The 65,000-nt window shown below is 43.1% G+C and overlaps 1 protein-coding gene and 1 long non-coding RNA gene across 2 annotated transcripts; one reads left to right on the top strand and one right to left on the bottom strand.

Moving 5' to 3' along the window:
- The first annotated feature begins 43,377 nt into the window (after positions 1-43,377).
- On the top strand, positions 43,378-46,868 carry LOC132896046 (uncharacterized). The gene is made up of 3 exons (XR_009655917.1): positions 43,378-43,565; positions 45,675-45,723; positions 45,853-46,868. It is a non-coding gene; the product is annotated as an uncharacterized LOC132896046 (long non-coding RNA).
- Positions 46,869-51,605: 4,737 nt separating this feature from the next.
- Positions 51,606-53,065, bottom strand: LOC132896573 (tubulin alpha-1A chain-like). The gene is made up of 3 exons (XM_060937508.1): positions 52,930-53,065; positions 52,666-52,814; positions 51,606-52,586 (listed from the first exon to the last, which is right to left on the bottom strand). The coding sequence occupies exons 1-3, from the start codon at positions 53,048-53,050 to the stop codon at positions 51,606-51,608; spliced, it is 1,251 nt and encodes a 416-aa protein (XP_060793491.1). The 5' UTR covers positions 53,051-53,065.
- Positions 53,066-65,000: the final 11,935 nt, after the last annotated feature.

Raw genomic sequence — 65,000 nt, 5'->3', positions numbered from 1 at the left:
CAGAAGCTCCACTATTTCTTTCAAATCTAATAGAATCCCCCAAGTTTTGTCATCTTCTGGTATAATGTGACTGATCATCAATGGCAGAAGTCTCAATAGTGTCCAGTTTTCGTGGCAATTCCCACCAATAGATTTTTTTCAATGCAAAAGACTTTGAAATTGGATGAGGTCTATTGGTTTTATCTGTAAACTTGAAAGGGAAGGATTCAATGATGGAATTCAGCTCATCTATTGTAAAGTACTGTTTGGATATCAGAGACTTTATGCATAGACTTAATTCCCATGGCAATATTCCTTCAAAAAGGTCATGCATAAAATCTGGGGGGAAGCCCTGGATTGTGTGGAAATAAGAAAGTCTATCGAGAACACAGTCTCACTTTACTCCATTCACAGAAACTAACTGCTGTCTGTTTCATTCCACAAGGTCCTGTTTGTGTGCTTCAACTGTCCGGAGTGGAAATACTCTCTCCTTTACCTCGTGAATGTCAATAGCTTGCCGACTAGCTAAACAAAACCGGCAAAATTTGTCGACATTAAAACTTTCATGAAACCCAGCAAGTGAGTGGGGCCCCCAAGTTGTCTGCAGACACATACAGCACAGTACCTCTAACAGTTGTTCCCAATTTCTGAACATACAATCCTTGCTGCTCAAGTACTTCAAGGTCTTTTATCAGTGGTTCAAGAATGGCTGCATACCCATATTTCTTCACATCATTGCTATGACACAGACATGCGAGGTAGATTGACTGTACAGATGATCTATATCGTTGTAGGTACAGCGCCATAACCCATCTAAGAACTACAAATCCCATCGACTAACTTCCGCGTTGACCTACGTCACGGCTAGGCAGGATCACCTACGTCACTTCCTCCATGACCCTATAAGTGATTCAGTAAACTTCTGTTCTATCTCTTTTGGCGCTGCTGGACCTTGTGTCTGCAGCCCAAAGCAGTTAATTAAAGTTAGAAGAGACCGGATTCCTTCTGACTTAATCGCTGTGCACATTGTTTGATCAGAGACTCTTCCTCACGAACGCTGAAGTTCGGACCAAGAAATTCTCTGCGTTTTTACAGAAACCTCCACGAGCTCTGTGAAACTCCGCCTCTTCGGGACATCTCTGCGTAATCTTGCATAGAAGCAAGATACTAGAAGTAAGACTGGCATTTTGGGCAAAACTAGTCTTAGGAATTAGCTTTATGAAGTAGTGTGAATTTAAACTCAGGAACTGTTTAATTGTGCACACTGATCTTGTGTTCTACATTGTTCTCTGTTGTTTTTAAGAGATAGTTATTGCATGCTCTTTCTCTATCCTTCCTAACACCTTTAATTTCATTACACATATTTTGATCTCATCAAGATTTCAGTGGATTTAGTAATGTTATAAGCTAGTGGGTTAGCTGCCACGGCTAATTCCTTTGTCTCAGAACACGAGGTGGGTTGTCACCCTCCCCCAACATACCCCCTTTGCTCTCTCTCTCTCTCTCTCTCTCTCTCTCTCTCACACACAAACACACACACACACACACACACACACACACACACACACACACACACACACACACACACACACACCTTAGATAACATTCCAAGGCCTGATTTATTCCAAACTTCACGGAGCATTTTCCCGCGCTCACATTCAAACTCTCTTTGTCTCCTCCTTCCCATACTGCGCAGTCACACAGGACACACCCTAAGAGCTCAGTGGCTCGCATAGTAGGAAGGAGAAAATCTCTGCCTTGCACCCCTCCCTCTCTCTCTCGCTCTCTCTCTCTCTCACTCACACACACACACACACACACACACACACACACACCCAGATATATCACTGTTTATGCTTACATACAGAGATATATATATAATCACCGATGACCATTTGAATATTTCAACTGCTATTACTCATTTTTATCATTGTTATAATAAATTCAATTATTCTGAACCTGTGATTGTTTTTGCTGATATATCCTGGAAGTCACACAATCTCAAAGAATTCCAAGGTGTATGAGTGCTATTGGCTGTAGCTTGGTAAGTGATACATTATTGCTGCATTGGTAGTGATCATAATAATTTGGAATATACCATAATTTAACTGTTTGGTAATTTATTATTAAACACCAAAATTAATGGTATTATTAATGAGACTGATCACTTAAGACTAATTGCACCCTACATCGTATAGGTAAATTTGAAATCACCCAATAGACTGCACAGACCTTGTGCTTTTTTTTTTTTTGATGTTCCAAGTGGGTTGCAAATTTCGAAGTCGTCTATATACAGTCCTAGGGCAATTCTAAGATCTTCTGACAAGAGCAAAATATTGTCTTTGTAATATAGACCATCTCTGTATGTTTTGTACTGAGACAAGTGTTCAACTGTTTCAATATGTCCTGCATGGATTAAAGTTTTCCGTCGCTACGACGGATTTCCGTCAACTGGGAGCGCTAAAGGTCAATAATGAGAGTGATGCAGATCCGAGGGAAAAAAAGGGGGGGGGGTAGGCCCATAGGTCTGACACCGATGTGATTTAGAACTTCACCAAGCTGCTATGATTGCCTGTTGTTGAACCCTTTCTTGTGCTATGTTTGAGTATATGTAAAGGAATAAGTTGTTGTGCTAGATAGGTCTAAATAAATAAATACAGCCTCCGCTACTGTCTAGTCCCGGGGAGGCTCGGCGTAGGCAGCGAGCCGCGGTGCTCGGCTTGAGTTTCGTTTCTATCGGCGGCTCCAGCCCGACTTTGCATGCTCGTAACTCGGCCAGGGGAGGTTCCAGCCTCTCCAAACTTGGCAGCCAGCGACCTCTGCCCTCTCCCCAATGAACCGGCGCTGCCAGGGCGGGCCAGCCCCGCGCCTCGGGACGCGATTCACCCGGACCCGGCGCCGTGGGGGGGCGAAAGGGGGCGTTGCCCCCTCGTGGCTATAGCCCCGCCCCCTCAACGGAGACTCAGATCACTTAATTGTTTTCTTAGGAAAATATAATGTATTATAGACGTATTAATAATTTGCATTTTCAAATATGAAATATTAAGTGGTTGCGCATTGCACAAAAATACTTTTCACATAAATCACTACTAAAACTGGCACGGTAGAACAAATCTGATTGGTTGTTATGACACAAGTGCACTGTCTCTGCAATATCCTGTAATATGCAGTCAAGTTTACGGGAGTAGTCTTTCCCCCACCGAATTAAACGAATTCAATCACAATATTGTGAATCCATTTTCTTTCTTTGTAGGCTAAGTTTATCTCCGTTTATGTTGGTGTATGTGTTCATATATGGTCCGCTTTGTGCGCAAATAGTGTAAGAATATGTGTCGTTGACATCACCCCCCCATGCAGCGGGGGTGAAAATTCATCACTTCAGAGTGTTTAGTCCCCTACATGCCTAAACTGGGATCGCGGATTAAGTGGTTAGCGTTGACTCGGTGCGAGTCAGGAAGGCTATTACTGGTGCAGCCACGGGGTCTGTTGATTTTTTTAAATTATGATTTTGGCCGCCTAGCCAAGTACCTTAGACTTGCATTGATGTCTTGTTTTCATGCCGCGGAGCTATTTGTATGTATTTTAAATTTAAAGGACTTGCCTGTAGGTTTGTGTGTGTTGTTTTATGTTTGGCATCTTTCCGGTTGTAACGTGTGTCTGTGAGAAAATTGGAGGGGAGGGTTAACAGGTGGGCACGGGTGTTGATAAAGCACAACTGCCCTGGTAATATGCCACATGATTTTCCCGTACTAAAGCAACCTTCGGGGCCGTGGTTTTGTGGTTGGCGCAGTTAATTGTTTGAAACACGTTGTCAGACCGCCATCACTACTACACACAATATGAAAAATATTTGCCCCCTTGCGATTTCTAATTGCCCCCTTAGTAAACTGTTCCTGGCGCTGGGCCTGGATTCACCCCGAGGCGAGCCGCGGCGCTCCGCATCAGTTTCCTTTTAATGGCGGCTCCACTGATGAAACAATCTGGCTGTCCTATTACTAGGCAACTACTTGCCTACTACTAATACTAAGCCTATTGTAGTAATAATAATAGTAATAATGATATTTGCCTATTGAAAGGCGATCAGGTGAAAAATCTAAACAGCCCTGTTGAAGCCGCAGCAAGATCTATGCTATTAAGCCTTTTGTAGGTTAAACAGGCTTCGGCAGACAACGTTCTGGAAAGGCTGTGTTTTTCTTTGGTTTGATTAGCCTACGATTTAATCTTTAAACATTATGATTTCAGCAGTTCGCTTAAACATTGGAGGCTGCAGAGTCAGGCTGCAAGATTTCCCGACACTTGTTTAAGATGCCAAACTTCATAGAAAGGAGAAAATAATTCCACAGTATTTAGTGCCTCGTCAGTCTCAAAAATTAATAGTGAAGGACCAACGCGAATTAAGTCACAAAAAAACATCTCATAGGCCTATATTTTACATTTTCAAAAAAGTCCGGAATTGGAAGTCGGTCAGTGGAGTGTAATGAAGTGTCTCATTCACTAAGCACAAAAGGTCGGAAAACAGTGGAGAAAACAGCTATTGCTTAAATAGGCTACTAATGTTTTACATTAGTAATTTAATGTATGTGACAAATAAATTCATTGATTAAATAGATAAAGAAGCGAATACTCCGAAGCTCAAAATTCAGGAAAGTGGCTCTGGTGTCGCAAGTGCACAAGAACAGTTATTTGAAAGTTAACCTAATGAATGTGTGCGTGCGCGTGCGATTTCATGAAGAACCGGGACAATTGGCATTCGGTGAAAGATTCACACCTATGACTCATTATATTCGCGCGCGCCCTCTCGCCCACTGTTGCTTCGTTTTCCCGATTTACACGAGTGTCTGAAGATGGAGTTTTCAGAAATCTCCACTCTGCCCCGAGTTTGCGAAAGTAGCTGTTTTCAGTGACTGAAACCTCCGTATAGGTGTGAATGAGAGGTGCAACCGAATAAATAAATATGCGTCTTTTTTATCCGGCTACATGTAGGCTATCACTGCGCAAAGCCTCTAATGTTGAAATGGTAGTAATATTTGTTAAAATAATAGTAGGCTAATTTCCACATTAATTGGTAAAATGGCACAAGGGATGTGATGGGGGGGATGGCTGTTTTATAAGGGGGATGATTTGAGATTTTTATTTCAGAAGGGGGATGCCATCCCCCCACATCCCCCCTCAACTCGAGTACTGCGTATAAGGCCACCTGACATAGGCCCTTCGATTTCCATCACTAGAGCGCGTCAAATTACTTTCGGTTTTGGCAGCATGGACGCGCTTCTTTTAAATGAAGGCACAGATGTGTCAGACGTCGACAAAATGGTAAAGTATAAGTGGAGATGGGCTTGGCAAAATGAAATGGGTGATAATGGCAAGCTCCTGCTGCTGTGCCAAGGAAAAAGAAACAAAAACAGGCATCAGGTGTTGCCAAACTAGATGCCTTTGGCTTCACTGCAAAGAAGCAGAAAAAGTGAACTTTCACTTTACTTTTCTTGTTTCCTGGCTTTATTTCAACAGATTTTCTTATTTTTCTTTTTGTTCCACTCTTTTGAAAGCATGGTTCAAGTTCGACTGCACTTGCACTTTTCTCTTAACCACTGCTGTGCATTACTAAAGTATTGTTGAAATAAATTTGCACTTTGCGCTAAAAACTTGATGTTTCATCATGAATAGCCAGTAATGACAATGGTCAAGTCTTGCCTTAGCTTTAGTCATTGTTAAAATTATGTAAATGTACTATAAGTAGGGGCCTAGGGGATAATGGACAACACGGCGTTTAAAATTTGACGCATCGCTGACATGGTAGGGGCCAACGATATGGAGCTTTTTTTTTTCAGTCAGATGATTTTTTTTTTGCTTTAATCCATGGTCCTGTCTCCAAGACTTTATCTAACACATCATTACGATTTAACAGCTCTGTCAGGACTTTCAAAACAGGAATATAAACAAATTTCCGTCTTGGAGATGCATCTAAAACATATTCAATTGGCTCAATCACTTTAAAATTTTTCTTGTAAAAACTTAATTTTTTGTATTCAGAGCCAAAAGGCCCTTCTTTCGACAAGAAACTTAGGGGGTTTACTTTTTTAACTATCTCTGTTATAGCAACAGTGACTACACTGTTTACTGATCAAGCACAATTGTGAAGTACACTTTCAATTATTTTTGGTGTGCACTCTTCTACAACTGAGCTAATTCTACATAGCTCATTTATTATTTCCTGAGTTGTTGTTTTAGACACATGCAAATTTGTTTGTATATGCAGTAAGAGGAATGCAACTTTGTGTTGAAGTAAATCATGCAGGTCTTGATCCTCTATGAAATCATCTGTTATGTCTAGATCGTCTGAATGTGTCTCAAAGTCTGTACTTTCAGAGTTTGAAGTGCCTTGAAGAAAAGTTTGATACAGGTTTTCTTGAAAATTGTCAACAGTACAGAGGTTATGTTTCATACTCTTATGTGCATGAAAAGTACTGTACACACTTGACTGAAAACTACAGTCTTTAAAGGGACATTTAACAGTTTCCTTATTGTGTATGTGTATTTTCAAATGTGAAAAATACTGTGTATCACTACAAGTCTCTGAAAAATTGCACAGTTCACAATTTAACCTTGCAGTCACCTGCTTTGAACATGCTTGACTATGGTCTCTAGTTAAATGTTTTTTGAGAGATGATTCTGTCCTGAAGGAGCGCACACAGTCTGCATAGACACAGGGAAGAGGACAGTTCCTTGCCTGATGACAGTGCTTCAGTTTATAATGGACAATTAGTGTGCGTTGGTTCGACGAGAAGAAATTGCAACACTCGCAGGACCACCTCATTGAGGGGCAGTTGCCTCAAACAGAACAGCCTACACTGAAGTGAAGTAACCCTGTACAGAAAAAAACAAAGAAAAAAAAAAGACGTACAACTGTGGGTGCAATTGGTCTTAAGTGATCAGTCTCATTAATAATACCATTAATTTTGGTGTTTAATAATAAATTACCAAACAGTTAAATTATGGTATATTCCAAATTATTATGATCACTACTGATGCAGCAATAATGTATTACTTACCGTATTACATAGACACTACAGCCAATAGCATTCATATACACTTGGGTGAAGGCAATTTGGAGTTCTTTGAGATTGTGTGACTTCAAGAATACAGCAGCAGAAAACAGACAAGCACAGTTTAACAGAATAATTGAATTTATTATAACAATGATACTAAATAGGTAATAGCAGTTGAATACATTCAATATGGCCAGCAGCAATATATGTATAGACAAGGCACAAACAGTGAGGTAGTGTATGTGTGTGTGAGCGTGTGTGTGTGTGTGTGTGTGTGTGTGTGTGTGTGTGTGTGTGTGCTGTAATAAATCAGAGATTGGAATGTTATCTAAGGTGTTGGGGGGAAGGGAAAATCACCTCGTGGTTTCTTGAGACAAAGGAATTCGTCGTGGTTGCTAATTTTTCTACTTTATAACATTACCAAATCCACTGAAATCTTGATGAGGTCAAAGTGTGTGTAATAATGAAATTAAGGGGTGTTGGAGAAAATAGAAAAGAGCATGCAACAACCTATCTATTAAAACAACGGAGAGAATAATGTAGAACACGATCAACTTGACACTCTAAGTGTCTACAGTGTGCACAATTAAACAGTTTCTGAGTTTAAATTCACACTACTTCATAAAGCTAATTCCTAAGACTAGTTTGCCCAAAATGCCAGCCTTACTTCCAATATCTTGCTTCTATGCAGGATATGCAGAGATGTCCCAAAGCTTCGTTGTTCGTGAGGAAAAGTCTCTGATGATAATGTGCACAGCGATTAAGTCAGAAGGAATCCGGTCGCTTCTAACTTTTAATTAACTGCTTGGGCTGCAGTTGTAACATTACTTATAATAAACCAGTTGTAACTCAATTGAGTGAGACGACGCAACTTAGGTACTCTTTACCGTGGCCAGTGGTATATACGAAAGCACGCTGAGTCTTCTTTCTTGCAAGGCAGACGTCGTGATTTTGGATATTCTGCTGAGCGGAGGTATCTCTTTATGTCTGTATGACGCGAAGGTCCACAGAGAGAGAGAGCGAGTTGAGTGTGACGGGGTCACTTATAGAGTCGGTCACGTGACGTGATGTAGGTGATCATGGCCGCCGTGACGTAGGTCATCGCGGAAGTTAGTTGATGGGATTTGTAGTTCTAGACAGGGACTGTGGCTGTCCCTACACAACCATTATCAGCAAAATTGATTTGATTGCATTAGTGTGTGTCTATGTATAAATCCTCATACGTCAATATTTTTTTCCTGCTTATTTTTCCATAAATCTCTTAAAGAACTTCAGACTTGCTCAAAACTACCACAGTCCCTGGTTAAGCCGCCCTGTCCCGGTCAAAACTCGTCCCCGATTTAAATGGGAGAGAAAAAAGTTGCGCGCAGACGAAAACTCAGCGAGTTAAACCAACTATCACCACAAGTTCAGTACCCCCCCCCCCACATCCCCGATTTTCCTTTCACAAATCTCTGTGCAAAATGCACCAACAGAGTATAAAAGACATGTGAGAACAAAAGTACTAAAAAGAAAATTTACTGCAAAAATTCATGCCATAACATGTAACATAACACACAGCCAAAATGATGCCAGCTAGCACTACATGCTAGTTTCCGAAAAATGAATGAACATGAAATATTCATCACAGGTGAAGTTGGCAGATCATTTGAGATGGAGAGACATTAGACGACCAATGCACGTTACCAACAGATGAACTAACTAAGCTTAAATAATTTTAAATATACTTATTTGGACGGCTCGGCTTCGAGGAAAAAAGATGGTGGTCGGCTTGGATTTTCAAAGTTCAAGACTTCGCGTGACGTCACATTGCGGGCGCATGCGTGTTGGTTGAAAGGCCCAGTTTGACCTATAGATAGTTTTCACATGACGTCACAGAATCGGGAGTCCCTGGTGGCGGCCATCTTGGAGGGCTAGCTTACTGTACCGGTCACTGAGCACACATTGTAGCGCGCGAGTTACATTCATTTATATATTATTATTTACATTTATAGTTACATTACTACTATTTAAAACTAGCAATGGTGCACACTTGTTGTATTCACGGCTGTCATAATAGGTCAGATGATGAAGTCAAGCGGAGCTTTTATGGAATTCCCACTGTACGGGAGCACTCAGCATACAAAGGAGAAATCTATGGCTTGCGAGAATCAACCGCAAGGATTATCAGCCTTCCAAACGCAGCAAAGTCTGCTCCGATCATTTTATAAGTGGTAAGTTGTTTAAATAAACAATCAATTGTGTTTAAGTTTGTTTTTGGAAACCAAAACATCGTGTGAACAATCTCTGGAGAATGCCTAACTGGAACCGCTGAGTGTACGTTTACATTGTAATGTACACTTAATATCGCTCGTTTGTCACGTTTCTATTTGAAACTTGTCACTTCACTCACGCAAGGGTCATTTTTGAAAAACATTTTAGGTCTATTCTGTATGACTTGATTTGTGTTTGGGATGCAAACAGCGCGCCTTTTGGCGGATGCCGCCTGAATCGCGCAGATCCGTTTTTTTTTTTTAGGGGGGGCGTTGGAGTGTCTGATTATAATTTCAAAGTAAATTCTGTATTAAAATTACTAAATAAGCAAATCCGTTACAGTCCATGAAACAGGAAGTATAAGGATGAGAAAAAAACAGTTTAAATCGGGAAGCTGCGCACACTTGTGCAGCCTGAGCGGTGTGCAGGACTGCGCAAATGTGCACAGCTTCCCGATTTAAACTGTTTTTTTCTCATACTTCCTGTTTCATGGACTGTAACGGATTTGCTTATTTAGTAATTTTAATACAGAATTTACTTTAAAATTATAATCAGACACTCCAACGCCCCCCCTAAAAAAAAAAATCGGATCTGCGCGATTCAGGCGGCATCCGCCAAAAGGCGCGCTATGAATATATAAAGTTGTATATATCAGACAGCCTTTAAAGTTTGATGAAGTCAGTTTCAGGCTTTGGAGCAGGCTTTGGCAGTTTCAGGCTTTGGCAGCCCTGTATAGTCACTTGAAAATGCATCTTTGTCCACTTTGTAGGGGTCAATTCCCCCAATCAAGGCCAGTTTGGCTGCATACCATTGTCGTGAGATGTCGTCTAATGTATCTATATACTTCTGTTTGCTTGATTTTGCCAACATTGATCTTTATTTTAGAAAACTGACTATATAACTTCATAAATTCATCCGAGATAATGTAGCCGGTAGTGGCGATGGTCCGTTTTGTTTGCCCTCCAAGATGGCGGCTGGGGGGCGTTCCCCGGAATGCTGTGACGTCAGTGAAAACTATCTATTCTGAAGTGTACTGAATGGATTATTATGAATTTTTAATGAGTTTCCGTGCTTTTTTAAAGTTGTAGTTGTTGTAACTTATCTGACTGTGTTGTAATGGGCGATGACTTCTCTCAGCTTGACAATAATAGTCCTTCTGACTAAAAGCCCACATCACTTTTTACAGTGTAGTAGGTGAAGTACAAACAGTCAAAACTTTACGAGATGGCAATTTGATGGTTGTGTGTAGGGATAGAGACCAGCAGCAGGGGTTAATGATGTGTAAGACACTATTGGGGAAAGCGATAAAGCCGCAAGTGTGGGAGGAAAAGGGGAAGTGTATGGGTGTGATATCTGGAGTATCTACTGAGTTGACAGAGGAACAGATCCGAGTTAACATGAAAGGGGTTAGAGTAACCAAGGTGAAATGTTTGCCTATTACAAGAGATGGAGTTACAAGTCCTAGTTTGTCAGTTATGATAGCTCTGGACAAAGAGCGATTACTGGAAAGAGTTAAGATTGGGTATGTTAGTTATGCAGTACGATCATACATTCCTCCACCAACAAGGTGTTTTAAATGCCAAAGGTTTGGGCATATTGCTGCAGCCTGTAGGGATAAAGCCAGGTGTGCTAAGTGTGGGGGCGAACATGAATATGGCAATTGTGCTGTAGGAACTAAAATAAGGTGTAACTGTGGAGGGGAGCACAGCGCTGCTTATAAAGGATGTGAGACCCATAAAAGAGCAGTACAGATTCAAAACGTAAGGGTGAAGGAGAAACTTACCTATACTGATGCAATCAAAAAGGTAGATAGCAAAGTACGATCTGATGCTAAAGCAATGTCTGTGTCTCAACCTCCTACTCAAATAGCTGCACAACCTTTGAATTACAAAATTTCTGAAGACACCTTGATTGTGGGCAAGAAAAAGTTTGTTGCCTTCATAGTGGAAGTTATCAATTGCTCAGCACAGACAGATAGCAGAACAGAGAGAATAAAGATTATCACAAGAGCAGCAGAAAAGTACCTTGATCTAGGGGAATTATCCTTTGTCTATAAATGCAGTATTAGCAACCGGAGTTTCTGAAAGTCAGCAATCATGTGGTGGTGTTTTTTAATGGTACTGTCCATATTACAGTGGAATGCCAGGAGTTTAATTGCGAATGGGTAAGAATTTAAACATTTTATTGAAGAACAGCAGGTTAAACCAAATATCATTTTTATCCAAGAAACATGGTTAAAGCCATCACTTGACTTTTTATAGCAGTACGCAAAGATAGAAGCCTAGGAACAGGTGGGGGAGTAGCCACATTTATTCAACAGGGGCTTAATTGCAAAGCACAAAATATAAATAAAGAAATTGAAGCAATATCAGTGGAAGTATGGGTGGGTAGAACTAAGTTTAAAATAATTAACTTCTATAACCCTTGCCAAAAGATTAGAAGAGATGTTTTAGATAGTTTTTGTGTGGAGGGAGAATGTAGAAATATTTTATGTGGAGACTTCAATGCTTATAACACATTATGGGGAAGCATAAGAACAGATGATAATGGGAGTATGTCTGTGAAGATTCTCAGTCATCCAGGTACATAGTAATCTGTGGTTGGTAGAAGAGAGCAACTGGACTTGCTTGAAGATTCTTGAAAACATTTCACCTCTCATCCGAAAGGCTTCCTCAGTTCTGTCTGACTAATAGGGAGTATCAAGTATTTATCCTCTCATGGATCATCATAGAATCCGAATCAGAATTCTGATGGCTGCATTGTAGGTGGCTGATAAAAGATGTCTTAGACACCCACCTCTGTTCAGTGATGGTCGTTCCAGGTTGACAAAAATGAACGATCCTCTCTGGCTAAGATGTCTGCCAGTTTTCAGGAAGTCCTCTCATACTCCCGCACCAGTCGAAGGGATCTCATCCCAAAGTGCGTAGAAACATGTCTGTGAAGCTTCTCAGTCATCCAGGTACATAGTAATCTGTGGTTGGTAGAAGAGAGGACTTCAAGAATGTTAATTTGGAAGAAAACTGGTACCCAAGATGGAAAATGAGAGAGGCTAATTGGGGGCTATACTGTATAGTATGAAGGCAAGTGGCAAACTTATGGAGAACATGTCAAACTTAAGTGATGATGTCTCATCTCATTATCTCTAGCTGCTTTATTCTGTTCTACAGGGCCGCAGGCAAGCTGGAGCCTATCCCAGCTGACTATGGGCGAAAGGCGGGGTACACCCTGGACAAGTCGCCAGGTCATCACAGGGCTGACACATAGACACAGACAACCATTCACATTCACACCTACGGTCAATTTAGAGTCACCAGTTAACCTAACCTGCATGTCTTTGGACTGTGAGGGAAACCGGAGCACCCGGAGGAAACCCACGCGGACACGGGGAGAACATGCAAACTCCGCACGGAAAGGCCCTTGTCAGCCACGGGGCTCGAACCCGGACCTTCTTGCTGTGAGGCGACAGCGCTAACCACTACACCACCGTGCCGCCCAGCGATGATGTTGAATTAGTAAATTCCATAATCACAAATATATTATATGAGTCAGCAGAGGAGGTTCTGGGTGAGTCTTCTGGGATAAGGGAAAAGAAAATGGTGCCATGGTGGTCAGATGAATGTAAAAAAGCAGTCAAAGCCAGAAATAAAGCATTTAGAATGGTGAAATCAAATCATTCCTTCAATAATTTAATACTATATAAAAAGGCACAGTCTCAAGCTAAAAGAGTAATAAGGGAAACTAAGAGGAATTACTGGAGGAATTTCTGTAATACTATTGGATCAGAAGTTAAGGTCACTGAGGTATGGGGAATGATTAGAAAGATGGGAGGAATAAGTAGGAATTTCTCTTTACCAGTACTTAGATAGTGATGGTGAAGCAGTAATTAATGATGAAAAAGCAGAGATGCTTGCTAGGGCCTTTGTTAAAGTGCATAGCTCTAAAAACTTATCAAATGAAGAGTTACTATGGAGAACAAAAATGATTGAAGATAATGGAAACTTATTAGGAAAGAAAGATATAAGTGAGAGTGCACTTGATAAGAATTTTACATTATTTGAACTGAAAAGAGCATTAGTGGGTGTTTAAAAATACATCTCCAGATAAAGATAGAATTTGTTATAAAATGATTGAACAATTATCTGATGTGGCTAAAAGTGTGATTTTAAAGTTATATAATAAAATTTGGGAGCAAGGTAAGCTGCCCTCTAGTTGGAAACATTCAGTAGTGGTACCTATGGACCCTTTTCACGTGACGTCACGACAAACGCGGCCGCCATTTTGGATGTGTACTACCAGTAGTTTACCACAGCCAACATTGAGGAACGGCAGCAAAGAAAGTTTTTACTTTCAGCAAGACTTCCATCATGCCACTATATTGTTGTGCACCTGGATGTAGTAACCATCAACAAACAAGGCAAGGTTTATTATTTTATCAGATCCCGACGGAGAAGATGGATAGGGGCCATTAACAGATTGGCAGCCCTCGGCATACCAACGCTTGTGTAGTGACCACTTTGTTGGAGGTAAGACGAATAAAATTAGCCAGAAAAGGCATTACATTGCTGTTAACACTCTGTGGCGACGAGTGTGTAACCAAATAGGCTAAAATAACCCATTGTAACTTCTTTGTTCTTCTGTAGTAGCTATTGTTGACTAGCTAATGTCAACAAGTAGCTGGTATGTTACTGTAGCAATGTTTACGTTCAGTCATTTGGATGACTGTTAAAACCTTTCAGTCTCAAGTTTTTCCTTTACTGTATTTACTAGTTTACTGTAATTATGATCCGGCAGCTATTTACACCGGATCCAGTATAAATAGCTGCCGGAGCCGACGTCCGAGGTTCCGGAGCACGCTCCGGCTTGCTCCCCCTCAAATTAAGCAGCGCGCGCCGGCTTGCTCCCGGAGTGCTCCGGCCGAGGTTGCCCTCAAATTAAGCAGCGCGCTCTGGCTTGCTCCGGAGCAAGCCGGAGCGCGCTCCGTAACCTCGGCCGGAGCACTCCTGGAGCAAGCCGAAGCGCGCTCTGGAACCTTGGCCGGAGCACTCCTGGAGCAAGCCGGAGCGCGCTCCGGAACCTCGGACGTTGGCGTGTATGTGTATGGCGATGGGTTTTTAACGACATAGGTATACAGATCATGTGGGCCGAAGTCAGGTAAAGACGAGGGCTTCATGTACTTCCGTACATCAGTGAACAATCCTGGTGGAAGCAGGTAAACGTCGTTCTCTAAGCCTGCTAACCTCAATTTTTGCAAATACCTCTCCCTCTGCTCGCTCTGTAAATGCCCTACGTCGCTGGATAGTGAAGGTGTTTTCTGCATCTCGCTCCTTTTTCTTTTATGTTTTTCGTTTGTCGCCTTCCTCGCATTCAAACTGATTCGAGCCGAAGTCCACTACATGTCCAAAATGGCGGTCGCGTTTACGAAGGTCACGTGACTGAAAAGGGTCTATAGCTAAACCAGGTAAAGATAAAGCAGAGGTCAAAAGCTATAGGCCTATAGCACTAACATCCAATCTTTGCAAGTTGATGGAAAGGATGATAACTAAGGGGTCATCCATAATTTTCATCATTATCATGAGTCTACAAAGAGTAGACTTTTGAGCACCCCCCCCCAAAAAAAAAATTGTACATTAGCGGACAAAAAAATGATGATGGATCTACGTGGAATAGGAATTCAAAATAAAATCATGTCTTGTATTACTTTTTATTAAAATCGGATGACAGGACAATACAAAGATTCAAAAGAGAAGAAAAGAAGACACAAGACGGGTCCAGAAGTTTTCATAGAAAGCAGGCGATTCATTTTTCATTCCCCCCAGGATTTTGCGGGCCTTTTTTGTGATTGTTGCGGGCTAAAATGTCTGATGTTGCGGGGTTTTTTTCCAAAAAATTGCGATGAAAGTTGCAGTGTTTTTTAGGTTTTTGTTGTGATTACATTGCAGGAGGAAGTGCAAGTTGTGAGAAATTGTTGCGATTTTCTCTTTGTGATTAAAATTGAGTATGTTAAATATTAAGTTATTACTGAAAAACTATTGATTAAAAAAAACAAAGACACTGAGAAATGGTCCTATAAACATCTTTACCAATATAAAAGATTACCAGGACTACAAAAATGCAGAAAAATAGGCTTTACTTATCCAAATGCACCTGTTGGTTCAAAAGTTAAAGTGCATAGAACCTCACAGCACAACATGAAGTTACCTTAAAATATAATATAAATGCCTCAGCTTTCTCATCTCATCTCATTATCTCTAGCCGCTTTATCCTTCTACAGGGTCGCAGGCAAGCTGGAGCCTATCCCAGCTGACTACGGGCGAAAGGCGGGGTACACCCTGGACAAGTCGCCAGGTCATCACAGGGCTGACACATAGACACAGACAACCATTCACACTCACATTCACACCTACGGTCAATTTAGAGTCACCAGTTAACCTAACCTGCATGTCTTTGGACTGTGGGGGAAACCGGAGCACCCGGAGGAAACCCACGCGGACACGGGGAGAACATGCAAACTCCGCACAGAAAGGCCCTTGCCAGCCCCGGGGCTCGAACCCAGGACCTTCTTGCTGTGAGGCGACAGCGCTAACCACTACACCACCGTGCCGCCTGCCTCAGCTTTCATGTAAGAAAAAAACCTATTAATACTAGTACTGTGTGCAGGCAGTGTCTCCTGAAGACTAAATTAAACAATAATTATAAACTAATAAAATAAATGGCTCAGGCTTCATAGAAGGAAAAAAAACAATTTGAACAGAATCTCACAGTATGATGCTGAAGCTGCCTAAACAATGGAAAATAAAATACCATTTTGGTAAAAATGTTGGCATCCATTAATTTCTTGTATTAAGTAAAAAAATAATGTAAAGTGCACACAGTCCTTCACTGTAAACATAACACACTTTCAGTAACAGAATTTAAGCCTACATAAACACTGACTCGCACATGCTGCTTCTCTTGAACGTATACACGGAAGTAAGCAGTGTTGCCAGATACTGCTGAAGTTTTCCAGCCCAAAATATGTTCAAAACCCACAAAAATGCACTTGAAACCCCCCAACTGGGCAGGAAACCGCCCAATCTGGCAACACTGGAAGTAAGGCGGAAGGTAGTTTGTCGACGTCACCTCAAGACAACGTCAATGATTGGTCAAATTTGTGGGAAAGTTGCGGTGATTGGATATAATTGCAACACCGTCCTGAATTCGCGGGGATTGGTTGAATTTGCGTTGAAGTTGCAAATCGCAACATCGTGAAATCTTGGAGGGTCTGATTTTTGAAAATTAGGAACTGTCTTTTTAAGGGGAGCTGTTGCCTTTTGGCTTTGAAATGTTCGTTTTTTATTCTTTCCAAGCAGCCTGTCCTGCCCTAACTGCCTCCTGCCGCTTCTCAGATGAATGCAGGAAATAATAAATGTTTAAAAACTGCTCGTACTCGTTTGAAGGAGTCTTGTGAATAGCGGTATTTCTGCTATTCACAAATTTGTAAATGCGGTCAAAATCTGGGTCAGCCATTGTTGTTGTATTGAAGAAAGAAAGTGTGTAGAGCTAGCTGGCAACACCGATGTGGCGCGAAATTTTTAACATGGCGGCCGCCGATTCGCACATTGACAGATCATTTTTTCATTTTTAAAAAGTGTATGCCTGGTCATTAACCCCCTCCCCCCGCATACGGTTTGTACGCTCGTGATAATGATGAAAATTATGGATGACCCCTAAGAGGTTAGTATATGAGATTGAAAAAAAGTATTTTCTTTCCACATCAAAGTGGTTTTAGAAATGGCCGTACTACTATGGATCCAATAATCTGCCTAGAAAATGAAATTAGGAAAGCTCAGGTAAACAAGGAGTCAGTCTTGGCAACGTTCTTTGATATTGAAAAAGCATATGATATGCTCTGGAAAGAGGGTCTTTTACTTAAGTTGAATAAAATGGGAATAGAAGGTAAAATGTTCAATTGGATTAGAGATTTTTTTAAGGAATAGAACTATAGAGGTAAGAGTTGGAGTGAGCCATTCAGATATCTACTCTATAGAAAATGGTACCCCACAGAGTAGCATCTGCAGCCCAATTCTATTTAATATAATGATTAATGATGTTTTTAACAATATTGACTCCAGAATCAGTAGAGCACTTTATGCAGATGATGGGGCACTGTGGGTGAGAGGCCGAAATTTTGATAGTCTGAGGAACAGAATGCAAATAGCTACTGTAGTGGGGTGCATATTCACATTCTTTCTCCCCTCCACTAGGAGGAGTTAAGTCTCGGTCTTAACACAGGAACTAATTTTGGGCACTCTGGACTATTTAAGGAAGTGGTGTGTGTTGTGATGGTAGGGGGCCGTTAGTTCCTGGTTGATGTGATGGGACGTGTGGAGCAGCCTTGCAGTTGCTGCCGTGCTTACATTAGTTACTCTACAGCAGGAGTACGCACTGGCTCTGGAGGTTGCTTTTTAGCGGAAGTTGTTTTCTTTCTCTCAGGTCTAGTGGAGCACTGTTCATGTGGTATGTATCTGTTAATCTTTCTATCGTCTTTATATGAGACTTGGTGATTTTAATATCCGTTCTTTTTGCTTCGTTAGCCTGTCCGATTTAGTCGGAGTACGTGTTGGCTTCAGAGTTTTTCTTCATGGTCCGTAGTGGAGCGTGAAGCATTGTTCATGTGGTATGTATCTGCTAATTTTCTTATCGTTTTATACAGGATTTATAGTGATCTAGTAATCGTTCTTCTTGCTTTGTCAGCTGGTCTGATTTAGTTGGAGCCGGTCTGATTTAGTCAGAGCACGTATTGGCTTCAGAGTTTTTTCTTCCTGGTCTGTAGTGGAGCGGAAGTATTGTTTGTGGTATGTATGTACGTGGTTTTTTTTTATCTTGCTATGTGTGGCTTATAAAGCGATCTAGTATTAGGTTTTATTTTGTTTTCCAGATTTGCATGTGCGGCAAGCTGCTTGCCTACTGTTCCCATGGCTTTCGCTGCTGCTGTTTTGTCTCCCGTTTGATTTTCCACTTACAAATGGTGGTTGTTCAGCTTGCTTGCGGCTGCTTCACAGTTGCTGTTAGCCTGTAGGCTACTGCATACTTGGGGACTTGGTGCAAAGTGGCTAAGTTGTAGTAATTAAGTGCCTTGTGTCTAGTTTTTTTTTTTTTGTTTTGCTTGTTTTGTTTGTGAAATGTACTACAGAGTGGGCTAATGTAGCTGTGCCTGTGGTGTTTGTTTTGTGTTTGTGGGTGGATGTGTATGGTATGTGTGGGCATGATGCCAATTAAGTACATGTAGAAAGAGTGTATGTATGCTTGTGGATCTGTATGACCCGTCTAATTTTGTCTCCTGTGACCAGGGTAGCTTTTTTTTTTTTTTTCCGTCCAGTGGGAGCGCTTCGGGATAATATTCAGCCCTAGCTGTGAGGAAAGTTAAGTCACATTACTGTGCTCTAAGTATATTTAACTTTTTAGAATGTCAGTAGCTGCTGTAGGTATTTGCCTGATCTGTGTGATTTTTATCTCGTTTTGGACAGGAGTGTAGCAATCCAGGCGGGTCCTTGGCTGACCTAGAGGTGGTAGAGCCTTTTCACTTTTTCCTTTGTGTCCACAACGGGGTTTTTTTTTTTTTTTACAGTTGTGTGCTGTGATTGTTTGTTTTCTGGGCCTCTGCCCCTTTTCTCTTGTTTGTCAGCCTGGTGTGCTTGGTAAGCCCTAGCTCTGTCTTAGTTCCATTTATTACAGTAAGCAGTAGGTACTATGGCTAAATGGCTATGTATGTGCAGTGTCTTGGGTTATCTGGAGTATGTTTAAGTGAGGTGTGAGTGGTTGTTTTAAATCCTGTATTTCTTTTATTGGTGCTTGTTATTCATGTGTTGTAATAAATATTATGTGGAACATACCTCCCTGGCCTAAGAGTGTTTGAACCTGTGTGTCTATTTGTTTGTCTTGGTTAATGGTGTCTGGGAACATAATTCCCAGACTGGTGTAGTCAACTACCAAAATTTACATTTAAAAACCTGGCCTGTGCTACACTACCCTAAATGAGGTTGAAAGATGGTCACATGAGTGGGGGTTTCATTTATCTGTTGAAAAGGCACAAGTTATGTTTCTCAAAGAAAAGGGTTAACCCTACAGTGGACCTCAGGTTGTATGGGTAGCCACTCAAGCAAATGGATAATTTAAGATACCTTGGTGTATGGTTCGATATCAATTTCTTTTAAAGTTCATATTCTAAAGGTTATAGACAAATGTAAGAAGGGAATTAATATTCTGAAATGCTCAGCAGGGAATGACTGGGGGGGCATCAAGCACATCCTTGAAAAGAATTTATAGTACCCTAATCTGACCAGTATTGGATTACGGATGCATAGCATATAATTCAGCAGCCAAGTCTTCCTTGTTAGAGCTAAACAGGATACAAGCCAAAGCCCTCTGTATATGCTGTGCTGCCTTCAGGACCTCTCCAGTCCCAGCACTTCAGGTGGAAGCAGGGGAGATGCCATTGGACCTCAGGTGACTGAAATTATCAGTGTCATACTAGCTAAACCTACAGGGTCATGAAGGTAGTCACCCAACCAAACAGGTACTAAGGGAATGCTGGGAGTATGGTCGACACGTACGCAGTTTTGGGTGGGATGGTAATCAGCAGGCAGATCAATTGGGGATCAGTGACTACGTTTACATGCACATCCAAATTGAGCTGAAGGTCCCAGCAGGGTGCCAGAGAAATTCAATCCTACATGCGCACAAATGAAATCGGGCTATTGTGTGAGGTGCATTGTGCACCCGAGCCACAGGTGGCACAACACGCTCCATCGTGTTGGTACACTTCCGGTTGTCGTCATGAAGAAGAGCTATTCAAGAGTGTAAACAAAGTTATCAGTTCCGTGTTCTCCATTGTGCGTTTTTCTCCCGTCCATGAATTTTAATATATTCAACTCCTTAAGCTGAATGAGCATGAACTGTCTCCTCATTGCTCCAGAAGTGCACGTTTCTGCTTGCCTGTGGCAGTGGGGGTGTGGTCAAGTGCTGGTCTGTGACAGGAGGGTGGAGCCAGGGAAGGTGAGTGGCAGAATCACTTCACCTGATGGTAATTAACCTGTTTGTGTGTCTTCCCAGTCTCACTCATGGGCCGTCTTCAGTTCGTGAAGAACTATGACCAATTCACTTTCAGCTTTCTTTGATGACGTTTAACAGCTTTCTGCTCAAGGTGAGCAAGATATGATGTATGATCTAGTTCAAGACCTCTGTGGGTCATTTTCCGCCAGAGTAATCTGTCTCTGCAGCCGATCTCGAAGGTCTTATGATCAATGCCAAAGCTAATTAAGTCCCTTTTCGCGACATCTTTCCATCGAAGGAGAGGACGTCCACGTTTCCGCAAACCTTCACTCAACTCTCCGTACAGGGCTACTTTTGGCAGACGCTGGTCAGTCATCCTGTATACATGGCCTAGCCAGCGGAGGCGTCTGTGCTTCAAGATGCTTGTCAGAGGTTTTGCGTGACATCGGTCCAAGATCACAGCATTTGTGACTTTGTCTTGCCACCGTAAACCAAGTATGTTACGAAGACATCGCATGTGGAAGCTGTTGAGTTTTGACTCCTGTCGACGATAAGTTGTCCATGACTCTGAGCCATAGAGAAGGATACTCAAAACACAGGCTTCATAAACTCTAACTTTAGTTTTGATAGTAAGGTTCTTGTTGTCAAACACACGTTTGGAGAGTCTACCAAAGGTTGTACTTGCTTTCCCCAGGCGTCGATTGATTTCATGATCCAGGGAGCAGTTCGCTGAGATGTTTGACCCTAGATAGACGAAGTCAGATACATTTTCCAAAACCTGATCGTGTATAGTGATGTTTCTCGGAATGTCTGTGATGCTTACTATTTCTGTCTTCTTGATGCTGATTTTGAAGCCGAAGTCAGAACAAGCCTGAGCAAAATTGTCCACGATAGTTTGCAGGTCAGCGGCTGACTGAGCACAGAAGGCTGCATCATCAGCATAAAGCATTTCGCACAGCTCGACACGGGAGATCTTAGTCTTTGCTTTCAGTCGGCCTGCAGCAAAGAGGTTGTTGTCAAAACGAGTGTTAATCGACAGACAAGAAATGTCTGTCAGGGCCTGCTTCAGTAACACGGAGAAGTAGATTCCAAAAAGTGTGGGTGCTAGAACGCAACCTTGCTTAACACCACTGATAACGTTGAATGGATCTGATGTCATTCCATCGGCCTGTATGGTGCTTGTCATGTCTGAGTGAAATGATGTTATAAGTTTTAGTAGGCGTGGTGGACAGCCAACTTTCTCCAAGACCTGGAACAAAGCATTTCTGTTCACCAGGTCAAATGCTTTTGTGAGATCTACAAACGCAATATGAAGTGGTTTCTGTTCTCTGCTTTTCTCCTGAATCTGACGAAGAGTAAAGACCATGTCAACTGTGCCACGTCCAGAACGAAAGCCACATTGAGACTCAGGGTAGACTGTTTCAGCGATAAGCTGTAGGCGGGAAAGCAGCACTCTTGCGAACACCTTGCCAACCACACTTAAGAGTGAAATGCCACGATAGTTGTTGCAGTCCCCACGGTCCCCTTTGTTCTTATACAGGGTGACGATGTTGGAGTCGCGCATATCTTGTGGTATAGTTCCTTTTCTCCAGCATTTGATCAAGCTGTAGAGGTGTGGGATAAGTGCGTCATGCCCAGCCCTCAGTAATTTGGCTGGTATTGCATCTGAGCCAGAGGCCCTGCCCTTAGGGAGTGACTTGATGATACGACTGACCTCTTCAACATCTGGTTCAGTATCAAGGTTGTATAGAATGTCAGCATTTGGGATGTTATCGATAGCCTCTTGATTAAAAGAACTTTCCTGACCATATAACTCTGAGTAGTGTTCAATCCATCTTTCTAGCTGCTTGGATTTCTGAGATAGTTGAGCCATCTTTTGATTTCAGTGGAGCAGTTTTCCTTCCGGTTGGGCCGATGATAGATTTAATACCAGCATACATTGCCCTTAGGTTGCCACTTGCAGAGGCTCCATCTATGGTGTCACAGAGGTCCTGCAGTTAGCGGTTGATACAACTACGGGATAGTTGGCGAACCATGTTACATGATGACTGGTATTGTGCCTTGTTACGCATACATGGGTTGTCTTTCAAAGCTAGAAGAGCCTTGCGTTTCTTCTCAATGGCTGGTGTTAAGATATCCAAGTTGTCAGCAAACCAGTCAGGGCTATTAGAGGAGCGATATCCAAAAGTTTCGATTGCAACAGAGTATATGGTGTCTCTAAGCATGTGCCAGGTGGAATCAGGATCTTCAGCATCATCTGCATGTTTCTCTGCAAGCCTATTTCTCAGTGTTTCCACAAACAAGGTAGCTAGGTTGGTAGAATTTGTTTTAACAACATCAACCCTTTTTTGTCCAGGTTTTTTAGCAGAGTGGAATTTCTTGATCTTAAGACAAAATTGACAGGACAAGAGCATGGTCTGTATCACAGTCTGCACTGTGGTATGCTCTAGTTATCCTGACGTCGTTAATGTCCCGCCGTCTAGTCAACACCAGATCGAGTTGGTGCCAGGAGTTAGAGCGAGGATGTTTCCAGCTGACCTTATGGCGGTCTTTCAGCTTAAAGAAAGTGTTTGTGACACAAAGCTGAAATCTTGCACACAGCTCCAAAGCACGCTGCCCATTGTCATTAATGCGACCGATACCAAATTTACCCAGACAATCTGGCCACAGGGCAACGTCATGACCAACACGTGCGTTGAAATAGCCAAGTAGCAGGATCTTGTTTGAGCTGGGGATAGTAGACAAGAGGTCACTGAGCTGATTGTAGAACAGGTCTTTATCCTCTGGTGAAGCATAGAGGGTAGGTGCATAAGCACACAGGACTGACAAGTTACATTTCTTCAGTGCCAGACTGAGCCAGCAAAGCCTCTCAGAGATGGCAAAGGGGCCTTCGATGTTGCTAATTAAGGTGTTTTTCACAGCAAAGCCAACACCATGTTGGTGAGGGCTACCTGATGGTTTTCCTGACCAGTATATGGTGTAAGATTGTTCGCGAATTGAGCCAGTTTCAAGTAGCCTTGTCTCTTGGAGGGCAGCAATGTCGGCACATCTCGTTGACAGCTCTCTGTCAATAACAGCAGATTTGCATAGTTTATAATCAGTTTCATCAGGTTCATAGTCCATAGTCAGTCCGGTCGTCATCGTACGCACATTCCATGTGCCAATCAGTAAATTTAAAGACTTTCGATTTGCAGGTGTGAGTTAATGTCAATCCTGAACACCCAATCAGAATCACATATCAGGTCAGCAGGTCAATTTCCTATTGGCTAGGGGCTGCACAGCTTATAGCGGGCGAATATTGACCAAAGAAGCTAAATAGCTTCTCCCACTGTCGAGGATGATCCCTGGCGTCCTGTCCTAATGCCTTCAGACTTGAACTTATAACCGGTAAATATCATCCCCCGTGTTGGATTTATGCCGTCGAAGGCATCCGAAGTGTCCTCTCCGGCGAAAGCTCGATTGAATTGAGGCCAGGGCTAGGGTTGAAGATGACACTGGGGTGCCCTATGTCACCAGTACACCTCTCTCGACCATCCCCATTGGAATCCGAAGGAATGACAGAGCCAATACGTCCGGCAACAGGGAGGTTGCATCCGAACATCCGGAAATGGATTTAGTACGGGGTTTACTCCCCATCGGGCGACTGTGCCAGAACTGGTGCCGAGTTGACTACCAGCACTGCCAGTATATCACCCGACCAGAAACCGATGGATACCATGCAGACATTTCTGGGTTTGAAAGGTTTGTTGTTACCCTAACTTAGGGAGGCTAAGGGTGTACTAGCACTTGCCCAAGGCGCACACCCAGGCTAGTGGAGGGAAGGAGACGCCTTACTGCTCCATTCTAGACCAGCTCAAAGCTAGGCCTAGCCACTGCCCACAACCGTACAATAACCTTCCCAGTAACCGTGCCCTATTTAAGGAGGCAGAGGGGACAGCTCAACCAGGGACTAGAACACAGTGCGCGCGTGCGTTTTTCTCTCAAGAATAAAAGTAGGCTGTTAAACTGAAAAGTCTGACAATAAAAAGCCTATTAGTACCAGAAGCTTTGTCCTGCTGTCCTCTGTGCTCCACCCACACTTCAGAGAGCTCTACATCGCCATTTTCTCTTCTTTGTTTGTTCCTCCTGACCTCTTCTGCTGCTCGCTACTACTGTTGTCATGCTGACCGAGGCTGTTGTGTTTCCCGCTTGTGGTCTCGTCACTTCCGGAAGTAGCTCGATAGGGTATACATGTACAAAGTAGCTCGGCAGAAATCGCATAAACTAGGTCGTGTAGCTCGATTCCGAGAAATCAAGTTCGGTTCAATTTCAGCCGAATTAAGGTGTATACATGGCATTTTGAACTTCGATTTCAGTCGAGCAACGGCAGAAATTCGATTCTCTCTATGTGCATGTAAACGTAGTGAGTGACGTTCCTCTTTGCAAAACAATTACAAGGTCAATCATTCCCCCTTGGTTATTTTATTTCCCTATTGTAAATTTGGAAACTAAGATTGCAAAATCCAGAGGTTTTTATCAGAATGTGCAGCAGTATTTGCAGTAGAAGTAATGTATGATGATACGACACAGATATAGTGGGGCAAAAAAGTATTTAGTCAGCCACCAATTGTCCAAGTTCTCCCACTTAAAGATGAGAGGCCTGTAATTTTCATCATAGGTATACCTCAACTGAGACAGAATGGGGGGCAAGAATCCAGGAAATCACATTATAGGATTTTTAATGAATTAATTGATAATTCCTTGGTAAAATAAGTGTTTTCGTCACCTACAAACAAGCAAGATTTCTGGCTCTCAGACCTGTAACAACTTCTTTAAGAGGCTCCTCTGTCCTCCACTTGTTACCTGTATTAATGGCACCTGTTTGAACTTTTTATCAGTATAAAAGACACCTGTCCACAACCTCAAACAGTCACACTCCAAACTCCACTATGGCCAAGACCAAAGAGCTGTCAAAGGACACCAGAAACAAAATTGTAGACCTGCACCAGGCTGGGAAGACTGAATCTGCAATAGGTAAGCAGCTTGGTGTGAAGAAGTCAACTGTGGGAGCAATTATTAGAAAATGGAAGACATACAAGACCACTGATAATCTCCCTCGATCTGGGGCTCCACGCAAGATCTCACCCCATGGGGTCAAAATGATCACAAGAGCGGTGAGCAAAAATCCCAGAACCACACGGGGGGACCAAGTGAATGACCTGCAGAGAGCTGGGACCAAAGTAACAAAGGCTACCATCCGTAACACGCTACGCCGCCAGGGACTCAAATCCTGCAGTGCCAGACGTGTCCCCCTGCTTAAGCCAGTACATGTCCAGGCCTGTCTGAAGTTTGCTACAGAGCATTTGGATGATCCAGAAGAGGAGTGGGAGAATGTCATATGGTCAGATGAAACCAAAATAGAACTTTTTGGTAAAAACTCAACTTGTCGTGTTCGGAGGAGAAAGAATGCTGAGTTGCATCCAAAGAACACCATACCTACTGTGAAGCATGGGGGTGGAAACATCGTGCTTTGGGGCTGTTTTTCTGCAAAGGGACCAGGACGACTGATCCGTGTACAACCCCGATTCCAAAAAAGTTGGGACAAAGTACAAATTGCAAATAAAAACGGAATGCAATAATTTACAAATCACAAAAACTGATATTGTATTCACAATAGAACATAGACAACATATCAAATGTCGAAAGTGAGACATTTTGAAATTTCATGACAGCAACACATCTCAAAAAAGTTAGGACAGGGGCAATAAGAGGCTGGAAAAGTTAAAGGTACAAAAAAGGAACAGCTGGAGGACCAAATTGCAACTCATTAGGTCAATTGGCAATAGGTCATTAACATGACTGGGTATAAAAAGAGCATCTTGGAGTGGCAGCGGCTCTCAGAAGTAAAGATGGGAAGAGGATCACCAATCCCCCTAATTCTGCGCCAACAAATAGTGGAGCAATATCAGAAAGGAGTTCGACAGTGTAAAATTGCAAAGAGTTTGAACATATCATCATCTACAGTGCATAATATCAAAAGATTCAGAGAATCTGGAAGAATCTCTGTGCGTAAGGGTCAAGGCCGGAAAACCATACTGGGTGCCCGTGATCTTCAGGCCCTTAGACGGCACTGCATCACCTACAGGCATGCTTCTGTATTGGAAATCACAAAATGGGCTCAGGAATATTTCCAGAGAACATTATCTGTGAACACAATTCACCGTGCCATCCGCCATTGCCAGCTAAAACTCTATAGTTCAAAGAAGAAGCCATATCTAAACATGATCCAGAAGCGCAGATGTCTTCTCTGGGCCAAGGCTCATTTAAAATGGACTGTGGCAAAGTGGAAAACTGTTCTGTGATCAGACGAATCAACATTTGAACTTCTTTATGGAAATCAGGGACGCCGTGTCATTCGGACTGAAGAGAAGGACGACCCAAGTTATCAACGCTCAGTTCAGAAGCCTGCATCTCTGATGGTATGGGGTTGCATTAGTGCATGTGGCATGGACAGCTTACACATCTGGAAAGACACCATCAATGCTGAAAGGTATATCCAGGTTCTAGAGCAACATATGCTCCCATCCAGATGACGGCTCTATCAGGGAAGACCTTGCATTTTCCAACATGACAATGCCAAACCACATACTGCATCAATTACAGCATCATGGCTGCGTAGAAGGGTCCGGGTACTGAACTGGCCAGCCTGCAGTCCAGATCTTTCACCCATAGAAAACATTTGGTGCATCATAAAATGGAAGATATGACAAAAAAGACCTAGGACAGTTGAGCAACTAGAATCCTACATTAGACAAGAATGGGTTAATATTCCTATCCCTAAACTTGTGCAACTTGTCTTCTCAGTCCCCAGACGTTTACAGACTGTTGTAAAGAGAGAAGGGGATGTCTCACAGTGGTAAACATGGCCTTGTCCCAACTTTTTTGAGATGTGTTGTCATGAAATTTAAAATCACCTAATTTTTCTCTTTAAATGGTACATTTTCTCAGTTTAAACATTTGATATGTCATCTATGTTCTATTCTGAATAAAATATGGAATTTTGAAACTTCCACATCATTGCATTCCGTTTTAATTTACAATTTGTACTTTGTCCCAACTTTTTTGGAATCGGGGTTGTAAAGGAAAGAATGAATGGGGCCATGTATCGTGAGATTTTGAGTGAAAACCTCCTTCCATCAGCAAGGGCATTGAAGATGAAACGTGGCTGGGCCTTTCAGCATGACAATGATCCCAAACACACCGCCCGGGCAACGAAGGAGTGGCTTCGTGAGAAGCATTTCAAGGTCCTGGAGTGGCCTAGCCAGTCTCCAGATCTCAACCCCATAGAAAATCTTTGGAGGGAGTTGAAAGTCCGTGTTGCCCAGTGACAGCCCCAAAACATCACTGCTCTAGAGGAGATCTGCATGGAGGAATGGGCCAAAATACCAGCAACAGTGTGTGAAAACCTTGTGAAGACTTACAGAAAATGTTTGACCTCTGTCATTGCCAACAAAGGGTATATAACAAAGTATTGAGATGAACTTTTGTTATTGACCAAATACTTATTTTCCACCATAATTTGCAAATAAATTCTTTAAAAATCAGACAATGTGATTTTCTGGATTTTTTTTTTCTCATTTTGTCTCATAGTTGAGGTATACTTATGATGAAAATTACAGGCCTCTCATCTTTTTAAGTGGGAGAACTTGCACAATTGGTGACTGACTAAATACTTTTTTGCCCCACTGTATATACAGATGTTTCTAAAGATGAAACTGGTAAGACAGGAGCAGCAGTATTCATCCCCAGCTACAATATAAGTATTGGGAAAAGGACGTCAGGTCACTTGTCAATTTTTTCAGCAGAAATGATGGCTATTATACTGGCCCTGCAGTGAGTGGAGGAGGTGAAGCCTAGTAAGGCAGTTATTTGTTCAGATTCTATGTCTTCCTTAAATAGTATCCAGAGTGGAAAATCTACATGCCGACAAGACCTCTTATACCCCTTTTCCACCAAATCAGTTCCAGGGCTGGTTCGGGGCCAGTGCTGGTTCACAACTCGTTCAACTTGCGAGCCAGCTGAGAACCAGTTTGCTTTTCCATAGCTCGCTGTGCCACGTCATTTATGTTGCTGTATACGTCATTACGTCGCTGTATACGTCAGTTACGTCGCTACGTTTGCTTAAACCTTGGCGCGAATATCGAAGCAAAAACAACACGGAAGCAGCAGCAGCAACAACAATAATAATAATAATAATAATAATAATGGCTGACTTCGCGTTTGTACAGCTGCTGCTTCTCGTCGCTTAAAAATGGCGACCTTTCGCGGTCTTGTTATTGTTGTTGGTCTTAACAACTCCCCCCCCCCCCCCCCCCCCCCCCCCCCGCGCGCTGACGTAAGCGGTTCTTTCCTCTCACCCAGCAGAGAGTTGGTGCTAACCTGGAACCGTTTTTTCTGTCCCCAGAGCCAGTTCTTTGTCAGTGGAAACAGAAAACCCGGTTCCAAACTAAGCACTGGCCCCGAACCAGCCCTGGAACTGCTTTGGTGGAAAAGGGGCAACAGATGAAATTAACCACCTCATATTTAAGATAAATCAACATAAAACTTTTATTTGGTTCACATGGGTTCCAGCTCATAAGGGGGTTGAGGGGAACAAGAGAGTGGATAAAATGGCCAAAGAGGCCATCAAGGCAAATGAGGTTGAGTTAGAAGTCCCATTAAGCAAGGCAGAAATTAAAGTAATAATTAAAGACAAGATCAACAAAATGTGGCAGGAGAAATGAAATACAGAGGAGAAAGGAAGGCATCTTATACAGTTAGGTCCATATATATTTGGACACTGACACAAATTTTTTTTTGCCTGTTTACTGAAACATATTCAAGTTATAGTTATAAAATGGACATTAGGGTGGTCCCTTTATTATTATTATTATTATTATTATTATTTTAGGATTTTATGACCACCTTACCTTTTTTTTTTTTTTTTTTTACATTGCCTAAAAAGTTATTGTGTGAAATTTGGTTAAGATTGAACAATGTTTAGAGGTGCCACAAAGCCATTAAAGTTTTCACTCAAGACGCAATATAAAATAATGTGGCTTACTGTTTCATATTAATAAACAATACAGTAATATAACTTCCTGTGTTCAAAGTAACAATAGCTATTACTTGTCTGTGATTTTCTAAACCCTTCGGTATTATGGTATCTTGTGGAGATAAAAGAACACACTAAGGACTTCCCTAGCAGAAGGAAGCTTTCTCCCAGACAGTTCCTTGGAAGTGGGACCAATTAACCAAACATAATTGTCCTTTCTGGTTTTGTGCTTTGCACCACCGGTACTACTTGTATTACTGTTGCTAGCCATCTGAAAAACATAGAAAGAAAAACATTCACAACTTCATCAGCATATTACGATCAGTGCTCATTGTTTAAGAACCCCTTAGTGCATGAAAGTTAACCTTCTATCAGTCTATAAACTCTTCCTGCCTCTTTTTCATAGAAGTGGCATATTCCTTCTAGAACTGTGACTTTTTGGGGGTTTGAGATCTTCTCTGCAACAGTCTATGCACCAACTAATGTTAATGGCTTAACCTGATTTGCAACCTCGTGTGGCACCTCTAAATATTAACCATTTTTTCTGAAATTTTGCTTGTTGCCTTCTTTTAGCCTATGTAAAAAAAAATGGTAGGGTGGTCGGAATGTTTTGGTAAAAAAAAAAATTTCCCATACATTTCGGGACCACCCTAATGGACATAAAGTCCATACTTTCAGCTTTCATTTGAGGGTATCCAAATAAAAATTGGATGAAGGATTTAGGAGTTTCAGCTCCTTAACATGTCACCCTGTTTGTAAAGGGACCAAAAGTAATTGGACAATTGACTCAAAGGCTATTTCATGGGCAGGTGTGGGCAATTCCTTCATTATGTCATTCTCAGTTAAGCAGATAAAAGGCCTGGAGTTTGAGGTGTGGTGCTTGCATTTGGAAGATTTTGCTGTGAAGAAAACATATGGTCAAAGGAGCTCTCCATGCAGGTGAAACAAGCTGCGAAAACAGAAAAAACCCATCTGAGAAATCCTTAAGCTGCGAAAACAGAAAAACCATCCGAGAAATTGCTACAATATTAGGAGTGGCAAAATCTACAGTTTGGTACATCCTGAGAAAGAAAGAAAGCACTGGTGAACTCATCAAGGCAAAAAGACCTGGACGCCCACAGACAACAGTGGTGGATGATCGCAGAATAATTTCCATGGTGAAGAGAAACCCCTTCACAACAGCCAACCAAGTGAACAACACACTCCAGGAGGTAGGCGTATCAATATCCAAATCTACCATAAAGAGAAGACTGCATGAAAGTAAATACAGAGAGTTCACTGCACGGTGCAAGCCACTCATAAGCCTCAAGAATAAAAAGGCTAGATTGGACTTTGCTAAAAAACATCTAAAAAAGCCAGCACAGTTCTGGAAGAACATTCTTTGGACAGATGAAACCAAGATCAGCCTCTACCAGAATGATGGAAAGAAAAAAGTATGGCGAAGGCGCGGTACAGCTCATGATCCAAAGCATACCACATCTGTAAAACATGGCAGAGGCAGTGTGATGGCTTGGGCATGCATGGCTGCCAGTGGCACTGGGTCACTAGTGTTTATTGATGTGACACAGGACAGAAGCAGCCGGATGAATTCTGAGGTCGGCGTTTCATAATACAGATGGACAATGACCCAAAACAACTCAGAGCAACCCAGGAGTTTATTAAAGCAAAGAAGTGGAATATTCTTGAATGGCCAAGTCAGTCACTTGATCTCAACCCAATTGAGCATTCATTTCACTTGCTAAAGACTAAACTTCAGACAGAAAGGCCCACAAACAGCAACTGAAAACTGCTGAAGTAAAGGCCTGGCAGAGCATTAAAAAGGAGGGGAAACAGCGTCTGGTGATGTCCATGAGTTCAAGACTTCAGGCAGTCATTGCCAACAAAGGGTTTTCAACCAAGTATTAGAAATGAACATTTTATTTACAATTATTTAATTTGTCCAATTACTTTTGAGCCCCTGAAATGAAGGGATTGTGTTTAAAAAATGCTTTAGTTCCTCACATTTGTATGCAATCATTTTGTTCAACCCACTGAATTAAAGCTGAAAGTCTGAACTTCAACTGCATCTGAATTGTTTTGTTCAAAATTCATTGTGGTAATGTACAGAACCAAAATTAGAAAAATGTTGTCTCTGTCCAAATATTTATGGACCTAACTGTAATTTACAAAAGGAGGTGGTGATTAGAAGGGGTGGTGAACTGAAACGACAGGAGGAGGTTTGGTTGACTAGGCTGAGGATAGGGCACACAAGTCTAAATAGTGGGTTGTATACTATAGGGAAACATCTGTCTGGGGCCTGTGCATATTGTGGAGAAATAGAAAAGGTTGAGCATGTTCTTATACACTGTACACAGTATTCCAGTGAAAGAGAGAAGATGGGCAGGGCATTGAGAAAACCTCTAACTCTAGACAACTTATTAAGTCAGCCATTCACACAATCAGCAGTAACAGCTCTAACACAGTATTTAAAGGACACTCAACTAGCAAACAGAATTTTTAGTTTTTTTTGTTGTTGTTATAATCAGTCTGCAATTTAATATCCCTTGATCACACCTCAGCCCGGTAGATGGCGGTAATACACGTCGATTGTTAACCGCCAATAAATCTACAGAAGAAGAAGAAAAGCATAACTTACCTAGTCGGGAACTGACGGGGATTTTATGAGAGTTAAGCCACACCAGTTTTGGTGAGTTTTGTGGTTATTTTCTTGCATATTTACCGTGTTGTACCTTTTTTTTTTTTTCCTCCGGCGAAGAGCTAACACTAAAAAACAGAGCTGTTTACAAGGAAATGCTCCATCATAAACTCTTTACCAGTTAATATTTTGGGTTATGAAGACTGAATGTTATAAAAGTGACTTTAAGCTGTGTAAACGAAAGGTGTGTGCAGTAGTTATTGTGGGAGACGGAGCTGTGAGCTAAAAGAGACCGCTCCGCTGCCATTTTGAGATGAAAAGGCACCGTAGCAGTAATGTTACAACTCGGAGACTGAAACATTTATTTGTGTAATTTGAGGATTTAAAAAAAAAAAAAAAGAGATTTGTGTTTATGACCTGTTACACGGGTCAGGTTTTTTTTGCTTGGTTTGAAGTTCGGTCGGTGCGAGAATTGGTCTGCAGTGTGCGGGCGTGCACATGCATAGGCGGGATTCAAGATGGCGAGCCAGATCCAGACCTTCAACTCATCATCTCCATCGCATTAGTGAAGGGATCTTCCGCATATGGTGACTCGCTGCCAGAGTGGTAGGAGTATCAGGAGTTGAACTGAACTGAGAACTCATCTCATTATCTCTAGCCGCTTTATCCTGTTCTACAGGGTCGCAGGCAAGCTGGAGCCTATCCCAGCTGACTACAGGTGAAAGGCGGGGTACACCCTGGACAAGTCGCCAGGTCATCACAGGGCTGACACATAGACACAGACAACCATTCACACCTACGGTCAATTTAGAGTCACCAGTTAATCTAACCTGCATGTCTTTGGACGAACTGAACTGATTGAATTATTATTTTTGGATTGAATTGAACTTAACACTTGAACTCACATTTGGACTTGAATTGAAAGTGTCATACTTTTCATATTGAGTTTATATTTGTGATTGTGATTAGAAATGATTGTGGTCCACTTTGATTTGATTGTGTAATTGAAGGTATTCTCTTACCGGTAAAAGAGAGGGGGGGAAAAAAAAAAAGAGTTAACTCAGGAAGAAAAATAGGAATTCTAAAATAGGTGCAACCTAGGAAAAAGAGACTGGTCTAACTAACTTAGATTTAGCTTTACTAAAATGAACTAGGTGAACTAAAGAACAAAAAGAAAGGGTGAAATACCTTTTTCATTTATTGTACTTACCTCAATATTGGGAACCTGCAGGGTATTTTTGTTTTGTGTACTGTATTTTGTGTGTGTGTTTGCATTCAGTAAATTGCCGGCCTTTTGTATTTAAAGCAACGGTCGCTGGTGTGATTATTTTTGCTCCCTACTCCTTAGAACCTAGAACTGGTCCAGTGGCGCAGTAAGTGGTGTGATACCGGTGCTACATTCATGCTACTAAGAAAACACAAACTGCAAAGTCTTCTGCCATAAAAAGCTCCCTGTCGCAGAAAACTGACCGTTACAAAGCGATGAAGCTTGAGACTCCTTCCAAAAATGGTAAGTAAAAAGAAAAATGCATTTGGCACCATTTTCAGTGCTGCTGTTACAGGAAATTACTTAACATCAATAAGATTTGAGAATTCGGTGACTGATAATAATAATCAGGTATTGAAATATTCACTTGATTTCTCAGAGGGCATTGAGGATGTGTAGATCGTCCAAGTGGCCAGTGCTTTTCTTGAAGCAAACACTGTGGATTTCACCATTTCCTGTCAGGGAAGATATTCACTACTGATGCTCTTTCTGCAACACCGAGACACTAAACAGAAGGCAAACCTTATGCATAAAATTACTTTCTTGTTCTCATTCAGTTTGCCTACAGACATATGCATTGTGGTATCTGACTGCCATTCTGCAGGCAAGACCATCTGCAGTGCTATAAACGCTTTACTGGAGTGCCAGCTCATTTGGACACGTGTTCAATGACTCTGGTATCTTTTGCATTAATGTCTCAATGAGGAACAACATCAGCCTTGCAGTCACTAGTGGTAGAGTAAATGTAATTAATGAGAAGTACTGATATATCTAGCTAACTGTATATGTGAAAGCAGACAAATTTTCATGATAATACTTCTTTTCAATGAGTAACAGTGTTCATATTCAGTTTAATTTCCCTGAGGGAAACCTCCCAAAGGGATCAATAAAGTTCTATCTAATCTAATATATAACAGGTAGTATTTCTCAAACCAGTCCTTGGGGGTCCTAGTTGCCCACTTTTTTTACTTTATTCCACTTACAGTGCCTTGCAAAAGTATTCATACCCCTTGAACTTTTTCACATTTTTCCACCTTACAACCACGAACTTAAAAGTTTTTTATTGAGATTTTATGTGATAGACCAACACAGAGTAGCACATAATTGTGAAGTGAAACGAAAATGATAAATGGTCTTCAAAATCTTAAACAAATAAAAATCTGAAAAATGTGATGTGCATTAGTATTCAGCCCCCCTGCGTCAATACTTTGTAGAGCCACCTTTTGCTGCAATTACAGCTGCAAGTCTTTTGTGGTATGTCTCTACCAGCTTTGCACATCTAGACACTGAAATTTTTGCCCATTCTTCTTTGCAAAATAGCTCAAGCTCAGCCAGATTGGATGGAGAGCGTCTGTGAACAGCAATTTTCAAGTCTTGCCACAGATGCTCAATGGGATTTAGGTCTGGACTTTGACTGGGCCATTCTAACACATGAATATTCTTTGATCTAAACCATTCCATTGTAGCTCTGGCTGTATGGTTAGGGTCATTGTCTTACTGGAAGGTGAATCTCCTTCCCAGTCTCAAGTCTTTTGCAGCCTCCAACAGGTTTTCTTCCAGGATTGCCCTGTATTAAGCTCCATCCATCTTCCCATCAACTCTGACCAGCTTCCCTGTCCCTGCTGAAGAAAAGCATCCCCATAGCATGATGCTACCACCACCACGTTTTACAGTAGGGATGGTGTGTGCAGGGTGATGAGCAGTGTTATTTTTTTCTCCACACATAGCGCTTTGCATTTAGGCCAAAAAGTTTGACTTTGGTCTCATCTGACCAAAGCACCTTCTTCCACATGTTTGCTGTGTCCCCTACATGGCTTCTGGCAAACTGCAAACGGGACTACTTATGGCTGTCTTTCAACAATGGCTTTCTTCTTGCCACTCTTCCAAAAAGGCCAGATTTGTGGAGTGTACCAGTACGACTTTTAGTTGTCCTGTGCACAGATTCTCCCACCTGAGCTGTGGATTTCTGCAACTCCTCCAGAGTGATCATGGGCCTCTTGGCTGCTTCTCTGACCAGTGCTCTCCTTGCTCGCTCTGTCAGTTTAGGTGGACGGCCATGTCTTGGTAGGTTTGCAGTTGTGCCATACTTTTTCCATTTTTGAATGATGGATTGAACAGTGCTTCTTGAGATGTTCAGAGCTTTGGATATTTTTTTATAACCTAACCCTGCTTTAAACTTCTCCAGAACTTTATCCCTGACCTGTCTGGTGAGTTCTTTGGTCTTCATGATGCTGTTTGTTCGTGCTTTCTAACAAACCACTGAGGCCTTCACAGAACAAGTGTATTTATGCTGAGAGTAAATTACACACAGTAGGACTATTTATTAATTAATTAGATGATTTCTGAAGGCAATTGATTGCACTGGATTGTATTTAGAGGTATCAGAGTACAGGGGGCTGAATACTAATGCACACCACGTTTTTTTCAGATTTTTATTTGTTGTAATTGTTGTGGTTGTAAGGTGGAAAAAATGTGAAAGTTCAAGGGGTATGAATACTTTTTCAAGGCACTGTATATTCTGTGTAACTGGTATTGTTTGTTCTGGAGTTTAAATGACCATCTGGGATTCTTGTTTGTTGGGAAACGAGGGAAAACCATGATAAATTCATTTAAGATATGCTGAAGCTGTGCACTGTTATTACCGGACATTTTTTTTTTTCGGGGGGGGGGGGATTTCCAGGTTCGTCATCACAGGAATTGTGGCGATGGTGCTGGGTATCCTGACTGTTGCTTTAGCAATTGGAACCTTTGCCTACAAGTAAATCACTGTGGCATTTTTTTTTTTCTCCCTTAATTTAGCCAAGTACCAAAAATAATTTCTTTGCATCTTGGGCCTTTGAATTACTATGAAAAATTTCAACATGGCATATATAAAAGGCTGCAATTTTCCTACAAAGTTACAGTGATATGACACAGTAGCAGCTCGTCACTGCAGATAACATGTCCAGCAACACTGGCAATCATTGGTGCAGGTGACTCATCATCTCTGGTGGTTTTATTTTTCTCTTGTGGGTGAGCAGGGCTTAACATTGCTATAAGTGTTAGCATTTCCTAGAATGCCTATAGATTTTATGCAATGTAACTTCTCCAACCATAGTAGCTTGGCAATCTGGGATTTAAACTCACACTCTTCTGACCTGTAGCTTAAAGTCAGTGATTGATAAAACACAGACAGGTCATGGGCTATGGATTTTAATCCGGATGCATCACAGATTTACAGATTGGTTATGGATTTCATATGGATGATTCATCACGGATGGTTCATTTTATGGATGTTGCTATGAGTACAGCACAATGACATCACAAAAATTGTCTCCACGGTGATGTTATCTGCTGACGGTAGCAGCGTCAGATAAAGTCGAGCCAATACTAACTAATCGGCAGATGAGTCTTTCGATAAGAGATATAGAACAGTTAATAATATACATAGAACACAACTCAAATGCCATTTTTGCCAAAAGGCAGTGAAGTTTACATATTTGACCCAAAGACAAGTAGAAAAGTAGGGATTGGGTAGCAGATGGTCATAGGTAAATTAATTTCAATGATGGCATTTCAGATATATCATCTACTTTGTATGAATTTTTTTTGTTTATTTTCCATCCATCCATTATCCATAACAGCTTATTCTGTGCAGGGTCACAGGCAAGCTGGAGCCTATCCCAGCTGAGTATGGGCAAGAGGGGGGTCACACCCTGGACAAGTCGCCAGATAGTCGGAGGACTGACACATATAGACAAGCAACAATTCACACTCGCTTTCACACCTATGGTCAATTTAGAGCCACCAATTAGCCTAACCTGCATGTCTTTGGACTGTGGGGGAAACCAGAACACCTGGAGGAAACCCACACAGACACAGGGATAACATGCAAACTCCACACAGAAAGGCCCCCATCAGCCACTGGTCTAGAACCCAAAACCTTCTTGCTGTGAGGCAACAGTGCAAACCCGTACACCACTGTGCCGCCTTCATTTATGTTTTCTATCTGTATTCTTCTTGTCTTTTTTTTCCTTTCAATTTCTTTTCTTCTATATTTCAGTTTTCCCTGTGACGGGACCTGGAAGTTAAAAGGTAATGCCGAAGAATTAAAGAAGTATTATTACTATCTACATATTGGAACAAATGGGAAGCATAACAGACAAGTTTTTTGGAAAAGAAGACTTTACATCCCAGTGGCAGCGGGGGTGTGGTCGAGCGTCAAGCTGTGAACGGTGAGGAGGCAGGTTGAGCCAACAGATAAAATGTGATGAGGTACACCTGTGTCAAATTACTGGCTGTCTATTAACCTGTGTCTCTTTCAGACAGCCAGGAATGACAGAGAGAGAGAGAGAGCTGTGTCACCCTACGCGTGTGTGTTTGTGCGCAAGCAGACATTAGTTATCACTGGAAAGTGTGCAAAATAAAAGAACTGTCCTCAGAACAGGCCTCAGAACCTGTTCTGAGGCCTGCTTCCTGTTCCTCTGTTTCCCCACAAGTCCAAGTGTTGTTACATTGGTGCCGAAACCTGGGCCTGAGAAATGAACACCGCTATAGGATCCAAATTAGTCCAAGAGCCCCTACAAATACTCGCTGACCACCTCCAGCAGCAGCAGCATGCCCTCATTGCACTGACTGTTGATCAGGGCCGGCGCTTCCAGGCTCTGCTTGAAGCCCAGGCAGAGGACCGGCAGGTGATACGGAACTGGATCCAGTCTGGGTGCTCCAGCCGTCATTCATGTGGCCAGCGTGCCCATCCAGCTGGTGAAGTTGGGGCCGCAGAATGACCCTGATGCCTTCATCAAGCTGTTCAAGCATGTCATGGAGGTGAGGTCATGACCAACCTCACAGTGGGTGGCTCGCCTACTGCTGCTCCTGTTGAGGGAAGCCCAGCTCATGGCTCAACAGCTCCTGGCCATGACCATGCTGGAGTACCCCCACCTGAAGTGAGCTATCCTACAGTGGGGGTCAGCTGCAGCCCAGAAGATCAGCGCCAGCGCTTCCTCTTGCTGGTTTATGGCAAAGTGGGCCGACCGTTCGCATTCGCCCAACAACTCCAGGATGCCTGCTGGCTGGCAAGTGCAACATCAAAACCATCATTGAGTGGGTGACACTGGAGCAGTTCATTGCCCAGCTGCTGAGCAGGATGTCAAGAGACGGTCCGACTGACCGAGGCTCATCTGACGGTGTATCTGGCAGCAGGCTCTGTTACAACTTTCTCTCTCTCACTTTCTCCTTCTCCCTCCCCTACCTCTGCCCCATGGAAACAGGGGCCAACTCCCCCAAAACCTGCTCCCTGCACCCGTGTCTATTATGTTTCTACTCTCCCTTCTCCTTTGGTGTCTGTGCCACCATCAATCCTCCCTCTCTCCATAGATGAACTCATCCATGCCCACAAGAACTGGGAGCGAGCCTGGGCAGGTCTGTTTGCATAGTGAGAAGGCAGGGAATCAGCACTTCTGCAAGGAGGTGGGGCTACTGATTCGCATCTCTGATGCACGTCAGGCTTCCCCTGATCGAGTGGGGCATACAGGATAGTTGTGAGTATGCAAAGGGGTACACATCAGGCTTTGGTGGATTTGGGTTGTAATCAGACCTCCATACATCAAAGCCTGACTCAGTACGGGGCACTGGGAAATGCATGTTTGGTGAAGGTTAAGTGTGTGCATGATGTTCACAAATATCTGATAATGCCTGTCACTATCCACTTCCATGGAGAAAAACATAGTGTAGAGGCTGCGGTTAGTCTGAGCCTCACTCACCCACTGATTCTGGGAACTGATTAGCGAGGGTTTAAAACATTAATAAAACAGACAGTAGTGGGTGAGTCCTGCAGAAGCACATCATGGGAGGAGATTCCACCACAATGTTAGCAGGGGAGACAGTCCCAGGACCATCAGCATCGCATCATGAGACAGAGAGTGGGGAGAACCCTCCTCTCTCTCTCTCTCTCTCTCTCTCTCTCTCTCTCTCTGGGGAATCCCTTAGAGGACTTCCCATTGGAGCAGGCACGTAACAAGTCTGAGACATGCTTTTGACCAAGTGCAAGTAATTGATGGCTAAATCCTCCAATCTAACATTGCACTTTCCTTCCTGTACTTTTGTATTAGTAAGGATAGACTGTATTGAGTGATGCAGGACACTCAAACCAAAGAAAAGATGACACAGTTGTTGGTCCCAAAGAGCTGTAAGGAACTTTTATTTCATGCAGCTCATCATAATCCTATGGCTGGGCATTTGAGGAGAGATAAAACATTGAATCATCTAATGGCCCATTTCTATTGGCCAGGGATTCGCGCCGATGTCTGCAGATGGTGTGCAGCATGTTGTGAATACCAGCTGGTAAATCCAGCGACCACACCAAAAGCACCATTGCACCCATTGCCATTGATGGAAATCCCCTTCGAAAGAATTGGTATGGACCTCATCAGGCCATTAAATCAATCTGCATGCGGGTATTGCTTAATACTGGCGATAGTGGATTCTGCAAACACAATATCTGGAAGCGGTGCTGCTCCACAATATCTCAGCATGCAACGTTGTGGAGGCACTCTTCCGTATTATTTCCTGAGTCAGGATTCTGAAGGAAATCCTGACTGATCAAGGCACTACTTTTGTCATGCACACTGCGCGAATTGTACAAATTATTGGGGATTAAATCGATTTGTACTAGTGTTTATTATCTGCAAATGGATGGGCTAGTCGAATGATTTTAACCAAAGACTTAAGAACGTGATTCGCAAGTTTGTTCACAGGGAGGCTAAAAATTGGGACAGGTGGCTCTACCCTCTGTTTGCAGTGTGTGAGGTCCCACAAGCCTCCACTGGGTTTTCTCCATTTGAATTGCTGTATGGGCATAAGCCTTGTGGGGTCTTAGACATTATTAAAGAAAATTGGGAGGAGGGGCCCTCTCAAAGCAAAAATGAAATTCAATATGTTCTTGACCTGAGAGCAAAACTCCATGCACTGAGTCACATAACCGAGGAGAATTTGCTACAGGCCCAAGAACATCAAGCTCACCTGTACAACAGAGGGGCACGGCTAAGGAAATTTGCAGCAGGAGAAAGTCTGTATTTTACTGCCCTCCTCAAGTTCAAAATTGCTCGCCAATTGGCAAGGGCCCTTCAAGGTCTCACGGCGAATTGGGGAGGTCAAAGAGCCAGATAAGGGTGGCATGTCAAATTTACCACCTCAAATCTCCTGAAATCATGGAGAGAGGAGGTTCCTGTGGTTCTTGTGATGGTAGTTCTAGAAAGGGCAGAGTTGAAGTGCAGCCCAATTTACCCTGGTTCCCTGTGGAGACCACCTTTCACCGTCCCAGAGAACACAGGAAATTAGGTTGCAGGAGGAATTCTCCGATGTGTTTTCACCCCTCCCTGGTTGCACTAACCTCATAGAACGCGACATTGAGACTCCCCCAGGAGTGGTGGTGCGCAGCCGCCCATATCGGCTCCCCGAACACAAGAAGATTGTGGTTTGGGATGAACTCTAGGCTATGCTTAAGTTGAGAGTAATTGAGGAGTTGCACAGCAACTGGAGCAGCCCAGTGGTCATGGTTCCCAAGACTGATGGGTCAGTCCGGTTCTGTGTAGACTATAGAAAAGCCAACACGGTGTCTAAATTTGATGCATATCCAGTGCCTTGCATTGATGAACTGCTCAATCAGTTATGCATGTCTCGCTTTTACTTGACACTGGATTTAACTATGGGATATTGGCAGATCCCTTTGACTCTATTATCCCATGAGAAAATGTCCTTTTCCACATCGTTTGGCTTACACCAATTTGTCACCCTTCATTTCAGGGTATTTTGGGCCCTAGCAATGCTTCAGTGTCTAATGGATCGAAGTCTCCGTCCCCACAGTGCATATGCGGTGGCCTACTTAGATGACAGTCGTTTATAGTAATGATGGGGAGTGGTGTTTACAGCATCTTGGGGCAGTCCTGAGGTCGTTGAGGCATGCTGGGCTCACAGCAAACCCAAAGAAGTGTGCAGTTGGATGGGTGGAAGTATGGTATCTGGGCTTCCACTTGGGTCATGGGCAAGTGCGTCCCCAAATTGATAAGACTGCAGCAATTGCGGCCTGCCTACGACCTAAGACCAAAAAAGGGGATGAGGAGGTGCCTGGGATTGGCTGGCTATTATAGGCAGTTCATGCCTAACTTTTCAGATGTCACCAGTCTGCTTACTGACCTCATTAAAAAGGGGGCGCCAGATCCAGCCCAGCGGGTGGAGCCATGCAAACGGCCTTTTGCTCAAGTAAAGGTGTTTTTGTGTGGGGGCCCGCTGGTGTATTCACCTGACTTTTCTCTCCCTTTTGTTTTACAGACCAATGCATTGGACAGAGGGCTGGGAGCTGTTTTGTCCCAGGTGGTGGAGGGGGAGAAGCGTCTGGTGCTGTACATTAGCCACAAGCTCTCCATGCAAGAGTCAAAGTACAGCCCAATAAAGGAGGAGTGTCTGGCCACTAAGTGGGCAGTCCTCATTCTCTGCTGCTAGGATGCCCATTCACACTCTGTTCTGACCATGCCCTGCTCCAGTGGCTCCACCACATGAAGGATGCCAACACGTGGGTCACTTGTTGGTATCTGGCCCTTCAGCCCTTTAAACCTTAGTCAGCTGCAGGCCAGATGGCTCTTCGGCCTGAGTCAGGCGGTGGAGGTATGTGGCAGCGGGGGCACATGGCAGCAGGGGTGTGGTCGAGCATTGGCTGTGACCGGTGAGGAGGTAGGTTGAACCAGCAGATAAAATGTAATGAGGTGCACCTGTGGCAAATTACTGTTCATCTATTAACCTGCATCTCTGTGCGTCTTTCAGATAGCCAGGAACGAGAAAGAGAGCTGTATCAGCCCATGCATGTGCATGTTTCTGTGCAAGCAGATGTATTATTCGTCACTGAAAAGTGTGCAAAATAAAAGAACTTACCTGTTCTGAAGCTTGCTTCCAGTTCCTCTCTTCCCCCACAAGTCCAAGTGTTATTATAGTCCCATTGTTGCCAAACTTTAAGAACAATGCAGTGTTACTTTACATTGGTGATTAATCTATATCCAAACTGAAGGCACACGAAAATTGCATAAAGCAAACAAATATCCATAAGATCAAAGCCTTCTATCATTAAAAAGATTTAAGAAGAAGAAACCTTTATTTGTCACATGCACACTTCAAGCACAGTGAGATTCATCCTCTGCATTTAACCCATCTGAAGCGGTGAACACACCCAGAGCAGTGGGCAGCCATACTACAGTGCCCAGGGAGCAGTCAGGGGTTAGGTACCTTGCTCAAGGGCACTTCAGCCCAAGGCCACCCCACTGCATGTCCTTGAACTATGGGGGGAAATCAGAGCACCCAGAGGAAACCCACACAGACATGGAGAAAACATGCAAACTCCACACAGAAAGGCCCCCACCGGCAGCTGGGCTCGAACCCAGAACCTTCTTACTGTGAGGTGACAGTGCTAACCACTACACCACCATGCCGCCAAACTGAAGGCACATGAAAATTGCATAAAGCAAAAAAAAAAAAATCCATAAGATCAAAGCCTTCTATCATTTAAAAAGATGGAGCAGACAATAAAGAGCAACACGGACCCAAGTGCCCAAAAATTATACAAAGAGTCCATAGCCACAGAAAAGAAGGTGAAAAATATCGGACATGCCACAGAATGCCTGTCAAATCCATTACCTCAAACAGAAAAACAAAACAGAAGAAAGGCCAACTAAAGATGCCTTAAGAAATTTCCAAGCGATTGCATAAGAAGACAAAGGATTTGTTCATTTCATTGCAACTTTTCCAGATCTTATTGTAATTTTAGGCATGGAAGACATGAACAAATTAAACCAAAGTCTTCAACTTGCTCCCAAAAATGAACAACTGTTTAGCTATGACACTACGTTTTCCCTGGGAGATTTTTAATGGATCGGCACTTTTATACAAAAGCATCAAGCGTTTGAGGAGAAACCTGTTCTACCTGCTCTGTTCATGGTCCATGTAGCTGACCCTTGGCTTCAATGAATGAAGCGGAGAGATTCAAACAGGTCCTTAAATTTTGTCTGTGACACCCACAAATGTATGGTCACAATTGTTGAGTTGTTTGAATTATTGTGTATTTTTCTATGAAAAAGGCCAGATTTAAATTTGTTTTCTATGGGTTTTTGTAAGGTGCGTTTCCCCAACTCTACCACAAGAGGGAGTATCACCAAAAGTGAGCGCTAGTTGTAGTAAGCTGCGCCAGGCTTATGTTCCTCAGACAGAGGACTGCCTGCTGAATGAACGCAACTGACGACTCTTGTCTGTACAAAACAGGTTAGTAATGTATGTTAATTTATCACAATGTATCCTGAAGGACTTATAAAGTCTTTGTGATGATGTTTGAGTAAAGTTTAAGATAGAAAATGGGGTGTTGGGAACTTTACGGGACACAGCATAAAACAGTTAAACAAAATGGCGGCCGTACTGTATGTTTTCATTTGGTTGTATAGAGCTCCTGAGCATTTCTGTTTCATTTCATTAATTTGATTTAGACTAAAATCGTTAATTCATTGTACTGTGTTGATAAGGTAAAAATGTTCAATCTTATATTTTTGTATGGTTAAAAGACTGACGTCTGTTACTGGGAAGTCTGCATCATTGTGTAAAAATTGTGTAAAAGTGTTCAGGCATACAATAGAATAGGAAAGCTATGTCAAGCAAGCTGTAGAAATGGTGTATCACGGGTGGGATATCTTTTGAGGCTGGTTGAAGCAGCATGGGGAAAATGTGTTTGAGTGCATATTTTCTGTTTACAGTGATTTGTAGTTTAGTCGGTACCGGTAATGATATACAGAGATATAGGGGTACCAGATGTATGTTATGCTAACAGTAATATGTCTGTTAATTTGTGAAGTTGTGTATTGGTGGATAATATGTTTAATATTGTGAAAATAAATGTAAAAGCCTGTTATTAAAGACAGAGGACTGCCTGATGAACGAACACAACTGCCGACTCTTGTCTGTACTTTTCCTGTACAAAACCGGTAACTCATCCTGAGGCCTGTAACATCTACCGTAGCACCCATTTGAATCTCTCCGCCTCATTCATTGAAGCCAAGGGTCAGCTACAGTGAAAACTCGTTCCATTATACCAAGGGAACTAATAGTTTATAATGTAGAAGGTGTCGTCTGGAGAACCATCTGCCTCTCGAAGAACCACGAATAATCCAAACAAAGGAGAGACACTCAGCAGCACAGATGCCACGCCAACCCAGAGGAGACAAAGGGCAAGGTGACGGAAATGCGCACAGGTGGAGCTTACAAAGTTCAATAGTCTCCTGCCTTTTATACCTTGCTACCCTCAACAAAAGACTGGCCATTAGCTGGCAGTCCAAGGTCATTTGCTGGCTCAACAGGCAGAACACAGAGACAGGCTGAGATAACAGCCTAAAACAATTTAGTCATTCACAGTCCATGAGCAAAAATTTCAATCATACCATAAAATCTTATCTGAGACACTCCATAGTTACTGTCAATCAAATCTGCCTCATATGTCCATAGCTACTGATATAGAATGTGGTATATTAAATGCAATAGTAGCAGAAACAACTTCTAAAGTAGTCAGGCATTGGAGGCATTTGTGAAAAGACATAGAGCAATAATGTCTTGTCCACCGGGGGAAATAAGCCTGATGCCAATTTTTCTGTTGAAGAAATTTACAGAATTCTCCGTGTGCCAACAAAGACTTCAACTGAAACAGAAACTGAAAAATGTCAAAACAGAGTTGAAAATTCGTGGAGCACTTTAGGTCACAAATTCATCCCAAACTTGAGTATTTCATAAGGGCTCATGTTGAAAGTTTTGTCAACCTGCATCCAGAAAATGGTGTTACTACATCTAATCAAAGTGAAGGCGTTCATGAAATGTTTTCATGAACTGGCTCATGAAAGACTTGAACAACTGGAAAGGACCTATAGATTTGGTTGTGTTTAGATTTCTGCAGCAGTATTATTTAGGGGAACTCAGACAAGGAAAGGCAGGTCTTGGAAATTTCACATTGAAAAGTGACCCATCATCTTCAACTTCCTCTAGAGCAATACAGACAGAGCATGCATTCCACGAAGAGTTACCAGTCACTTATCAAGTCCATAAAGTCATCTGACTTTTGCTTCATGGACGATGTTTCTGAATCTACAGAATATTCAAATTTGTTGAAAATAGCAAAATAAAGAAATTTCAGGAGACCTGATATCATTTGTTTGCAAAATGAGTTGTTTTGTTATATTAGAATCCCCCAGACAATTCTACACTGTCCAATTATTTCCAAAAGAAAAATGTTCCTGTTTAATTTCAAATGAATGTTGTCACATTTTGTCCATGAAAATGTCTTTACGGATGGATGTTCAAGTGACATCAAAGTGCATTAATCTTACTGTATTACAGAAAAATGCTTGAGGAAAGAAAAAGCCAGGAAGAAAACAACCAAGACCAGGTAACATTGAGCATGAATATCCTGAAGACAATGAGGTTAAGGTTAAATTATGTCCTCAAAGACAAAACAACAAAAGTGAAATGAGAATAAAGAATGAGGATGAAGTGAATACTTTCATGGATGTTACAGAAACATTGATGCCGTTGGAATAGAACTCACGGATGACTCTTACGGAAGGATCGATAGTACAATTGACAATGGCTGGCTAGGTGATTCAGTCATAGACATGGCCCATTCCATTTTAAAAAGGCAGTTTCCCCTCGTTGGTGGTTTCCAACCTTGTGTCTATGCCGAGACACCATGTTTCAAGTCAGTTGTTGACACTTTTTTTAAGTTGTAAACACACCCTAAGACTTGTGGCCAACACTGGCGGTGATGAAACGGCCTACAGGAGGGAGGTGGCCAGTCTGGTGTCATGGTGTGAGGACAACAACCTCACCCTCAACACGGACAAGACAAAGGAGATGATAGTGGAAATAAGGAAGGAGAGGAGACCTCATCAGCCACTGTTCATCGGGAGCTTGAAGTGGAGAGGGTGAGCAGCTTCAAATACCTGGGTGTTCACATCGGTGAGGACCTCACATGGACACTTAACACCACACAGCTGGTTAGGAAGGCTCAACAGTGGCTGTACTTTCCGAAAAGGCTGAGGAAGTTTGGTATGTCACCCAAGATCCTCAGCAACTTCTACAGCTGTGTGGTTGAGAGCATCCTGACCAACTGCATCACTGTGTGGTACGGTAGCACTACAGCAATGGACTGCAAACGCCTGCAGAGGGTGGTGAAGACTGCTGAGAGGATCACCAAAACTCTACTGCCCTCTCTGCAGAGCATCTACCACCTCAGAGTCCACAGGAGAGCTGCCTCCATCCTCAAAGACCCCACCCACCCCCAACACGAACTGTTCACACTCCTACCCTCAGGCCGGAGGTACAGAAGTGTGAAATGTAAGACTGTCAGAATAAAGAACTCTTTCTTTCCCACTGCCATCAGACTCCTGAACAGCTGACAGGAGTCTATAACCATGGATTACCTCCTTGTAAACTGTCCTTGATTGTTTACATCTGTTTGCACATTGCTGCCCTTTTTGCTGCTGTTCCTTGACTGTTTACATCTGATTACATTGTTTGCACATTTGCACATTATTGCCCTTCTGCTGCTACGTCTGCTCATTGCCTTATTTTTGTATTACACTACCTATTTTGCACTACATTTAGCCTTTATTTTGTACTACACTGGGTGTTTGTTTTTGTTGCTTTTGCTTTTCTTTGCTTTTATTTTTGCACTATATTGCCTTACTTTGTATTACTACTTCTGCCTATTTATTTATTTGTAACTGGCATTCATGGTGAACAGCAAACTAAGAATTTCATTGTGCAAGTGAACATATGCGCAGTAAGGACATGACAAACACTTTGAACTTGAACTCTGGATATTCACCACAACTATGAATGTTAACATATCCTCAGCAAACATTGTTGTATAACAGTGCTTTGACAAATTCCATCTCTTCAGCGTAATGCCAACACAATGCATTCTCCGGAATCCAAAATAATCATACATTTCATGAAGTGAGACATACAACCAAATGGCAATGACTGTGGCCTGTATACAATAGAAATTGTTGTAAAAATTTGTTTTGGTGGATTACCAGAGACTGTACATCATGACTACCAAGCTGTGAGAGAACATCTGAGATGTGTTGATAGAAGAGTTTAGTCTAGTGAATGCAAGCAAGATGAAGTTACGGAATTTACATATGAAATAAAACTTTACTGCACATGCAAGTTGTTGGAATATGGCTTGTTTACTTGTACAAAGTGCAGGAAATTGTTCCATCCGAGATGACAGAATTGTAAACTCTGTATAAAACAAATTAAAAAAAAGTCTAAAACAAATGTTTGGAATGCTGAAGTTTATAATTAAAATATCTGCATTTATGTGTACTTTTAATTTACTATTGATATTTCACAGAAAATAACATATCTGTGAGTAAAAGATCCGTACTTTGTAGTATATTTTTTATTTTCCACAAATCCATATTCCATGACTCATCCATAGTTTGTCAACAGTGGATTTCTTTAAATGTGTCTGTGAAGATTCTCAATCATCCAGGTCATAGTAAACTGTGGGTGGTAGAAAAGGGCAACTGGACTTGCTTGAAGATTCTTGAAAACGTTTCACCTTTTGGACGAGAGGTGAAACGTTTTCAAGAATCTTCAAGCAAGTCCAGTTGCCCTTTTCTACCACCCACGATTTCTTTAAATGTTGATAGGCTATCGACAGAAGAATTGGAGGGGGTCTTGTAAGCCAAGAACCCAGAAATGACCAAATGCATCAAAAGGTAATAACCCATGTACTGCTGCCCAAATTTGGTGGTTTCATCACTGTATAGGGTTGTATCGCTCTGACTAGGTAGTTGTTCTGCCAGCTGCATCTGAGCTAGTGCTTTATATTCCATCCACTGACAGTCACTCTTGCAGGCAATCTTTCACATCTCAAACCAGAAAACTTCCATGCTCAACTCTTCATCTATGTCATCAGAATTGGCCTGCAAGTTCCATCCCCCCCGGGCACCTTATTTTACACCTGTGGTAACGCTCTCAATCAGTTGCATTAACAATCTACATTTGTCTTTTAGGGTAACCTGGAGTTGACCTAACCTCTCTTGAAGTCTGGTAATTTCTTCAGATAGCCCCTCACACTCCTCTATGAGAACTTCTGGTTTTTTTTTTTTTTAAAGCAACCATTCACAAACATCCATTAGAACAACAGGATCAAGTCTATCTCTTGGAGCTGGAGTGGATCGTTTTGTTGGTTGTGGAACTGGGAATTTGAATGGCATCCTGCAAAATTACTCTAGACCTTCCTTCTTTTTAAAAAATAAACCAGGGAGTATTTGTTTTTCATTCATTTCACTGCACTGGAAACACAGGAGTTTTCTGCACCCCTTCATCCACTACCCATATTTAGCCAGGAGATAGTGGCACTGATCCCAGACTTCTGGAGATTTTCAAGGGCTTCTTCATTCGTTAGCACAGAACGAACTATACCAGTTATCCAGCAGTTAACCTATTTTGGCTGGAAAGGCTAATATTAAACCCGCTCATACATCACAAATATGCACATAGAAGCATACAGTTCATAAAAAGGCTTAAAAGTAATACATTAATGAAATTTGTGCATTGAATGTGCTTAAACATAAAAGCCAGAATTTACCGGGTATACTTACTTTTAAATTGTGGACACCAAGCATTACATCATAACAATGGCAGTGCTTGAATGTGGTGTGTATAAGAGGGTAAAACTTAATTCTCATAAATATCAGTAATAAAAAATTTTGATGAACCTCATTTTTTCTCCATGAAAAAAAAATAGGAAAATCATCGATTTTTAGGAATGATGCAATTTTTTTTTGTCAGTGACCCAATCTTTCACGGGCACTAGACACCAAAAAGTGTTCAGCCAATTTTATTGGAAAATCAAGACATGAGATATATGACCAGTAGGCGGGAATAATGAATTTCAAGCTGATTGAATCAAAGGTGAGCAAGCTGGAAGTGACAACAAAATACATGAAACAGTGGCAGTTATTGCTAAAAAAAAAAAAAAAATCTAAGATGGTGGCACCCGTGAGTTTGGTGCATTGCATCACAATGCTAAAAGAATGCTTAAAGTAAAAACATCACAACACCACACAAAATTAACAATATATTCTGTAAATGTTTTATTTATTGTTGAATCAACACTTGTGTGTATATAAAATTAAAATCACTTAAAATGTCTTTATAGGCCAAACAAAAGCATGCTGATCTCCCATACAAACATATTGGGGGGGAGGGGTCATCAAGGCAGGGGCACACTGTTATTGCTCGTGTAAGGTTGTATGTACCATTAGCAGTAGTTAACCCATATGTACAGATGTTTATATGTACAATAGTGGCAGTATGTGCAGCAGCAGTATGAACACGTACAGTAATACTTTACAAGTGATATAGTTTGTGCAACAATTTAAGTGGTCCAATTTGTGCAAGAAAATAGTGCAAATGACATGTGAAAGTACTGAAGGATGAGTGCAGCGATGCTAGCAGAGTGGTGGTGTGGAATCCATAAATCTCATCTTTGTACTTTTCCTTCTACCTGGGAACTCCATCTCCAGCATTCTTTTCCCAATATAGGTGGGTTGCATCCAACGTCACATCCATCTCATTTGATATGCAAGACATGAGTGGTGGTCAGCTAAGCTTAGTGTAGAGAAAGCGTTACTATCACAGGGTGATTAAAATGCCCTACACTTGCTTTATTTGAATGGAACAAACCATTAAACTGAAGAAAAAAAAAAAGTTTCTTCCAGCTTCCCCATGAAGTGATAAAGGGTGAAAGAGCAAAGGATTTTACAAAAAGACAAGAAAGGTGGCTCTTGAACCTTGCACTGCGATTGAAAGGAATTGAGTCGAAGAACTCTCGAGATTGCAGTAATCATTTCATGAAAGGACGATGATGTAGATTGGGCTCCTACACTGAACTAGAGAGATAAGATAATTGAGACGATCCATGTAAACACAAAAGCAGAGCTCACGAGTTAACAGCACTAAACTGCTTCCCTGGCCATGCAGTCACAGTGAGCTGGGATGACTTCATTCCGTTTCACCAATACCCAGGTCTTTAAAAGGTGTTTCTGTGGATCTTTGTGAATGATGTACCTGGAAAAGAACAACAGGGAGTATTGAGAATCATGCGGCTGTGTTTTCACCCCATACCAAAACTCATAGCATCCGAGCAACTATCGCAAAGACACATACAAAAAGCCCCCAAATGCCTACTTACCCGGGCATAAACGAAACAGGATTTATCTTGTGTCTTGATCCCCAGATCTTAATCCCAGCCATATAAAAGTTGCACACCTCCATGCTCTTTCAAGTTTTCATCTGTTCGTCCGTGTAGAACGATGTCTGCAGCACCAGGTACCGGTAGTTTGAGATGTTGGGGAACTCAACAGGTGGATAATTTTCCAACTCTTAGGAAAAAATCCGTCTTTCTTAATGTGTAAGGATCTATTCCATTGCAAAGAGCAGCTTTCTGAAGGTATCTTGGCCGTGCATTGGCCTCCAGACTGGGAAAATAGTCGGAGACGGTTTTACTAGCTCTTTGCATAACAGTTGCCAAATTCGTTTGTCTGACCATCACTTCATTCACTGGAAGTAAACTTGCAAGCAAGTCACGTGACTGAATACAACCTATACTCGATCTTCCCTTGGTACATATCCAAACCATCTCAACCTTGCCTGTCTCCAAGCCATCCTACATGTGCTGTCACTCCCAATGAAAATATCAGCATCCTCAGCTCTGTTACTTTCAGTTCAGCTTCATGTCTTTTTTGTCAGTACCACTGTCTCCATACAACAGAGCTGCTCTTACTTGTCTTGTATACTTCTCCCTGTTGTCAGGCAGATCACAAGATCACCTGCAAACATCATTTTCCATGGGGCCTCTTGCCTGATGTCGTCTGTCAACCTGCCCATTACAGTTGTAAACAAGAAAGGGCTCATGTCTGAGCCCTAGTGCAATCCAACATCCACCTTAAATGCCTTTGTTCCCACTACACATCTCACTGCCATCACACTGTCCTCATACATATCCTTCACTAATCACACATACTTCACCACCACTGCTGATTTCCTCATGCAGTACCACAACTGCTCTCTCAGCACCCTGTCATATGCCTTCTCTAAATCCACAAACACACAATGCAGCTCCTTCTGGCCTTCTCTATATTTTTCCCATCAATATTCTCAAAGCAAATATTGCATCTGTAGTACTCCTTTCTGGTATGAAACCATATTCCTGGCTACCAGTTTTAATTTCCACTTTTTGTCCCCACACTAGTACTCCTCTCCCTCTTCCTCTCCCTCGCCTTCAATGGAATCAGCACCAACTTCCTCATAATCCTTCTCCAGAGCAGCCATGTCCTCTCTAGCCTCAGAGAACTCACCCTCCTCCATACCCTCACCAACATACCAGTGCACAAAGGCACGCTTGGCGTACATCAGATCAAATTTGTGATCGAGACGAGCCCAAGCCTCAGCAATAGCTGTGGTGTTGCTCAGCATGCACACAGCCCTCTGCACCTTGGCCAAGTCTCCACCTGGAACCACAGTGGGGGGCTGATAGTTGATGCCCACCTTGAACCCAGTGGGACACCAGTCCACAAACTGGACGGTGCGCTTGGTCTTGATGGTGGCAATAGCAGCATTCACATCTTTAGGCACCACGTCACCACGGTACAGCATGCAGCAGGCCATGTACTTGCCGTGACGTGGGTCACATTTCACCATCTGATTGGCCGGCTCAAAGCAGGCATTTGTGATTTCAGCCACAGAGAGCTGCTCATGGTAAGCCTTCTCTGCAGAGATCACTGGAGCATAGGTAACCAGTGGGAAATGAATACGGGGATAGGGCACCAAGTTGGTCTGGAATTCAGTAAGATCAACATTGAGGGCACCATCAAAACGGAGAGAGGCAGTTATGGAGGACACAATTTGACCAATCAACCTATTCAGGTTTGTGTAAGTAGGACGCTCAATATCAAGGTTCCTACGGCAAATGTCATAGATGGCCTCATTGTCTACCATGAAGGCACAGTCAGAGTGCTCTAGGGTGGTGTGGGTGGTCAGGATGGCATTGTAGGGCTCTACCACAGCAGTAGCCACCTGGGGAGCTGGGTAGATGGAGAACTCCAGCTTGGACTTCTTACCATAGTCAACAGACAGGCGTTCCATCAACAGGGAGGTGAAACCAGAACCAGTTCCACCACCAAAGCTGTGGAAGACCAGGAATCCCTGGAGACCTGTGCACTGGTCAGCCTATAAAGACAATCATAACGAATTACAAATATAATACAAATACATTTAAGTTAACATTAGACAGTTTGCTGATGCTCACCAGTTTGCGAATCCTATCCAACACCAGATCAATAATTTCCTTGCCAATAGTGTAGTGACCACGAGCATAGTTATTGGCAGCATCCTCCTTCCCGGTGATGAGCTGCTCAGGGTGGAACAGCTGGCGGTATGTTCCAGTGCGGACTTCATCTAAAGGAAAAGCCCAAAACATGAGGAAATTGAACAGTCAAATCAGCTAAACATTAATGAATTAAAAAAGGGGGGGGGGGGGGAGATTCTCAGCACCAGAAGAGCTTAATCTGACCTATGACCGTGGGCTCCAGATCTACAAACACAGCTCTGGGCACATGCTTTCCAGCTCCAGTCTCACTGAAGAAAGTGTTGAAGGAATCATCTCCACCTCCAATGGTTTTGTCGCTGGGCATCTGGCCATCTGGTTGGATGCCATGCTCAAGACAGTAGAGCTCCCAGCAGGCATTTCCAATCTGAACACCTGCCTGACCTACATGGATCGATACGCACTCACGCTGTGGGAGGAAAGCATAATGTATGCTTAGTAAAACAGTGCAGTCATGTTACATCATGAAAGCATATAAGAATTGTTTTGTTCCCAAGTTAAACATTTGTAGTGTTGGGCCTAAAGGAATGGTCACAGCTGAGAATAAGTGCTTAGGTAAGCAACTAGACAACTACAGGGCTGCATAACAAAGCCTGCAGTTAGCAAAGCTCTCTATTCATGGGCATGAGGAAACAGAAAGAGGCATGAAAGAGCCCCACCCAATCAACCACAGGCTGGCAAGCAATGCCAAGAAAAAGAGCTCTCTCTCACGCGCTCTCTCACACACACACACACACACACACAATGCTAAAAGGTAATGGAGCTAAAAAGGAGCCTTTAATGTAAATTTATACATTTTAAAAGGATAACCAAGATAAATACGTTGTCAAATAGACCAAAAAAGACTGGTACAATTGTCCTTCCACAATATTTCACACTAATGAGTTCAATCACTACAGCCAGCTTCAAAGGAAAAACAGTTTTATATTTCTGCAGGACATCAGCAGCTTTCAAATGCATCAGAAATTGGAAATGTATATCCATGCCAGACATAAGATTAGTATTTTTACAGTTTAAGTACTGTTGGCAGCCATATTGAGAAACACAAACTCCGTTTAGACCATTTTTTTCCCCCCAAAATTGACTTCTCATTCACGAATTTCCACAATATGTGAATACTATGTAAAAACCCTAATTATTAATTTACCTGATATTAAATGGTAGCTGCAGACTCATAAGGTTAACATTTTTTGAGTAAACATTACTCAAGACAGGGCAGCACGGTGGTGTAGTGGTTAGCATTGTCACCTCACAGCAAGAAGGTCCTGGGTTCAAGCCCAGCAGCTGACGAGGGCCTTTCTGTGTGGAGTTTGCATGTTTCCTCCGGGTGCTCCAGTTTCCCCCACAGTCCAAAGACATGCAGGTTAATTGGTGGCTTTAAATTGATCGTGAGTGTGAATGGCTGTTTGTCTCTATGTGTCAGTGATGACTCATCCAGGGTGTACCCCGCCTCTTGCCCACAGTCAGCTGGGATAGGCTCCAGCTTGCCTGTGACCCTATACAGGATAATTGGCTACAGATAATGCATGGATGGATCACTCAAGAGGGTTTCTCTACGTATGTGATGTAACCATGTTTCTTGCCATTTTTCTTAAATATCTTTCAGCAGGAACTGAAGGTAAGCAGTAAAAAGTTTGTTTATCCCTATTATTAGAATGAGTTGATCACCTGTAAACTGCACAGAAATTTACCATATTTCCAAGTTAAATGCTTTAAGGCTATTTGAAAGGTTTGTACTCGCGAAGTTCTTTAATGTAGAATTACAGCCACCATGGACATTCGGTCAAGGATGAAGGAGAGTAGAAGTTTGTTTGCAATCTTTAATTTCCTTTCCAGTTCTGAACCTTCTTCTGTCGGTGGGTTCCAATTTTTTATTTAATGAATATGTATGCATCACTCAATTATATCTTCCCTCCCTGCTTCTGCTTCTGCTTCCGCTTCTTGTAGCCATCCTTCACTGGATACCAATCCAAATTATCCCTCTAGGGTACTGATCTCTTTGTTTTCAATAGCTGCCCCTAAATTTGTCCCACAAATTTGCCAATCAGAAAATGCATATTATTAGTCCAACATATTAACTGTCCTCTTTTTCATCCATGTCAGGGATGCTGGGGAGGCGGACAAGATGTGCCACTGGCCTGACATATATTTTTTCCTTAACCTGGGTCTTGGCAGTGTATACGGTTCCATCTGATCCAGGAATGAGGTGAACAACCTTACCCACCAGCCAAAGGGCTCTTGGTAGTTGTTTGTCCAGTATCATAACTGCTGTGTCCAGCTGCAAGTTCTCAGTCTTTACTTGCCATTTCTGACATTAAAGCTATTAAACCGCAACCATTTGTCCTCTGAGTTCGTCCTTGATGACGGTTGTCAAGGAATGGTCTATTAAATACATGTTAAAAATATACAATATGGACAGACAACAAAATAAACATAATGAGTTTCTTCACAGACAACTGAAAAATGACAGTACTCACCATTTTTCTGAAAAAATTGGACGAAACAGAGAGTTAAAAACGCTGAAAGTTTGCAATATTCTTGCTCAGTGTACAAGCCAATCCGAACTGGACACTAAGGGGCGGAGCGTACCATTTATGACGTTAGGTCAGAACTCAACCAGCCAATCAGAGCTGTTTTAAGTTGCAATGTGAAGTCCTAAGTCATTGTTAGCTTTCAGAATCAGAATCAGAATCGAGTTTATTGCCAAGTCTGTTCTCACGTAAAAGGAATTTGTATTGGTAGTTGGTGATTGAAAAGTTAAGATAAAAGAATTTAAAAATAGACAAAAGTAGTGATGTAAATAGAATAAAAACAAGAAGTTTGTGTTCACAAATGTTCCTTTCTTATCACAAGTAAACAACATGTTTTAAAATATGACTAATGAAAAAAAATTAACTATCAATCCAAAAGTTTGTCTCTCTCTTCCTGAATGTAATGCAGATATTCTCTTCAAGGCATGCTGTTAGAAAATTAATCAATGCCGTGGCGATGTGATCTGTTACCACATTGAAGTGGATGATTTTTCTATAACAGCACACCCTGAAGTGTTTTATTCCTCTTAAATCACAGCAATTTGTCAACAATAATTTTTTAATGTATTAACAAACACAATGTGCTTTTTAGCCATTTAGAGTTACATTTAATGTTCTGGAGCATCATCAAGACAAGTTACACGATAGTCTCCCTTTTTTTAAGTCTCATCTCATCTCATTATCTCTAGCCGCTTTATCCTGTTCTACAGGGTCGCAGGCAAGCTGGAGCCTATCCCAGCTGACTACGGGCGAAAGGCGGGGTACACCCTGGACAAGTCACCAGGTCATCACAGGGCTGACATAGAGACACAGACAACCATTCACACTCACATTCACACCTACGGTCAATTTAGAGTCACCAGTTAGCCTAACCTGCATGTCTTTGGACTGTGGGGGAAACCGGAGCACCCGGAGGAAACCCACGTGGACAACATGCAAACACCACACAGAAAGGCCCTCGCCGGCCACGGGGCTCAAACCCAGACCTTCTTGCTGTGAGGCGACAGCACTAACCACTACACCACCATGCTGCCCCTTTTTTTAAGTCAATAAGACAAAAAATGCAGCTTGTCCCGTTATTGAGAAACCACAGGGGTCAAAATTACCAGTCCTAAAGACTCTCATGATGAAAAATTTACTGACTGTTATAAAGCTGACATTGGAGATTTGTTTTATAAATGTTAAATAAATATATCCTCACAGAAATCTTCACCATATCAGTGATTATTATTCAAATTATCAGAATCAAGTTTATTGCTAAGTACATTCTCACATACAAGGAACTTGCTTTGGTGGTTGGTGCTTGAACAGTTAAGATAAAAGAATTTTAAAATAGGCAAAAGTAGTGATATAAACAGAATAAAAATAAAAAGAATCTAAAATATACAAATTTGAAAAATACACATACATACATGTCAACCTATACGGAATGTCCGTATTTTATACGGATTTGATTCAATAAACGTAGTATACGGGCGTATAAATAAAGTTATACGGATTCTTTAAAAAAACCTTCAATATTTATTTAGAGCTATAATCAATTCCCACGATGATAAAAGAACGCATAACATTTACAAACGTACTGTGCACCACAGACAGCCAGTAAAGAGTCTTATTAAATCGCGCGTTATCTTGTGGTAGCGAGACTTCGTTCCACTTTTGATCACGTGCACACCGCATTGCGAGAATCCCACCAACCGTGAAGTCATAGACATATAAACATAGACGCCGCCTTCTGCGTAGAATCATACGTCATCCTCGCCGCCATATTGGATGGGGCAAAGTGGAGATTCTTCAGCCGTCTCTGGTATAGCTACAGTAGCCGAGAATAAAGATGCCTCATTCATGTGCTGCGTTTAACTGTACCAACAGGTTTACCGTCCAAACGAGATCACATGGGATTACCTTTCACAGGTGAGACTGGAAAAATACTTTTCATTGTGTTTGGCCATTATAACGTAATTTTACGAGCAGATTTTTCTGACTTTGTGGCTAATATGAAGTCTCGTGCATAATAGCCGCTCGGTGAAACCTGTCTCCAAACAACGAAGTATTTCCTTCGTAACTACGCTGATAACACTTTGTGTTTTTGTCAAACATTGGAGCTTTGTATTCATTCTGAAGGTTTATTGTTATTAATATTGAATAAAAAGTAACTGGGATATATCATTGTTAATTATCATTCAAATTTTAGGTAAATTATTTTAATTTGCATCTTATACGGATTTTATAAGGGAAATACGGATTTTGGAGGTTGGTTATACAGGTTTGATTGACCAAAGGTTGACATGTATGCACATATTTCAGGAGTATGTGGATGGGTTGTTTTGAAGTCCGAACTGTACAGTGTCTCCCGGAATGTGCAAAAATAGGTCACAGGGAGAAGATGAAGAAGGGTCATGACATGAATATGCGAGATGAAGAGAATATGTGCAATGGATTAAATAAATAAACAAGCTGGACAGTATGTGCCAGAATGTGCAATAAAAGTTCACAGAATGAAGATGCATGACATGACCATGAAATGTGTAAAAATTGCAGTTCAGAGTGGAAGTGCATTTATTTTACAGAATGAAAGTGTGAGTTTAGAATTTAGTCAGTGGGGGTCTATGACCTTATTGATGAGGCCAGCTGCAATGGGGGAAAAAGCTGGCCTCATGGCGTGAGGTTCTATTTCAGTCCTTACAGATTGGCAGAGGCAGTTGATAGACTAATGGAAATCCTCATGTGCTCATGCATTGGTCGAGAAACGTGCATAAACTTCTGTCATCATGTGACCATGACACCACGAGATATGGTATAAATACTGACATGTGGGTGTGGCAGCAGGGGCATGGTCAAGCGTCTGTCTGTGAGTGGAGGGCGGAGTCAGGGAAAGTAAGTGGCGGAATCACTGCACCTGACGGGAATTAACCTGTGTTTGTGTGTCTTCCCCAGTGACTGCGCCCTATAAGAGGAGAGGGAGAGCGGAGGAAGGGAGCTTCTCCCCAACCTGGATACTTGTGTGCGTGCGTGTGTGTATAGTTTAAAGCTGAAAAGCTAATAAAAGAGTCTTTTGAGAACTCAGTTCTGGCCTGCCGTGCTTCTGCGCTCCACCCACCTAGAACACTTGTTACAGTGGTGCTGAAACCTGGGATGGAGCGCAGGAGAGAACAGCTCCATGGAGTCCTCCCCCTTCAAGGACTTGATCCATGCCCTTGCCACGGCCCAACAGAGCCAGCACCAGGCGCTGGTCGCCCTCCAGAAAGAACAGGAGCAAAGGTTCAAGGCCCTGGTGTTGGCGCAGCAGGAAGATCGCCAGGCATTCCGGCACCTACTCGCGTCGGCGGGGTCCACCACCTCCACTGCCATGGGCCCTCCCCACCTCAGCCTTACGAAGATGGGCCTGCACGATGACCCCAAGGCCTTCGTCGCTCTTTTTGAGCAGGCAGCAGAGGCGTGGGGTTGGTCGGTGGAACAGCTCGCGGCGTGCCTCCTCCCCCTGCTCACGGGCGAGGCGCAGCTGGCTGCGCTACAGCTCCCCACCGACAGCCGGCTGGTCTACGCAGATCTCCGCAGGGCCATCCTCCAGACCGTGGGTCGCACTCCGGAGAAGCAGCAGCAGCGCTTCCGCGCGCTGCGCCTGGAGGAGGTCGGCTGGCTGTTTGCGTTTGGCCAGCAACTCTGGGACGCCTGCTGCCAGTGGCTGAGGGCCGACAACCGCGACGCAGAGGAAATCATCGATCTGGTGGTGCTGGAGCAGTTCGTCACTCGACTTCCGGAAGGAACCGCGGAGTGGGTCCAGTGCCATCGCCCGGCGTTGCTGGATCAGGCCATTGAGCTGGCAGAGGACCATATGGTGGCCGTTCCAATGGCAGGACAGTGTGTCTCCCCCTCTCCCCTCCACTCTCTCTCTCCCCTTCTGTTCCTCACCCTCGCCCCATTCCCCCACCACGGAGGCGGGGGCCGGCTCCACCCCAGCTGGCCCGCCGCACCTGCAGTGTCCTACCATTTCCTACTTCCGTGTCTGTGTCTTCCCCCCCTCAGGTGAGTGATATCCAGAACACTGGTGCAGAGAGAGAGCCTGGGCCGGTGTGCTGGTGCTGCAGGGAGCCGGGGCACCTCCAGCATCAGTGCTCGGCGATGGAGGTGGGCACGGTGGTCCAGATCCCTGACGCGCCAGGAACCGCCCTCGATCGGGCCAGAGCGTATCGCATACCGGTGAGTATCCAAGGGGATACGTATCAGGCTTTGGTGGACTCCGGCTGTAATCAGACCTCAATCCACCAAAGCCTGGTGCAAGACGAGGCATTGGGAAGAGCACAGTTGGTGAAGGTGTTGTGTGTGCACGGGGATCTTCACAACTACCCTTTAGTGTCAGTCCACATTCTGTTTCGAGGGGAGAAATTTAGAGTACAGGCAGTGGTTAATCCTTGCCTTACCCACTCTATAATTTTGGGGAATGATTGGCGGGGATTTCGGGATTTAATGACGCACTTGGTGAAGAGTGGGTCCTGCCATAGTTCAGCAGGGGGAGGTCCTGGTGTGGCATTAGCGGGAGCAGCTGTCACAGAGCCTTCTACGTCATTACCGCATCAGAGTGAGGAGCAGCAGGCTCCTACTCCCTCTCTCGGGGAATCCCTTGCGGATTTTCCATTAGAGCAATCACGAGACGAGTCTCTGCGGCATGCGTTTGACCAAGTGAGAGTCATCAATAGTCAAACACTCCAGCCAAACGCCACCCTGTCCTTCCCCTATTTTTCCATTATTAAGGATAGGTTATACCGAGTGACACAGGACACTCAGACTAAGGAACAAGTAACCCAACTTTTGATCCCAAAGAGCCACCGGGAATTGGTATTCCAGGCGGCTCACTTTAATCCCATGGCTGGACACTTGGGGCAGGATAAGACACTAGTCTGAATAATGGCCCGGTTCTATTGGCCAGGGATTCGTGGCGATGTCCGTAGGTGGTGTACGGCATGCCGCGAATGCCAGTTAGTAAATCCAGCAGCCATCCCAAAAGCGCCTTTGTGCCCTCTACCATTAATTGAGACCCTGTTCGAAAGAATTGGGATGGATCTCGTTGGGCCATTAGATCGGTCAACACGAGGGTATCACTTTATTTTAGTTCTGGTGGACTATGCAACGCGATATCCGGAAGCAGTGCCTCTTCGCAATATCTCAGCACGTAGTATTGCGGAAGCACTCTTCCACGTCATCTCCTGAGTCGGAATCCCCAAAGAGATTCTGACTGATCAAGGCACTATGTTTATGTCATGCACAGTGTGCGAACTGTATGGGTTATTGGGAATCAAGCCAATCCGCACCAGCGTTTATCACCCACAAACGAACGGCTTAGTCGAACAGTTTAATTGCACCCTCTAAAACATAATTAAAAAGTTTGTAAGCGAGGACACACGTAACTGGGATAAATGGCTCGAGCCCCTGCTTTTCGCAGTGTGAGAGGTCCCACAAGCCTCCAAGGGGTTCTCCCCGTTCGAATTATTATATGGGCGTAAGCTGCGTGGCATCCTAGATGTGCTGTGGGAAAATTGGGAGGAGGGACCTTCCCCGAGCAAAAATGAAATTCAATACATTATTGACCTGCGCGCAAAACTCCACACACTCACACACCTAACCCTGGAGAATTTGCAGCAGGCTCAAAAACGTCAAGTCCGCCGGGAGACAAAGTACTTGTGTTATTGCCCACATCGAGCTCTAAATTAATTGCCAAGTGGCAAGGACCCTTTGAGGTCACACGGCAAGTTGGGGACGTCAACTATGAGGTGAGGCGAACAGACAGGGGTGGGGCGTTACAGGTATACCACCGCAATCTGTTAAAACGTTGGAGCAAGGAGGTCCCCGTGGCGCTGGTGTCAGTGGTTCCAGAGAAGGTGGAGTTGGGGCCAGAGGTTCAAAAGGGAAAATCGGCATCACACACCGCTCCAGTCCCCTGTGGAGCCCACCTCTCCCCAACCCAGCTCGCGGAGGTCGCCCGGTTGCAAACAGAAATTTCTGACATGTTCTCGCCCCTGCCCAGCCACACCCACCTCTTAGAACACCACACTGAGATGCCCCCAGGGGTGGTAGTGTGCAGCCACCCTTACAGACTGCCCAAACACAAGAAAAAGGTGGTTCGGGAAGAACTCGAGGCCATGCTCGAAATGGGCATCGTCGAGGAGTCCCACAGTGACTGGATCAGTCCAGTCTTGGGTCCCAAGGCCGACGGGTCAGTCCGGTTCTGTGTGGACTATAGAAAAGTCAACACGGTGTCTAAATTTGATGCATACCCAATGCCTCGTATTGACAAGTTGCTCGATCGACTAGGCACGGCTCGTTTTTATTCGACACTGGATTTGACAAAGGGATATTGGCAGATCCCCTTGACTCCACTGTCCCGTGAGAAAACGGCCTTTTCCACACTGTTTGGCTTACACCAGTTCGTCACACTTCCTTTTGGGCTGTTTGGAGCGCCCACTACATTCCAGCAGCTTATGGATGGGGTCCTCCGCCCCCACGCCACCTATGTGGCCGCATACCTAGATGACATTATTATTTATAATAATGACTGGCCGCGGCACCTGGAACGCCTGAGGGCCGTCCTGGGGTCGCTGAGGCGAGCGGGGCTCACAGCCAACCTGAAGAAGTGTGCGATTGGAAGTACGGTACCTGGGCTTCCACTTGGGCAATGGGCAGGTGGGTCCCCAAATCAATAAGACAGCAGCGATTGCGGCCTGCCCGAGGCCCAAGACCAAAAAGGGGGTGAGGCAGTTCCTGGGGCTGGCTGGCTACTATCATAGGTTTATACCTAATTATTCAGACGTCACCAGCCCGCTGACTGATCTCACTAAAAAGGGGGCACCAGATCCCGTCCAGTGGACGGAGCAATGCCAGCGGGCTTTTTCTAAGGTAAAGGCTGCAGTGTGTGTGGGGCCACTGTTACACTCCCCTGACTTTTCTCTCCCCTTTGTTTTACAAATGGACGCATCGGACAGAGGGCTGGGGGCTGTTCTGTCCCAGGAGGTGGAGGGGGAGGACCGTCCAGTGCTGTACATCAGCTGCAAGCTGTCAGTGCGCTAGGGCAGGTACAGCACCATAGAGAAGGAATGCCTCACCATCAAGTGGGCGGTCCTTGCCCTCCGCTACTATCTGCTGGGGTGCCCTTTCACCCTCTGGTCGGACCACGCGCCCCTGCAGTGGCTCCACCGCATGAAGGATGCCAACGCGTGGATCACCCGTTGGTATCTGGCACTCCAGCCGTTTAAGTTCGAGGTGGTCCACAGGCTGGGGGCGCAGATGGTTGTGGCAGACTTCCTTTCTCGTCGGGGGTCGGCTGCAGGCCAGATGGCTGCCCGGCCTGAGTCATGTGGTGGGGGTATGTGGCAGCGGGGGCATGGTCAAGCATCGGTCTGTGAATGGAGGGCGGAGTCAGGGAAGGTAAGTGGTGGAATCACTGCACCTGATGGGAATTAAACTGTGTTTGTGTGTCTTCCCCAGTGACCGCACCCTATAAGAGGAGAGGGAGTGTGGAGGAAGGGAGCTTCTCCCCAACCTGGATACTTGTGTGCATGCATGTGTGTATAGTTTAAAGCTGAAAAGCTAATAAAAGAGTCTTTTGAGAACTCAGTTCTGGCCTGCCATGCTTCTGTGCTCCACCCACCTAGAACACTTGTTACAGTGGGTCATGACGTTTTCTTTCTCATTCTCGCCTTGGTCTTGAGAATTTATTGAATTACCATTCTGAGACAAGTGCAGCCCTCTGGAGTAGCAGATTTGCCCTCACAGGCTGTCTCAGAATAATTAGATTTATCCTTCTGGATTTGGATTCTCCTTCTTAGTTTGGTGAGTATTGAGTTGAGTGCCTGTGTGTTGATCAGCTCCACTTGTTCATTATCTCTATTAACAATTGTGAGTGTCCTAGCATCGGGACCACTCATTGCTCATTGAGAATTTTTGAGTGTCTGTGTGTTACTGGCTCCACTCACTAATATAATCAACACCACTCATTGATTTGTTTAGTCTGACTTAGGCCACCTTCAGGTTACCTGACAATTTTTAGTTGAGTGTCTGTGTTTTACTGGCTCCACTCACTGATGTTATTGTTTACATTTGGCTTTACCCTGAGAATTTTAAGTTGATTGATGCTCCACTGACTGATAGCATTTCTCCCTTATGTGAGAATATTATGTTTGATTGTCCGTGTGTTGGTTGGCTCCACTCACAGTTGCCTGACTAGCCACTGAGCAACCGTGTTGTTGGCTCGCTCATGACTTGATAACTAACGTTACCTACCGCTGACTGGATTGAAGGGAAGCTAAGGTAAGTAGCCTGCGAACTCTCCTCCTGTGGGTAACATTAATGTTTATTGGGATTACTGAGTGACCATGTTTGACCGGCTCTGGTGTAGTATATTTACCTCGCCCGAGACAGAGTCCACCAGGGGGCGAGGTATTGTTTTCTGTCGGATTTCTTTGCTTTTTTGGAAATTATATTATGGAAAAATGGCTGGATCCATCTTCAGGAAACTTTCAGGATAGATGGGAATTGGTCTCAAATAGAACCTCCAAAATTTTGAGGGTCATCCAGTCAAGGTCACCAAAAAGGCCAAAATCATTTTTGCTGTGGCTACTGCCTCATATACAGGCATTAGCCACTATGTCATTGTGCTGTAAGAATTGAAGTGTAATGATCGCGCACTGTGCATGCACATACACGTGTTCTGATTAAGATGTCTGGTGAGTGTATACAATTCGGTTCGCCATTTGACATAAATGGACTAGACTAAAGAAATTGCTAGTTTTTTTTTTTCTTTCCTTTTTTATCAGACATCTAATTTTTGGGTTTGTTTACCTGACATGTTTCGACGTACAACTTCCGTCTTCCTCAGAGTGTCACCGGATGTTAATTGGTGACGCATCTTTTATCAGCTGCTGTTTCTGAAGGCGTGGCCTTCCTGTCTGGTTTGACAGGTCGGTCACGCCTTATACTGTCTGTTCGTCCCCTGCAAGATGTGACTCCAGGTATGGGAGAGCATGTATGCTCCCTCATCCCGGTTGATGGTCCTCGGGCTTCGCTTACGGATCTCTATGGCCTCCCTGATCCAGCGCTGATGTTTGTTATCTTCTGTGCGGATGACTCTGGCATTCCCCCAGTCCATAATGTGGTTTTCCCTTTTACAGTGATCTGTTATAGCTGACTTATAATTTTCCTGTTGTGCCTTTTCTTTTATTGTTCGGGTTTGTCTTGTAGCTGTCTCCTTTTCGCACTCTTTCTTATGTTCATGTTTTCTTGTGTTGAAACTCCTTCCTGTCTCCCCAATATAAGTTTTATTGCATAATTTACATGGAATCTCATATATGGTGTTGCATCTGTTGTCCGGATGTATTCTGTCTTTGGGATGCACCAGGATCTGACGGAGTGTTGTGTGTGGTTTGACAGGTGTGTTAACATTGTGTTTCCTCATTACTCTTTGAATGCGTTCAGTTATTCCCCTGATGTATGGTAATGTAACTACTCCCCTGTGTTCTTGTTTGTTAGTTTGTTTTTTCTCTTTCTTCTGTGTTTTGTTGTTCTTAACCTGTTCCGCCCCTTTGGATATTGCCCATTGTGGATATTGACATGCCTTCAGTGCGTGTTGTATATGTTGTTCCTCCTGTTCTTTGTCCTGTGGATCTGTAATTATTGCTGTGCGTTCATGTAATGTTCTAACTACGGATATTTTGTGCATTATGGGGTGTTCGGAAG

This window comes from Neoarius graeffei, chromosome 13, assembly GCF_027579695.1.
Source record: "Neoarius graeffei isolate fNeoGra1 chromosome 13, fNeoGra1.pri, whole genome shotgun sequence".
NCBI classification, from domain to species: Eukaryota; Metazoa; Chordata; class Actinopteri; order Siluriformes; family Ariidae; genus Neoarius; species Neoarius graeffei.
This window is presented reverse-complemented; position numbering and strand designations above follow the sequence as displayed.

What these genes read in the sequence shown, in the direction of transcription:
- LOC132896573 (XM_060937508.1), bottom strand. Translation starts at nt 53,050, where the DNA reads ATGCCCAGCGACAAAACCATTGGAGGTGGAGATGATTCCTTCAACACT. An exon ending in TCTGGAGCCCACGGTCATAG is followed by an intron (nt 52,815 to 52,929) that starts GTCAGATTAAGC and finishes CTTTTCCTTTAG; the next exon opens with ATGAAGTCCGCACTGGAACA. An exon ending in TGGATAGGATTCGCAAACTG is followed by an intron (nt 52,587 to 52,665) that starts GTGAGCATCAGC and finishes TTGTCTTTATAG; the next exon opens with GCTGACCAGTGCACAGGTCT.